Source organism: Zea mays, chromosome 5 (assembly GCF_902167145.1).
Source record: "Zea mays cultivar B73 chromosome 5, Zm-B73-REFERENCE-NAM-5.0, whole genome shotgun sequence".
NCBI lineage: Eukaryota > Viridiplantae > Streptophyta > Magnoliopsida > Poales > Poaceae > Zea > Zea mays.
In genome coordinates, this window is record NC_050100.1 from 170,093,215 (window position 1) to 170,164,212 (window position 70,998).

The 70,998-nt window shown below is 45.5% G+C and overlaps 5 protein-coding genes across 5 annotated transcripts; 1 reads left to right on the forward strand and 4 right to left on the reverse strand.

Annotated features, from left to right (window-relative positions):
• The first annotated feature begins 20,011 nt into the window (after positions 1–20,011).
• LOC103628667 (protein indeterminate-domain 12) lies at positions 20,012–22,728 on the forward strand. Its single transcript, XM_008648832.3, has 3 exons — positions 20,012–20,210; positions 20,844–21,240; positions 21,460–22,728. The coding sequence occupies exons 1-3, from the start codon at positions 20,054–20,056 to the stop codon at positions 22,430–22,432; spliced, it is 1,527 nt and encodes a 508-aa protein (XP_008647054.1). The 5' UTR covers positions 20,012–20,053; the 3' UTR covers positions 22,433–22,728.
• Positions 22,729–29,746: 7,018 nt separating this feature from the next.
• On the reverse strand, positions 29,747–31,067 carry LOC103627212 (uncharacterized). The gene is made up of 4 exons (XM_008647509.2): positions 30,923–31,067; positions 30,548–30,855; positions 30,378–30,450; positions 29,747–30,300 (listed from the first exon to the last, which is right to left on the reverse strand). Exons 1-4 carry the CDS (start codon positions 31,059–31,061, stop codon positions 29,747–29,749), a joined length of 1,074 nt encoding a protein of 357 aa, XP_008645731.2. The 5' UTR covers positions 31,062–31,067.
• Positions 31,068–33,126: 2,059 nt separating this feature from the next.
• LOC103627214 (uncharacterized) lies at positions 33,127–35,875 on the reverse strand. Its single transcript, XM_020538161.1, has 6 exons — positions 35,555–35,875; positions 35,388–35,460; positions 34,788–35,301; positions 33,769–33,834; positions 33,427–33,640; positions 33,127–33,339 (listed from the first exon to the last, which is right to left on the reverse strand). The coding sequence occupies exons 1-6, from the start codon at positions 35,873–35,875 to the stop codon at positions 33,127–33,129; spliced, it is 1,401 nt and encodes a 466-aa protein (XP_020393750.1).
• Positions 35,876–36,124: 249 nt separating this feature from the next.
• Positions 36,125–37,422, reverse strand: LOC109939816 (putative nuclease HARBI1). The gene is made up of 2 exons (XM_020538162.1): positions 36,898–37,422; positions 36,125–36,811 (listed from the first exon to the last, which is right to left on the reverse strand). The coding sequence occupies exons 1-2, from the start codon at positions 37,399–37,401 to the stop codon at positions 36,125–36,127; spliced, it is 1,191 nt and encodes a 396-aa protein (XP_020393751.1). The 5' UTR covers positions 37,402–37,422.
• Positions 37,423–37,451: 29 nt separating this feature from the next.
• On the reverse strand, positions 37,452–38,309 carry LOC100277745 (uncharacterized). Its single transcript, NM_001364099.1, has one exon. It carries the CDS (start codon positions 37,932–37,934, stop codon positions 37,632–37,634), a length of 303 nt encoding a protein of 100 aa, NP_001351028.1. The 5' UTR covers positions 37,935–38,309; the 3' UTR covers positions 37,452–37,631.
• Positions 38,310–70,998: the final 32,689 nt, after the last annotated feature.

Here is a 70,998-nt window from a genome sequence, read left to right on the forward strand (position 1 = left end):
GACAAAATAAAGCAAGAACGTAAAAACTAGTGTTACATTCAAGTTTCTTAATTATCAATACGTGATATAAGTTCAACAAAGAAGACAAAATATACAAAAGAAGCAAACATCTCTAAATTCTTGCTGATCGAATCGAAGTCATGTGTACATTGTCGAATGTCGAACTCATTGAAGGACAGGGACGCCATAAAAGGGGCAGGGTCAGCCGATGTCTCCATTTGAGAGTAAGGACTCGCTCGTTCATTAAGCTCGCTGGACGTCGGTGACAGGTCGCGTCGTCGTAATGAGTGAGATCAGACATGCCGAGCGAGCCGATGTCACGATGATGACGAGCAGGACAAGATCGTCACTAGGAAAGGGGTGATGTCACACGTCGGGGAGGGAGGTGGCCGTGGGTGGTGTTGGGAATGAGGCATCAGGACAAACTGGGTCGGACGGCGTCAAAAAAATGGGACCGATCAGGTAGATGTTGTAAGAGTGATTGGATCAACAGTATTTTGTATTGATCTCAAGTGTAATATTTATACACATGCAAACAACAGCTAATACACTGCGACATGGTCCTGTTAGTTAGATAATGGACGACATGGTCATGGCCGTTGGATCTTTATGGTTGTTAATAGATGCGAAGATTGATCTGAGAAGTAGGATGAGAGTCGGGAGGATTGTACTAATCAGATGAGGCGGCCAAATACAGGCCTATTTTAGCTCCCTCAAATCTTCAATTTCTTATATGCTTAATAGCAAATAGATATTAGATATAAAAGGGTATATAAAATTGAGAGTCCATATTTGCGAATCTCGGCCATTTTAGCATCAGGGCCTGGATCTCTCGGCCATTCACATACCGACAGGCAGAGCAGATGACCTATACTACACGAACAATGCCATGTGTAGGAACAGAACATGCATCTTGCTAATTGGCAGTTACCACGTTGGTTTTCTCTCACAGATCAGTTTCACATGTATCCTTTTCCCCTTGTAACAACTCAAAATCTTATCATGAGATTTGGTAGAATTCTTCAAAAGTTTTTGCATTAAAATATCTTTTAATAAGGATTTTTTTTACCTTTAGGGTTGCATTTCATGGAATAAATATGTTTTCTAAACAAGAGACTAAATGAAAGAAACCCTATATGAATTTGGCCATTCCCTTTTAACTATATATTTAAAGATAAAAACATATTTTAAGAAAACTTATACTATATGATTTATCATTCTTAATGTAACTATTTTTTGTGTGCTTTGCATATTTAAAAGTCTTTGCTTAGCTAAGGTAATAAATAAATAAAACTAAACTTTGCATCCATGCCGAAATTTTGATAGTGCATTTAAATTAGAGTTTGAAACTTAAAACCAAATATGATCTTGAATTAATTTGGAATTTGAAAATAGGAAAACAAAAGAAAAAATGGAAACCTCACCAAACAGGTCTCCCTCACTCCAGCCAATTCCCTCCCTCAGCCCAGGATGTAAACCCAGCCAGCCCAGCTAACCCCCTTGCACTGAAGTGCGGGCCCACTAGGTCGATCACTCAGTCGTAGCCAGCGCCTCACCCAGCAAACATCAGGCGCCCTTCTCCGTTCGCTAGATGCCTAGATGCGCGGTGACCAAACTTTGCGTGCACGTAATTTGGTTTGGAGCTAAATCCATCCATACTTCGACCTCTCCATGACTATATATATCGAGCCCCCTCATCTATACTTCGTCGCAAAGTTGAGGGGAACCGAGAGCACACCTCCCCGCCAAGCGTAGAGAGAGCGGGGGTATGGAGGGGAGCTACCGTCAGTGATCCCCGTCTATGTCATCAATCCGGGCGAAGTGGGCGGTCTGGTGTGATCGCGGGAGCATGTGGAAGGTGTTCACGGTATTGGTGGGTAAGCGCGAAAGCTAGGGGACCGGTAATTCCTTGCCGGTGTATGAACGTCACGGTGGGTCACTGGGTGTTGTGGTCAGACTTCATCACAACCTTGGATCCGGGTAAGTTACTCCCATGGCATTCAATAGGCCTCTAGCTTTGTGTAGGAGTAGGCTACGTGGATAATCGAGCATCGGGTCACCAGATGGGTTAGCTCCGGCGAGCCCTGCCACCGTGCGGACTCATGTGTCGCCGCTCCCAGCCCGTGAGGGGGGCGATGGCGCTCTGTCGTTGATTCGGTTGCGGAGGGGCTGAGATTAAAATCTAGCGTACCTCTTCGATGATCGGATCTGGGCCGTGGACGTGAGATCAGACGGTCACTAGTACACACAGTCTCTATAGTGGCGGTTCTAGAGACGTTTTCACTGACGCTTTTCAGTGCCGCCAGTGCTAGGGGCCAGTGGAAATCGGGCGGTTATTCTAGAACCGCCAGTGGAAATGCTATTTTTACTGGCGGTTTTCTTAAGCAACCGCCAGTGGAAATGCTATTTCCACTGGCGGTTTTATAAAGAAAACCGCCAGTGAAAATAGCATTTTCCACTGGCGGTTTGTTTTATTTAGCCGCCAGTGGAAAGTTTTTCCGTCTTTTTTAAATTTTCAATCAGTACTGAAATTTATATATATTTACACACACACAACATATATATATATATATATATATTGATATTGATAAACATGTAGTATTGATATTAAAAGCAACATGGAATTAAATTCTATCATACATTTATATACATCAAAGTCTTGTTTACAACCATGTATGCATCACACATTATATACATCAAAGTTTTCACTTAAGCTCTAATAACTATCTCGGCTAAGAGATAGTCTACTAATTTCTGTTACTATTCTAAACTCTGGCAAAGCTAATGTTCCGGAAGCATCGTGATATTTCCCTTCTGCGGGAATGACCTCTTTCAATATGAATGTGCACAGGTCCTCAACTATGCCATACAATGCACCTTCAGTCAAGTTCTTCGGGCTTCCTTTTTGAAATTGCTGTAAAGAAAATTTATAAACATTATCTATTTATACTCAATAATAACACATTTGCATCTTAAATCACATAAATACATACGTGACTATTACTAATAATACATTATCAGGGTTCGTGATGTATCGTCCGTTCATTCTCATGAACTCGCACACGTAGAACCCACATAGGACCGATCCGGGTGGTTGCTTGTGGCACTACATAACGGAAGATTGGTTATTTAGTTGCAACATTGTCCTATGTACGTATATGTATGATATGTATTCATAAATTCACATACTTACCGGCCAGTTATAATGGATGTCTAGTGGCACGCCTTTTTTGGACGTGTCGTACTTTCCACCTCGTAGCTTATAAAACCTAAATGCCCTGTGATCTCAAATAGAATCACCATGTTATTCTACAATTCTCATCGATATAAGTATGCATGCATAGAAAAGGCTTACAGCTCTAAGATGCCGAGGAATTTTGAATAGGTCGAAGGCTCGGTGTGCAAGGAGTCGAGCACCAGCACCTTTCCAACCTTAGGATAAATGAAGAAGCATATCCAGTGGTCCCTGTACGAATCAAACTTGTGATACATGTGTATTGAAATTATTAATTTTATTTATGCAAAATCACACTTACTTAAAGTTGTACGGGGCCACTATGGATTCTCTGTCTTCAAATTGAAGCATTGCGTGTCCTATGTAGGTGGCGTATCTTGCTTCAAAATCCTTCTTCAGATCCTGGATACGCACCTCAATTTCTTCGTCTGTTAGCCCCTGTAATGCTTCGTTGCCTTTTCCGATTCTAAAAGTGTGGTTATCCTCGCATATCTTTATTGGGTTGAGATACCCAACCCTTTTACTGGCACTAGCATTGGGATTGGTACCATAAAGGATCTCCTGCTGATCATGTTGCATTCTGCAATGCACACGTGCATGTCAGATATTGAAAATTTATACAACTCACTAATAATAACACATATATGTGGAGTATGAGTGACACTTACAATGCAAATATGGTTACAAGTTGCACGTCGAGTCTCTGAAGGTTCATCATTAACCACATGTCCTCGAATGTAACAACAGCCTTTTGATTTGAACCAATAAAAGCATGGGCTGGTATATTAACATTGATGGTGTCGATGCCAACTGAAGATGCCCGCATGTACCAATCATGTAACCTTTTAATATTAGCCGGGACCTTCCTTAGTTTCTCAAAAGTGAGTAGTGGTCTGCCCGACACATTTTTTAGGCACATTTTTATAATCTGCCTTAGTTGGCTTCTTTATCTTTGCGGCCATTGCCTCGGCCTTTTTTGAGGACTCCTCGAGATCGGCCAAATCAACATTGTCTGACGTGAGGCTCCGTCCAATCCCTTTCAAAAAACGAACAGTGACAGCAGTGGATTTACTCTTCTTTTTCTTATCATACGGGGACACTACTTTTGGTATAGAAACTTTAGATTTCTTTGATGGTCGTGGAGATGGCTGTGGAGAAGGTGGATCCCTGAAGGGCAATGTATGTGGCGGAGACGGTGGGCCACCATGAGGATGAGGAGAAGGAGGGTCAGAAAGAGGATGAGGAGCAGCATGTGAAGTTTGAGGAGGTGACGATGGATGTACAATAGGAACAGCAATTTGAGAAGGCGGAGACGGTTGGGCCTGCGACGAATTCGACCAATCAACCAATTCGACATCCCTTCGAGGCCAAAGGATAAAATTCTTGATAGCTTGTCCAAGTGTCTCGATACCTTCGGGCCCAGGGATGTCTAGCATGTCGTCCTCGTATCCTTGGACGACTGTCGTCACTTCTACCCTGCAATATTCTTCTGGAATGTCGTTTCCATGGAACTTGCGTCCTGGGATCGCAAGGCCTGTGGCTACTTTCCTTGTACGCTGATTGTTAATACCATATCTTATAACTAGTGTGCATGCCACAGGCCTTGTGATGTCATCAACTGGATAGCGGACCTTATTTCCCGTTGACGCGACAGAGCTTGGGATGGTCGTACCCTCAGTGGCAGCCGGCGTTTGAGCTGCTGGAATTATTTGCATCTGTGGAGTGGTCATCTGTTGAACAGACATCGCACTCGCCATCGCCAATTGCTGCATCAATTCTGGAGGAGGATTTGATAGCATTTCAGACATCAGGCCTTTGAACTCTTTCATGGCCTCCTCCTTAAAATAATTTGCCATCTCTTCCTTGTATCGATCACGTTTCTTGTACAGACCTTCCCATTGTGGTCCGAATCCTTCCTTCCATCCTTCCTTAGATGATATTCCTCGTACACGACAAGGATGCTCAGGGTTACCGAGACCAGCCGTTAGAATGTCTTTCTCCCTTTGCGGCTTAAATGTTCCTTCGCTCTGCTTAGCTACAATTGCATATATGTTTTTTGCCGCTTCTTCGACAGTGGGATCATCAAAAGATACACCAGACTCAGTTTCCCTTGGTTTTCTAGCACGGATCCAATTAGTTGTCCTTTCACCGAGTTGCTCGGACAGCGTCGGCAACCCTGCAGCCTTCTTCTCGGCGTCTTCTTGTCTCCATTTAGGAACCTGACGCTTGTAACCACCTGTGCCAAGGTGGTGGCGGTATTTGTTCTTCTTAGACAGTTCTGAATTTGCCTCACTTAGCGATATGAAATCAGGGCTGCTCCTCTGCTCTAGAAATACTGCCCACTGACCTGCTGAGATTTTATATTTTTTCGTTGGGTCTAGGCCTTTCTTTGCAAACTTTGTATTCATCTCAGACCTCCAGTTTCGGAAATTTATTGCAAACTGCTTCATCGTGTATTTTTTCACGAGTTCTTCTGAACCCCCAGGCAAAACGAACCTCGTTACTAGCTTATTCCACATTTGATTCTTGACATCATCTGATACATCTCTCCACTGTCGGATTGTGATGTCAAGATTATCTCTAACTAAGAACCCAAGTGCATTCCGAAACTTAGGCAGTGCCTCTTCTGGAGCTAGGGGCTGACCATTCGGGCTCACGTCTGTGATTTTATATGTCTTGTCAGGAAACTTGTTTAGCCCCCTGTCACCTCTGTTCCGATCGCTCTGCTTCCTTTTCCTTGACCTCTCGGTGGTTGTCTCGGTCGATTCCGGTGCGCCTTGGGTCGGTTCTGGTGCGCCTTGGATCGGTTCCGGTGCGTCTTGGTATTGTGCCGCAGCTTTTTCGAGCATCGCACGAAATTCAGACAAGACCTCCTATTCATGTAATAAATGCACAAGAGAATCATGCATGTGTAATAGACATTGTGAAATCAGCTAATTAATTAGGTGTACACACACGAAATTAAGGATGTGTAATTTACCTCATGTTCTTGTGGATCATAAGTAGGGTCACGTTGCAACTCACGCGCAGCGGCCCTATCTATCCTAGTGGTAGGAAAAGGGTCGCTAGGCGTTTCATATCCTTCACTGCTGGATTCTTCTTGAGCAACACTCTTGTCCATGTGGTCGGGCCCTAATCCTTGGTCCTTGGTTGGAGAACTCATTGAGCTACATATTAACATAAGCAATAATTAAATTCGTATTAACAAATACCCTAACCCTTATCGAGGAGGAGTCGTATAGGACGTATAGAGAGGGAGAGAGGGAGATGGAGAGTTGTATAGAACATATAGAGAGAGAGAGGGAGAGAGGGAGATGGAGAGTTGTATAGAACGTATAGAGAGAGAGAGAGGGAGAGAGGAGGAGTCGTATAGGACGTATAGAGAGGGAGAGAGGGAGATGGAGAGTCGTATAGAACGTATAGAGAGAGAGGGAGAGAGGAGGAGTCGTATAGGACGTATAGAGTCGTATAGAACGTATAGAGAGAGAGAGAGAGGGAGAGAGGAGGAGTCGTATAGAACGTATAGAGAGAGAGGGAGAGAGGAGGAGTCGTATAGGACGTATAGAGAGGGAGAGAGGGAGATGGAGAGTCGTATAGAACGTATAGAGAGAGAGAGGGAGAGAGGAGGAGTCGTATAGAACGTATAGAGAGGGAGAGAGGTGATGAGAACTCGCTCTGGTCAATTGGGGTTCTGATGAGTTGCTCTTAATCGAAACCATGAAGGAATACGTTGTTTGCTAGTGAATCTAGTCTACATTTTACAATATGTTGTTTACAATATAATACAATAGAATATGTTGTTTACAATGGAATACGATGGAAAAAAACATGCTTTCCGTTGCTCTATCCTCTCTCTCTCTAATCTCCCTTCCTTTCCTCTCTCTTCCCTCCCTCCCTCTCCCTCTCTTTCCTCTCTCTTCCCTTTCCCCCTCTCTCCTTTCTCTCTCCCCCTCCACTCTCTTTCCTATATATACACTCCCTCTCCCTCCTCTCTCTTCTCTCTCTCCCTCCCTCTCCACTCTCTTTCCTCTCTCTTCTCTTTCCCTCTCTCTCCGGAGAGAGAGGGAAAGAGAAGAGAGAGGAAAGAGAGTGGAGAGGGAGGGAGAGAGAGAGAAGAGAGAGGAGGGAGAGGTCCTCTCCTCTCTCTTCCCTCTCCCTCCTCTATCTTCTCTCCCTCTCTCTCACTCTCTGCAGAACGCGCGTAGGGTCTCCCTCTCTTCCCTCTTCCTCCTCTCTCTTCCCTCTCACTCTTCCGCTTAGGGTTTAGCCGCGGCGCGTGCACGGCGGCGGCGTTTGCACGACGGCGGCGGCGGCGGCGCGCATGCCCGCGAGCTAGCCCGAGCGAGCGATCATAGTCGAAGAAAAGGGAGAGAGAGAGAGAGAAGAACTTACCTATGGCGCGGGGACGACGGCGTGGACGACGGCGTGAACAACGGCGGCGCACGGCGGAGAAAATCGGCGGGCGAAAATTTTGGCAGCCTGACGGCGGGAAGATGGAAAGACAGGCGCCAGAGACTTAGCGAATTTTTTCGGCCCCGCGCGTGCTCCTTTATATAGGAGATATTTCTACTGGCGGTTGACAATGACAACCGCCAGTAGAAATCATTTCTACTGGCGGTTGTCATAGAGAACCGCCAGTAGAAATGCCGTCCACAAACTGTGGAGGCCATTTCTACAGGCGGTTTTCATCGACAACCGCCAGTAGAAATCATTTATACTGGCGGTTTTCGTTGTGAACCGCCAGTAGTAATGTTTTTAGTATATTATTTTTTATTGTATATTCATACATTAATTATATATATATTTTTATACATATTAAATATATAAATATATATATTTAGTATACATAATATATATATTTATATATTACTTCTCTCTCTCCCCTCTCTCTCTCTCCTCTCTCTCTCCTCTCTCTCTCCTCTATCTCTCCTCTCTCTCTCTCTCCTCTCTCTCCTCTCCCTAGCTCCTCTCTCTCCCCTCTCCCTCTCTCTCTCTCTCCTCTCTCTCTCCTCTCTCTCTCTCTCCTCTCTCTCTCTCCTCTCTCTCCTCTCCCTAGCTCCTCTCTCTCCCCTCTCCCTCTCCCTCTCTCTCTCTCCTCTCTCTCTCCTCTCTCTCTCTCTCCTCGCTCTCTCTCCTCTCTCTCTCTCTCTCCTCTATCTCTCTCTCTCCTCTCTCTCCTCTCTCTCCTCTCTCCCTCCTCTCTCTTCCCTCTCTCTCTCCCTCCTCTGTCACTAGAATGCCCGTTCTTGCATTGTTTAAATACTACGTCGTCTCCTGGCTTCGTGTCTCTCATCACCATTGGCTGGAGTGCGACATCCAGTCTGAAGTTTTCATGGCAAGTCAGATTACCATGCATGTATATATACAGTACATATTGATCGGTAGGCTCCAGCATGATGCTCTGCTCTGTGTAAAATCAGTGCAAGAACGGGCATTCTGGATGTGCAAAGTGCTGCATCCGCACGGACGGTAAGTGCTGGACCTGCTCCGAGCGCATTGGCATCAATAGCTCTCTCTCCCTCTCCCTCTCCTCTCTAGAAAGTCGTGTAAAATTACAACTTCGGTTTGTCGCTAACAATAATCAATTACATGACATGTCCTAACAATAATCAATTACATTACAACTATATAATCTAGGGAGCTATTGTTCTGCCTTGTCCATTGTGGCGTACCCAGGGCATCGAATTGCGTGGGATGCTTCGCTCAACGTTCCTTATCTTGGTTGGATGGTCTATGAAAAGAGACATGTCGTTGAACTGGTTAAAATCCTCTAAATCAGATACACCATCAACTCCTATAGCTTGTTGTTTTCCAGGAAAAACTACATGCTTCGGTTTGTCGGTGCTTTTCTTCTCATTGTTAGAAATGATCTGTTCAGCATAGAAGACCTGTGCAGCACGATTAGCAAGGATCCATGGGTCATCTTTGTAACCTACCTTACTTAGATCAAGAACTCTGACCCCATAGTTGTCTACCGTGACATGTTTGTCTTCAACCCATTGACATCGGAAAATCGAGATCTGAAATGTACCATAGTCTAGTTCCCATATGTCCTCAATAAAGCCAAAATATGTAATAATCTCACCAGTTTCATCATCTATGGCCTCGCATCGAACACCACTGTTTTGTGACATGCTCTTTTTGTCCTTGGACTTTGTACAAAATGTGAATCCACTAATGTCATAGGTTTGCCATGTTGTGACCTGGCGTGAAGGTCCAGATGCCAACCCCTTGATGGTTTTTTCTTCTATTGTTTCTCCACGTGGAATGTCCTTCACCATTAGCCATGTGTTGAACCGCTGCTTATGTTGCTTCATTACCCAATTAGCCGTATGCCCAGGATTTTGCTCGTGAAGCTCATTGATGTGTTGTTGGATAAATGGCTCTATTATCGCTAGCTGATGTAGGATGCTGTGATGTGCCTCAAGTACTGTATTGTAATCTGGTGGAATGAAAGATTTCCGTCCCATCCTCCCGCTTCCATACAATCTACCCTCGTGTCGTGACGGAGGCAGACCTATTGCAACCTGATCTTTTAGGATATTATTGCAGAATGGACCTCCGGACTCAATGGCCTCTTCAGTACAGTACCCCTCTATCATGGATGCCTCGGGACGAGCACGGGTTGATACATAGCCATTCAGTATTGACATGAAATGCTTGTACGTCCACATTTCATGTAAGTACATAGGACCCAATGCCTCTATTTGTGGCACCAAGTGCACCACAAGGTGTACCATAATATCAAAGAACGATGGAGGGAAACACATCTCAAACTGTGCTATTGTCTCCACTGCGAATTCCTGAAGAGATGCCAACTCATCACGGTCAATTACCTTTTGTGAAATTCTGTTGAAAAAGTAGCACAACCGTGTGATTGCCATCTTTAAAAACAAAGGATTTATAGCCCTGATGGCAATAGGTAGGAATGTAGTCAGCATGACATGACAATCATGTGAGTTGTAGTTGGTGACTATCAGGTCTTTCATTGACACAATACTTCGTATGCTAGAGCAGAATCCGGATGGGACTTTCAAATTCTTAAGCCAAACACACATCGCATGTTTCTCATCTACATTGAGATTGTAGCTTGCTGCTGGGAGATGATACTTCCCATTTTCTTGAAGAACATGATGTAGTTCCTTTTTTATGCCTAAATTTACCAAGTCCATGCGTGAATTGAGCCCTTCTTTTGTTTTGCCCTTTATGTCTAGCAAGGTGCCAATTATGCTTTCATACACGTTCTTCTGAACGTGCATACCATCGATCGCATGCCGCACATCTAACTCTTTCCAGTAAGGCAAGTACTCGAAGAAAATAGACTTTTTCTTGAATATAGCCCCCGGAGCTGGTTTGACATCTTTCCTTGTTTTTCCGTCTTTTGTCTTCTTCCCGAAAACAAACTTGATATTCTTGACTATTTCAAAAACTCTATGACCTTTATTGTTACCCGATGGAGCAGTAGAATGTAGTTCACCATTATTGTCAAAGTACTTATCCATCTTTCGCATGCAGTACCTGTGTCCTTCCAATAAAAAGCGTCTGTGCCTCATGTACACTATCTTCTTAGATGCAGTAAGGGACACGTAAGTAGTTTCATCAATGCATACTGTGCATCCAACCTTTCCCTTAAACTGGCCTGATAATGTGAAGAGTGCAGGGTAATCGTTGATCGTAACAAAAATAATTGCTCTTAGCGTGAATGAATCTTTACGATACTCATCCAACATTTGAACACCCGTTACCCACAATATTTTCATATCCTCCATTAAGGGCTCTAAAAATACATCCATATCAACTCCAGGTTGTGTAGGTCCAGAAATAAGCATGGTTAGCAAAATGTACTTCCGTTTCTGCATCAACCATGAAGGAAGGTTGTATATGGTGAGGATCACTGGCCATGTGCTATGCTTGCTGCTCCTTTCAGCAAATGGATTCATTCCATCAGTACTCAGTGCGAACCTAACATTTCTTGGTTCATCGGCAAAGTCTCGGTGGTTCTCATTGAAATCTTGCCACTGCTTCCCATCGGCTGGATGTCGAAGCTTCCCATCATTTTTGTGCTCATCAGAAGCATGCCAGCTCATAAGTTTGGCATCCTCAGGGTTAGCGAACAAACACCTCAATCGATCGACGACGGGGAGGTACCACATCACCAAAGCAGGAATCTTTTTGAGCGCATAATAGTCTACTTCTTCTTTTTCTTTGCTCGTGGATTTTGAAGTCTTCTTTTTGGCTTTCTTTCGCTTCTTCCCTTTAGACACAGATGCAACACACTCTTCCTCTCGATAGTCTTTATTCGTCTTGTACCTACTTGCACCACACTTTGGGCAGCTCTCCAAGTCTTTATAATCATCACCTCGATAAAGGATACAGTGATTTCTACACGCGTGGATCTTCTCCACGCCCATAGTGAGTGGACTGATTAGTTTCTTTGCATAGTACGTGTTAGCAGGCACTTTGTTCTCCTTTGGAAGCATGTCTGCGACAATACTCAAGAACGCATCGAAGCCAGCATCAGACAGACCATATCTAGCTTTTAACATCAACAACTTTAACACAGACCGGAGCGTCGTGAACTCTTTGGTACAGCCCTTAGACTCGTCGTACAAAGGCTCTTCTGCTGCCTTCTTCAGGGACTCCATACCTTTCATGAAGAACATCGATGGATCTGTATGACGACGCAACATTGCCTCTAACAACTCTGCATCTTCCTCGTCCATAACATTTGGCAGAACATGGGTTCTTTCACGTTCATTTCCTCCGACGTAACCATGATCAGTAACATTTGGCACTACATGTTCGCTCTGTGGAAGAGGTTGTTGTGTCTCATGAATGAACTGAAAGCTGTCGTCGATGTTCGCAGGGTTTCCAGCTGTATAAGGCGAAGAGCTACCCTCTCCATGCTTTGTCCAAATTATGTAATCCTTCACAAATCCTCGGCATACCAGATGAGATATGATTTGTTCTGTGTCATCAAATACAACAACATTTTTGCAGTCCATGCATGGACAATATATGTGCTTTGTCTTTGTTCTCCAAGCATGGTTCTTAGCGACAACAATAAACTTATGGACCTCAGATATGTATGATGGATCTAGCCTTGATAAGGTATACATCCAGGATATCCTCTCCATCATCACCTGTAAAAAAAGTAACATAAAACACATGGTGAAACCCTATATCCAAAAATGTGGCTAAAATGTGAAACCCTCTCTCTCTCTCCTCTCTCTCTCTCCTCTCTCTCTCTCCTCTCTCTCTCCTCTCTCTCTCCTCTCTCTCCTCTATCTCTCTCTCCTCTGTCTCTCCTCTCTCCCTCCTCTCTCTTCCCTCTCTCTCCCTCCTCTGTCACTAGAATGCCCGTTTTTGCAGTGTTTAAATACTACGTCGTCTCTTGGCTTCGCGTCTCTCATAACCATTGGTGTGAAGTTCTTTCACAAGTATCAGATCTGGTGATAAACCATGACCGGGAAAAAGACCACGGCTTCTCTATGGAGGATGAGGAAGAGGCGGGCTTCTCTACGGCGGCACTCCAAAGAAAGCCAAGGTGGTGGTGGAGGATGAGGAAGAGGCGGGGTTGGAGGATGAGGAACAGGCGACTGTGACACTATCCATGGAGAAGGACGCGCTGGAGTGCGACATCTGCTGCCTACCCTTCCAGTCCGAAGTTTTCATGGCAAGTCAGATTACCATGCATGTATATATACAATACATATTGATCGGTAGGCTCCAGCATGATGCTCTGCTCTGTGTAAAATCAGTGCAAGAACGGGCATTCTGGATGTGCAAAGTGCTGCATCCGCACGGACGGTAAGTGATGGACCTGCTCCGAGCGCATTGGCTTCGGTTTGTAGTTAGACTACTTTATCTCTTCCAATAAAAGTAGTTAGACTACTTTATCTCTAACACATGGTGAAACCCTATATCCAAATGTGGCTAAAATGGAGGAAAAACGAACAAAATTTGGCAAAAGAAACATAAGCCAAACTTTCCTAGCAACTAATAAACAAAAAAATTTAATACCCAAACCTATCTCTAACACATGGTGAAAGCCTAATTTCAAAATGTAGTTAAAATTGAGCAAAAATAAACAATAACTAACAATTGAAACATAATTAAACCAACCTTCCATACAACACATTCACCATTCATAAAGCAACTAAATATGTGTTATGGATAAACTTATGAGAACTAAACATGAAAAAGGAGAGGGAATAGACAAAAACTAACCATCTTAAGCAACCTCATTTGAGGAAATAGAGAAAATTACCTAGCTATACTCTTCTCTCTCACATGTAAAACCCTAGATCCAAAATGTGGCTAAAATTGAGCAAGAATGAACAAAAATTGACAAAGAAACATAAACCAACCTTTCTTATCCACCTTCTTCCAAGAAATGAAGACCAAAACCTCCCCCCTTATATTTTTGTGAAATCTGGACCTCCAAAATCGCCTCCAATGGAAGCTGGCTGCGAGCATACAGTTCACTGTCGGGGGGAAGAATAGGGCTATTTATAACAGACAGTTCACTGGCGGTTGGCTTGAAAAACCGCCAGTGGAAACCAATTTCCACTGGCGGTTATCTTAACACAACCGCCAGTGGAAATAGGGTATTTTCACTGGCGGTTCTGTTACACCAACCGCCAGTGGAAATTGGTTTCCACTGGCGGTTATGTTACACCAACCGCCAGTGGAAATACCCTATTTCCACTGGCGGTTGTGTTAAGATAACCGCCAGTGGAAATGGGTTTCCACTGGCGGTTCCAAAGCCGGGCCCACCACGTTTTTTTACTAGCGCGCGATAACTGAAACCGCCAGTGATAATTTATGGGTGCCGCAGGCTATGAGCTCTTTTCTACTAGTGGGTGAGATGTGATATAACCATAATAAATCGGGGTCGTTTGTTTCAGATCTTGTGACCTCGGGCGTGTACCGGTTCACTGGGATGTTTGGTCTAATCTGGGCCATGGGTTCGAGATCGAATGGAGTAGATCGAAACGTAACCCTTTCCAGTGCGACTCTTTCCTAAGAGCCCCTAAATTACTTAATAATTAACCCGCAGTCCATGAGTATTATAAGATTCATACATTGGGGTCCTTTTTCTTGCAGATTAGAGCGTGAATTTCCAGAGATTAGTAGTCGCAGTCCATTAATTATTCATTTATTAATAAAATTGAATCTAAAAATAATATTTAGCCTAAAATACTTCATAAGCATTAGAAAATTCATATCTTCTCCATCTTAACTCTATTTTTAGTGATTCTCGAACCTACGATCTCGTAGCGACGCGTAGAATTTTCTTACGCAGTTTGTTCTCATATTTTGGTGTAGTGTTATCATATCCATTATTTTTTTATTTGTCTGTATTGCTACGAATAAAAGCGAGGCCATGAGGAACTTGAAGACCAACTTTTGGGGAAGCATCTAGACAATAAGGTTATCGTAAGTAAAAGACAAGTTGTGTACTTGATCATATTCTCTGACTAAGAGCACCTAGAGGGGGTGAATAGGTGATCCTGTAAAAATCAATACTAAACACCACAAATTTGGTTTATGAAATGTTAGTGAAGTCAAAACCAAGATGTTATGACTAGAGAGGGAGACACCTTCTTCACTTAATTGCTCTTCACAAGATGAACAGTGTGTGATCTCCTTCCTTATTTGGCGAAGCCGACCGTTGCAGCCGAGGTCCCTTGGCACATCGGATAGTTCGGTGTGGCCTGGTGACCGTTGGCTCTGGCCACGCGTTGCCTGTTGATTGCGCGCTGATTTCGCTGCCCATCGTTGGAGCGGGCGCTGCTGGATCACCGGACAGTTTGGTGCACATCGGACAATCCGGTGAATTTTAGCTGCAGCATCCCTAACAATTCCCGAGAGCAGCGAGTTCGTCGACGCGCCAGCCTAGGCACCGGACAATGTCCGGTGCACCTGCAGGCTGGTGCAAGTCTAGTTGTTTCAGCTAAACTTCTTTTGCTCCTTTTGGACTTGACTTAGCTAAGTTCCTTGGTAAAACTTGGGCGAAATGGTTCCATGTCAATGATGTTCCTGGAAGGAAAGTAGACTGCCCATATTTTGTAGCAGCAATAAAACTATCTCAGCAGCTTTGGGAAGGAGTGGTTGTTCCAAGGGGAAGAGATATAGATCAGCCATTACTAAATATGAACTATGAGGACCTACAGACTTGCATGGACCAATACAAGAAAGATTGGGGTCGCTTTGGGGTCACTATTATGTGTGATTCATGGACAGAGCCAACCATGATGTGCATTATTAATTTTATGATTTATTGCAATGATCGCATGTTCTTTCATAAAACTGTGGATGCAACTGGTCTAATACAAAATGCATAATTTATTTATGATTGCATTAAGGAAGTTGTTGTTAAAGATGTTGAAGAAAGTTGTGTTGTTCAATATCTTAGAGTGGTTCAGCAACTCTAGATCTGAGTCTACACCAATTCTTGATGAATATGTTGACGACAACGATGATTGGGATGCGCCTGACAGTTTTCTCATTGAAGAACTGCAAATGAGTAAATCAGATGTGGCTGCATTCAAAAGGAATCTTGGTTTTGGTAAAAATAGCAGAGGGAAGGAACCAATGAGTTAATTAGATGAGGAAGAAGAGTTTGAAGATGACTGTGAGTCAGTCAGATTCTCCACATAGTAGTCCATTGTATGATGAGTCATGGGATATTTGTTCTGATGATGAAGGTAATTGTAAGATCTTATTGTGATCCATTTTATCTCCATGCTAATATTTTGTTTGAAACCTGATCTATTTCATATGTGGTGGTCATGTGTTAGGAAACAATTTAGGCGGGGTTGATTGGTTGGAAGATAAATCAGATGGTGATGTCGGCAAGAACAAATCAAATTGTACTGAAGGTCATAGTGATTTCAATTAGTACCAACTACCAACTGTTATAATTATTTGTTAGCATGCAAGTTTATTTACAATGTTTTATTGTATGCGAAGGTAGTGGTAGTAGAGAGGGGCGCCCTTGGTGCCAGTGCGTCTGCTCCTGCTACGGCAGCGCCCAGTCTTCCACAATCGACCCATATTCGTCCAAGATCAACTAGAAAATGAAAGCCAACACACAAGAGTGTTTAAGATCTATAAAAGCTAAGCTCATGAACTTTGGTGTCCATTTGTCCAGCTTGTGCTATGGTAGTAAAAACACTCCATATATACGAAATGTTTGTGCGTGAGTGTATGGATGCATTTACCTAACAGTTTAAGGCTGTGCAACATCCTTGATTGCTAGTGGTTCTAATCTTACTAAAATTCTTGTATTTATTATGTAGGATGTGGAAGAGAAATGGCCACCGGAACATGGCACACTTTTGGACAACATGATCACTTTTGTTGGGGATTCTTATTTGGAAAGCATGAATTGATTTTCAAGTGCTTTTGTTGATGACATGTGCTTGAAAATGTACTATTTTGGACTTCTATTATTTTGATAAACTATGCTATATGCACTTATCATATTTGGACAGTGGGTGGTTTGTGGTTTGATGCCAATGTGCCATGGATGTTGTAAATTGTGATACTTAGTCACATTTCTATCTTATATATGTGCAACTGCGATGTCAGATGTATTAGAGATAAGTTACACGGAAATTCTGGCAATTTTTTTAAAAAAATTGAATTCATTCGAATTTGGCTTGAAATTTCCGAAATTTCCTCAATTTTGGTGGGTGACGAATTTTTTTCCTTTCTGAAACGGTTAACCCTGGTATGTAAATGAATACTCCCTCCGTTTTTTTTATTTGTCGCTGGATAGTGTAAAATTACACTATCCAACGACAAATAAAAAGAAACGGAGGGAGTACAAAGTGAGAAGCCGAGCCCTAAGAGGTAACAAATACATATGCAGCGTCCGTGGGATCCCGCCCGTGTTCCGGCGTTCCTTTGTCCTACTTCCAAATGGCGTGCCTGCTAGCAATTGTAGAGCGACGACTGTTCATTAATCTGTTGTGCACATGCATTTGCATGGGGTAGACTAGTTGTCCTTGTTGCGAATTGCCGAGATGCATTTCATCTGCGAAATGCAACGATGGTGCACCAGCCGCTGCCGTTCGGACGTTCAGTACTCAGAAGTCACAACATGATCATCACTACGTACCGGAATTCGTCTTTTTGCCGAGTGCTCGGCGCTTTGCCGAGTGCTTTCTATCGGGCACTCAGCGAAGACGTCTTTGTCGAGTGCCGCACTCGGCAAAGTCCTGCTCTCGGTAACGATCGAGTTTACCGAGAGCAGGACTCTCGGCACAGAAATACACTCGTCAAATAAGTCTTTGCCGAGTGCCGAACACTCGGCGAATGACGGCGCTCTCGGTAAAGGGCCGTCAACAGCCGTTCATAACTGACGACCGTTATCTTTGCTGAGCGCCAAGCTTTGGCACTCGGCAAAGAAGCTTCTTTGCCGAGTGTTTTTCGTCTCGCACTCGGCACAGTATGCTTTGCCGAGTGTCATTCATGGACACTCAGTAAATTATATTTTTTATTTTTTTTATTTTTTCCAACCAAACTTTTTATGGTATGTTCATACACTATGTAGACTTACATGTACCATTTTGGCACAATTATAAAAGTGTTTTATATAATTATTAGATTTAGTTCGTTTAATCGAATTTCTCCAGAAAATTCAGATTTGAACTGCAAGTCACTCGAAACATGGTAGACCCTTTGCCGAGTGCAGGCCGGTAGACACTCGGCAAAGAGGTAATCTCTTTGCCGAGTGTAATAGGTGACACTCGGCAAAGGCGCCGTGACGTCCGCTTTTCTTTGCCGAGTATCGAGTGACCGATAAAAGTACTCGACAAAGAAGCCGTTGCCGATGTACTGCTCACTGAGATCTCTTTGCCGAGTGTTTTTCAGGCTTTGTCGAGTACTTCAAACACTCGGCAAAGCGCTCGATTCCTGCAGTGCATTGAGAAAAAAATGGCAAAATTCACTGCACACACAAGCATCATCGCTTCACTATAAACTGTAGATACAACAGGTAGAGAGAGAGAGAGAGTCATTTTCAGCTTCATTGTAAACTGTAGATACAACAGGTAGAGAGAGAGTCATTTTCAGCTGTGGTGTCGCTGAAACTGTAAATATGCCTCTTCTCTTGTCGTTTCCCTTGTCTGTTAACATTCAGAAGCATGCATGCCGGAGCTGAAACTGTAAATCCAACAAGCTGCTGAACAACCGGCAGGACGCCAGCATAGGGCAGTCCGGATAACGGCTTTGGCGCTTTGTTTGTACTGTGCTGTTCGGTGCCACCGAACGAACGAAGACGAATCAGGGCCCTCCCTTCCCTATCATGCACTAGACACCACCTATAGGCATTGCTGGCTAGCTAGGGCTCCTCGGAAGAAGAACGCTTAATGGTCTGTTACGCACAGTTCCAATTCCAACGGATGTCAGACTATATCAGTCAATGACACACAGTGATCAGCACAGCACAGAAGGGCTGTTCATACTAGTTCTGGGATTTTAATTCACCGCCGGATCATAAAACCCTGACAAGGTACGTACTTAACATCTGAATAATGGCCAAGGTTAACAGAGAGAGAAACATGCATACTATACTACAACAGATTGATCATATCAAGGTTGAAGGAAGGAAGGAAGCATGCTATAGTGCTACTAATTCACCGCGACAGCTAGCTAGATAGATGCCAAACGGTCCATTTGACATACGCTTTAACCTCTTGTGGTAACACAGCTTGTGCATTGGAAGACATGACGTAGAACTCTTCAAACCTCCGGTCCAGGCCAGCTCCATGCAGCTCCAAATACTAAAACACCATGGGCATATCTCACAGTTGCACCGAATTAAGACAGAGGAGAGGAGAGGAGAGGAGGCAGCTGATCGATATGATACCACGGCAAGGCCGGATCCCCCCTCCCCCAAATGAAAAAGAAAAAGGAAAAGAAAACCCGCGGCCTACGTTTGTCTCTTCTCCCGGATCTCGCCCTTGGCAGGCATTCCAAATCCCGGCCTCCTTGTACCGACGAAACCGTCTCAGTTTTATTCTTCCCGCGTCTGTCTGATGGCGACATCATGTCGAGAACGAATTAAAACAACGTTATCAGCCTTACCACCCGGACGATCCGTCTTGACGCTGACATGCTAGTTTAATTCAATCCCCAGGGTGAAACATGACACGCATTACAGCTCCCCCACCGTCGATGATTGCAAAGCATATGCATGCATATTTTCTGCTACTCTCTAGTGTAAATTAAAAGATCGATCAGCTGCAGTGCAGAAATTACCGCCTGCAGATTTGCAGATTCACAGTGTCACAAGCTGGTACCACTCTGGGTGGTCTGGTCTCTCTTTCAAGCTATCGAAAGAGCAAGGAGGCGTAACAGTAACGGGAGTGTGACGAAAGGGGCACGCACACACAGTAGCTCTCAAAGACCGATTCTTTTCTCTTCTCACCCCCCCCCCCCCCCCCCCCCCCCCCCGTACGTGGAGCTTCGCTTAATTATTAACCTGAGCGTACTGACAAACTCTCCAGAAACAATAAACGGAACATTCGTGCTGAGATGAGGTAATCAGATTCGTGTATTCCAATATATATATGGGATAAAAAAAATGCTCCTCTGCTATACAGCGCTAGCTAGCGTTGCAGTCCTCTCTGATGCCGACCGAAAGCTAGCTAATCAGCCGTTTTCCTCTTGTCTAATTGCGACCCCCCCTCTTCGTTCCGTTGCGCATAAATCACCATCCCCCTTTCTCCCCTGTTGGCACCCTCTGCACCCGGCCGGTATCATCTGGACTGGACCACAGAGGCCAGCAGCAGTACGCGCGCGATGTCGTCACACACGTCGGAAGAAGAATCCCTCAGCAGCTTCCAGCAGCAGCAGGCCAAGCTAGAAGCCTGCCATGCTGCTGGGTCGAGCAAGGCTGACGCAGCGGCAGCAGCCATGCCTGTGGTGAAAAAGAGACGCGGCCACCCAGGAACTCTAGGTACGTACGACGTCGTTGCTTCAACTAGCTAGCACACTTAATTGGTTTCCGTAGACAATAGGCCGGTCCATGAAGGATTATTCTCTTTTCCCAATCAATCAAGATGCCATGATTATACTACATGAACATGCACACGTGCAAGTGCAATGTAATTAAGCCATCGCAGTGTTTAAAACAATTAATAATGGTCTTTGTTCTTGGTTACAAATAAACTTGTCAGAAACCAAAGAAAGATGAAGCGACGACGGTACGTACTACAAATTTCTCAATCTCAGTAGTAGAGATAGAGACTCTATGTATCGGCTGTATGCCTATCTCCACAATGCACACTTTTACTTTGTTCAGAGACAGACTCATTCCCTCCAAGACTGAGATACGTACGCCGTAGAGGGCACTAAAGATTTCTGAATAGATAGATAATAATCATAACAGATCTAATGTTGCACTTTATTACAGCACTGGTTCATGGACATCCTATTAAGTAGCAAAGATAACTATAGGTTGTTCTATATATAGGACATATATAGGTTATCAACAAAAACATACGACCAGATTACAGATGGAGGTGTTAAGTGTGGAATATTCAGCATGTGAAAACCTAACGTTGGTTCATGACATATATACCTTGGGCAGATCCTGATGTGGAAGTAGTGGCTTTGTCACCCAAGACACTCCTGGCAACAAACAGGTACATATGCGAGGTCTGTCACAAGGGCTTCCAGAGGGACCAGAACCTGCAGCTCCACAGGAGAGGCCACAACCTACCATGGAAGCTGAAGCAGAGGAGCAGCACCGAAGCCAAGAAGAAGGTGTATGTCTGCCCTGAGGCCACCTGCCCTCATCACGACGCGAGCCGAGCCCTGGGCGACCTCACGGGCATAAAGAAGCACTACTCCAGGAAACACGGGGAGAAGAAGTGGAAGTGCGACAGGTGCTCCAAGAAGTATGCTGTCCAGTCGGACTGGAAGGCTCACACGAAGATATGTGGCACCAAGGAGTACCGATGCGACTGTGGAACAATATTCTCAAGGTATGTCCATGTTCATTGTTCACACTAATCCAGTCAGTTCCTGTAGATGTCAACCTGTGTCTCTCTCAGCAACTGAAGCAATGCAATGCCACTGGAATGTTGAATTCATGCCTTGACGTCCTTTAGCATTGCTGGGAATATTATATACGAGTGTTTACATCTCCCACATCTATCAGCTTTTGAAAATTTACCTTCAGATTCAATTGTATACAATTGCAGAAAGGACAGCTTCATCACGCACCGAGCCTTCTGCGATGCACTGGCTGAAGACACCTCCAGGGTGAACCACAGCCTAGCGACAATGGTGGGAAGTCTGCATGGGCACCAGCAGGACATCTTCTCACACGGAGTACCTACCTTCCCGACTTCACCGCCCGACGTGATGGCAAACCTGTCCAGCATCAACGACCACAACTCAGACAGCCACCTCAGGTCTCTGTCCCCCTACGCTCTCATCACAAGAAACACGGCACTGTTCTCCAACCAGATATCGCCCAAGGATCCAGGCGGCTTTCCTCTCGACGGCAGCGCGTCGAGCTACCCTTACATGTCCATGACTTCCCCCTACATGTCGGCCACTGCGCTGCTACAGAAAGCTGCAGAGATGGGCGCAAAGACCAGCCAGGATCCGATATCGCCGTTGCTCCTGAAAAGCTTCCCAAGCAACGTGACGACTCCCAGCCCTAGAGACCACCACATGGACATCTCTTCAGGAAGCCAGGGGGACTCCCTCGGGAACTCAGCGGCCAACAGTGTCGTCGTTGGCATCAAGGCAGCCGAGGACGAGGGCTCCTACCTGAGCGGTCGCGGTAGCATTCTGATGAGCTCGCCATGGGTGAACACTTACAGGCCTGCCACGGTGCCCTTGATCGGACTGATGAACCATCCGTTTGGCATGAGCAGGGCAGAAAAGGAGAGCTCCGCCGGCATGTTTCCTGGAGGCCAGACGCAACACAGCAGGCAGGAAAACATTTCGGGGCCGGTGGGAGATGCTGGGCTGACCCAGGACTTCCTAGGGCTAGGAGGCAGTGGGAATTTGGAGATGGGTTCTGCTGACACCTACAATGCGGACGTGAGCGTGACCGCACTGAGCTATTCTGACGAGCAGCAGAAGCCGCAGGACCATATCTACCCTTACCATCAGTCGTCTCTTGACTCCACTGCGCTGGAGAAACCCATTTGGGAATCCTGATGCACGCACGCATTTTACTTGACTCTGGTAGTTCAGCTTCAACTAAGCTGTCCTTGGACATGGAACAGCAGTAGTCGTTATTAAGCTGGTATTAGCATGCATGTGCCAGGCAGTGAAAGCCTTGTTCTGTTAGGGCGGGCTCTATATATATGGGAGCACTTTTCTGTAGGGCAAGTACCAATTAGAAGGGGCACCGTACCTCAGTGTCTTGTCTTCATCAGAATGACCACAAGGACAGCTTTAAGGAATTTCTGTAGTTTCATTCAAGATATATTAATAAATACTTTGCGTTCTGTTGCAAAAAAAAAGGAAACCAGGACATATGGATGCTGATTTTATTACTTCTCATTCGATGGTTTCCGGTTGATGACGGAAAACGGAGCGACCCCGGCTCATAATTAAATTGGACGCAGATTGTAAAACAATTAGGTCTAAAAACAGTCAGAAAGAAACGATTCTCGATTGGTCATAAATTTACCCGGTTTTATAGTTAATCTATATACTGACGACTACAATATGTGATGTTGATAGATATTTGAAATTCAAATTTTAAAAACGATATTTTTTTAGAAACGGTATTGTTTTTACAAAAATGATACGGTTTTGAGGCCCCGGTTACGGAAATTTCGGTTACGGTTTTCATCCCTAAAAACAATCCATTAAAGTTAATAATTTATTTTGGAAAAATTCCTGCTGGTATGCTATCAGATTTTATAATTATTCCTTGTGTGCCACTAAGTGACATATATGTATATTTTTTGTGTGTATGCTATGTGGGGTCTGTGGCACACAAGTAACGTGTATATTTTCCGATTGTATTCAGGGAATTAGCCTATTTATTTTTACTACTACAGTTATACTAGAATAATAATAACAACGCTCTTTTGAAGTAGCAAGCGGCATATTATTTTTACTCCTAATTTTTCCGGATATGAATGTGGTGTTTCCATTTTTTTATTTTTGTTCTTCCGGCCAGAAGGCCACAGCTAGTGCCCTGATTCGGTAGGCATGGTCCAAATTATTTTGGACCCTGAATTAATTTGGCAGTGCTACCGCATACTAATACTTTGGTGTCTCCCACATAACTATACATTTTGCAAATGTACCAATGATATACCGGATAAACGAACTGTCAAAAAAATGCCTAACATATTCCTAGAATTGAGAATACCCACATACCTGAAAGTTCGATGCATGTTGTTACGCGGGGCAAGCACTACACGAGGAGGAGGGAAAAGGCCGAGCCGCAAGGCCGGCAGCCGGCCTAATTAGGGCTTATTCGGTTACAGATGAATTGAATAGGATTAGAGAGAATTAATTTTTTTTCTTAGTAAAAATTAATAGAAAGAGATTTAATGCTCTTCAATCTCCTCTAATCCTCTAGCAACCGAACGTGGCTTTAGGGCTTGTTTGATTAGAGGTGGATTGAGAAGGATTAGAGTGGATTAAATCCCCACCTAAATTTATATAGGAGGGGATTTAATCCCCATCAATCCTCCTCGATCCACCCCTAATCGTACAAGTCCTTAGTGGGTATGGAAGGTTACAACATATTGATTAAATGAGAGATTTATGACTTATTTAGGAGCAATAAAATTGGAGGAGACTAAAATCCCTTACTATTCAATTTGAATGATAAGATATTTTAGCTCTATCAATCCCCTTTCAATTGTCTTGCTCTGAACATGCCCTCAGAATTTGATTGTGGAGTTTGTTGGCCACTGGCCTATGTAAGATGATTGGAAAACCCGAGAATAAGGATTGTTAGAGCCTTATTGAACCAAAATAGGGAGTCGAGGGAAAAACCGATCATGTCCTACCGGGGGTCACCGGTTATGCCTCCGATGCTACCATGCCGAGCAATGAATACCTAAGTCCTCAACACGGTGCTCACTAGAGGTGTTGATGGGGAACTCCCCTCTACCAGGTTTAGACACCCATACCTATTTCTATGAAGCTATATCTATCTCCATCCTTGTACACATACCCATCATGGGTATAAGGGCATGTTTGATATAGCTCCCACTGATTCTGATTCTATGTTAGAAGTGATTCTCTGATAGAAGTGATTCTGTGGCTGAAAGTGATTCTCAAATGAAACTATATGATAAACTCAATGGAAAGTCTAATTATGTGGTGGGAGAAGCACCTTTTTTAGCTCCTAGTCCCTGTTCATTTTTTGAAGAATCAATTCACAGAATTCACTCTGGGAGCGATTCTCAAAAAATTGTTGTTTGGTGGAGCTCTGCAGAATCTGGGAGCAAAGCTCTGCTAAACGGGGCCTAAGATTCATCCCATACTCATCCTCATTCGGGTATAGAGTCCCCAATATGTTATCCCCAACAAGAAAAGCATGATTACATTATATTTTATATGCAATAACAGTGACACGATACCTAGCAACAATACATCACAAATAATTCTGGCATGTAACAAGAAAAAAACATTGTTTAACCATACAAAACAGCAAAAGCAAAGTGACGTGGACTGGTGGCGGGATGGCTGGTGGCTGGCAGCCTGGATTGGGTGAATGGGTGCTTGAAAGGGTTGGGAGAAGTAGGGTTACTTGTTGCGCTCATTGCCTATTGTGATGCACACCTAATTTTACTTACCCATAGGTAATCGAGTTCGGATTCTGTTTTTTCATATCCATAACTACCATATCCAATGGGGAAAAATTCTCCCAAATTTGTACAAATGAGAATTAAAATCTTCCCATACCCTAACCTTAATAAAAGGAATTTTCTATGGGTTAACAAGTATCGGGTTCCCATTAACACCTCAGGTGCTCACCAATGTGATGTCCCACCTCAAGGACCTCACCATCACCTTTGTGTTCACCGTCGCGACCGCCAACTCATAGGCGATACAAAACCTGGAGCAAATCTACTGGCCATCGCCGTGCACAAAGGGACCTCTCTTCATTAACATTTAGTAGCTTGCTTGTACATTTATATGTGAGAACGTATCAGGTGCACATGTGTCTTTGGTTTATATGGTACACATTTTACATCACGACCATTCATTATAAATCTAACATCCCTTGTTGTTATGTGTATTTTGCAAAAACCACCCTACACTATTATCTCCCACCACTTCCACCTTGCTCTATATATGAATGGATACTGTGGGAGGCCGTTAGATCTAAGGTGTTGTTTGGTTCACATAATTGTAATATGATGGTGACCGATAACGTTAAATCATGTTTGTTTAAGTTTAACGTAATCAGATACCACACTAAAAATAGATACCGACCTATTCAAACTTATTAATTGAATCATTATCATTATCATTTACGTTACATTTCATGAACCAAACAACACCTAAGATAGATAAACACAGTTTATATATGTGCAACTTGTGTACCTGATATGTTCCCTTTATATATTATTATTACTATTTATTTTTAATATACACATATTAATTATTGGTATCTGACCTCTTTATTATATCAATTTCTAATAAGTTTATATACATGTTAAATATTCATTGATATGAATTTGTAAGTGTATACAGTAAAAAAATCCCTGTATACTTTAATACTGGTCTGTGACGCTAGCCGGTACTAAAAGTCCGTAAATGGCTCGTCTATGGCCCTGTTTGTTTGGGCTTTCTTTAGCTTCTGGCCACCAAAAGCTGCTGCGGACTGTCAAACGTCCCAGCTTTTTAGGCCACTTCTATAAGAATCGTTTTGGTAAAAACCGTCTAAAATCAACATAAACACAAAATCGGTCGAGTCGTCGCGATAGTAGGAATTCACCGTTTTCTAGATCCTGAACCATTTGAACCAATTCATCTTCCTCCGCACGTAATTCCCACGATACTCAGATTCTTCTCACGGCTAGAAAAAAAACTGAACCAAACAGACCCTATATGTGGCTAGCGTTAGATATCCTTCCGTACTGATTGGAGCCACCAACCAATACTAAATTTCTCTCAATAGTATCGAGTCATGTAACTGGGACTAAAAGATGTTATCACCTTTGGTCAGTACTGATTGAGGATTCAATATTATAGTGGGTTTCTAACCGGTACCAATGGCTCTTTCTGCGGTAGTGTGTAGAAGAGCAAAATGACGCATATTATATTTCTTGTATTTTATATAATCCTTGAGCGTCATGCATGCATATTGCCCCTGACCGACTCAATGTGCATGTGGCATCCACTCAACCTAGAGCAGGCCTAGGGGTACCATGCATGGGTATGTATTTGAATACCGGAGATTTTGCTAATCCATGGTATTTGTCAACAATTTATGAAAAAAAGTATAGAGCACTAATTTCTTTAATCTTTTGAATTTTTAAATACCTAATCTCAAAAGTAGTTTGGGGCCGCCTGACTGAGCTCCACACACAGTAGTCAAAAGTAGTTGATTTTTTTCTATTTTCAATTGTTTGTTAACTAATTGTCACTGAACACATCCACGCTCAGTAAAACCATGGACACATTGGCAAAATCAGTTGTGCGTGGGGACAAGAGGAAGAAGCCTTTTAGATTTAGACATAGTTGAAGGAGGTAAACACCATTTTTGCATTCGAAAACACGATTTTGTGTGTTCGGTTGATGCGTCAAAGGTTCAATAATAATCTAACCAAAGTATCAAACCACACATGTCGCTGTCGTTGCCTGGTTGGTTAGTTAACAAAAGGGTCGATCTAGTGTTTGTTTGGCACACCGTACCTCACAGAACTCGGTAGACAAAACGCGCGCACATGTTTGGTAAGGCTAGGGCCAACAGTTTGATTTGAATTCCACTGGCGGAGCGAGGACACGCGCGGTTGCATATGCCGGCCGACCGTCGGGCGGAGCAGCACTTCTTCAGCGGACGTGCATGCGCTCCCAGCTGCCTAACCCAATAACGCTATAGCTATATAGGGCATCGTACGTGTCTAGCTAAAAGTGTTCGATCATTTTGTTTGAACTCATGTTTCTGCACATTTGCATTGAAGATAAATAATGCACAAGAAAGTTATTGAGCATATTTTTTCTAGAATGTTTTTGAAAAATATGTCCATGCATATATATCCAGCGTTGTTTCTTCTAGCATGTTCTAGCAGCACAAGAATGTTTTTGTTTTTGTTTTTTTTTTTCGTTTGAAAGTTAATTAACCAGCGTTATTTGACCAGCAACTCGAGAGCAGTGGCGATTAGTGATTCAGTGAAGAATCCACCTAGCTAGCTTGGAACCCGTACACTGGGTCAATCCACAATAACGACCATCATCACCGGCAGCTAGCTGGAGCCGAGCAGTAACCGGTGTGGAATGGATGCTGCGATTGGAAGCTTCCTCGCCTACGTTCACATGCACAATGCTGACAAAAATAGTGTTTTTTTTATCAATTTATATTGGCAGACTTTTAGCCTTGATAAAATGGAGATCGAGTCGCAGAAGTAGCGAGCCCAAAAAAACAAAACCCCGAAGAAGTGTAAAAGACAACGACGGCTCTCAATGAATTCAAAGCTGAACATATCCGACACCGCGTCCGTACGACATACAGACGGCCAACAGCGACCACCGACCATCTACCATCTACTCCTATAAAGTACCAGTACTAGTTTTCAGTGTTTCCATAGGTTTCCACCATCATTAAGGCTTCGTTTGGCAGTCGGACCAGTTTTTCCGCAGGGAACCCAACACCCGAGGGTCAAATCCCTGCCACCACGAATCCCTGGGGCCATGTTCGGTTGACAAAGTTTTAAACCCCAAAGGGATTCTACCCATGGAGGGATTGAGTGAATCCCTCCCATATCACTCAATCCCTTTATGGATGGATTCCTCTAGGGGTTTAATCCCTCTCCTAAAAAACATGTTCGGTTGTGGTAGAGATAATCCAGGGAACAATAATTAGTTGCTACTTTTTTTATGGGCTTCCACTCCAATATAATACTATAAAACTCAGCAATACTAATGCATGGAATAAAAATTCAGCAATTGAGTGAAGAATAATCTTAATATAATGCTATAAAACACGAGTAATTACATAATATTAGGAAGCACGACATAGTGACATCACCCCATTTCATATTGTAAATGATCATATAATAGTATTTAATAGACCATGATCATATTGTAAATGACCATGCTCAGACATACTAAGATAGCATATAACAGTATTTGACATGCAATTTTCGTCACCATGAAGATGACATTATTAGAATAAGCACAATAATCCCATGGTCTGTTAACACTAATAAAACTTTATATAGTAATAGCAAAAGTGTTTAAAACTTTATATAGTAATAGCAAAAGTAGACCAAGGTTCAATCCAACAAAATGCAGACATCACTCATGGCTCACAGTTCTAGGCATGGTTACAGCCTACCATCAAGTTGGGCCAAAGGCTTCTAAGTTTAAAACTTTATATAGTAATACCAAAAGTGTCCTAGAGATGTAAAGCCTGCAAATTTACAAGGGGAACAATGATTAGATTCTCACCGACAGAAATAGAAATATATGTAAATATATGTACTCTAAAATGAAAGAGAAATATATGTAAATATATGTACTATAAACTGAAATATAATATGTGCAGAACAAGGCCTCGCTGATGATCTTGATCACCAGGCTGGGCTGAAATATAAACTGAAATATAATATGTTGCTACAGCCAATCAGATCTGTGGCTACAGTTAACACGGCGCTGGCTGGGCTGGCCTGGCCTGCAGTAGGAATATATGATGATCAACCAAGCACTTTGCTTCTTTCCTCCTAGCTCTAGGGGCAGCAGCAAATGGCCTTGGTAACGAAGTGTGCTTATACAGAAGCATGAGCGACGAGCAGGAGGAAAAAAGGTGCCTTGGCGGATCCCAAAAGGATGCGGAGAGCTGCAACCGCAAGGCAAAGCTTGGAGTACGCACAGATTTAAATCCGGGGATGAAATTGTGCCATGCGACCTCTAGCTACCTTATCCTCGTTAAATTCTGGGTGAATGAAACATGGTGTGGGCCGGCCTACTGCGCCTTACCTGTTTGGTTTGGAGACTGAAGTTCCATATATTAAAATGGAATACTAGAGTGCACAAAATACTAGTAGTCAGTGCCTTTATTGCTGGAAATAAAAATCAAAATGGAACAAGAAATTACTCTAGATCACAGTTTCTAACAAGGAATTACTCTAGATCACAGTTTCTGGCATGCTCAACAATACAACTTGCTTTAAAATGTTAATGGCTCCAACAAAAATACCAAAAAATTTTGAGAGCTTCTGGGCAACATGACTATGAAGATTGTAATGTAGTCAAACAAGTAATATAACAGAGATAATGCAAGGTATGCAAAATTGAATTAGGATATGTAGTTAACCTTAGGTATACCTGCTAAGCCATCTCATCCCTCAACCACATCAATGCAGCCTCTCTATCATCATTGCATGCACTCAAGAATATCTGTCGATTGTCAGGGTCCTTGAACACCTTATATGCTTTGACCTTCTCCTCTTTTGTGACTTCCAATGTGGTTAGAACTGCTATGCAATTCTTAATTGAGAAATCATCACCTCCTCTTGCCTCCCTTTCTCTTGCCAATTGTGTCGCTTCATCTTCAGCTTGTTTGCTTCTAATGTCTAGGTACCTCTCCATCAATACTTCTATGTTGGAACTCTTCTTCGGCCTCTTTGGTCCTTTTTCTTCTTCATTCCTTGAAACAACAGAAGTCCTTTTTGACCTTTCATCCTGCCTATCAGCATTTACATCAACCCCTTCAACTTCATACACTCTATCTTCTACTTCATTTTGTCTGTGATCTGCCAAAGGGTCTCCCACATCTTCACGGTCTTCTACATTGATAGGAACATCTCCAGATCCAATTTGTGTGAGATCTGGACCATTTGGTTGAGTAGAAGTGAAGTTGTAGGTCCCTTCAGCAGTATTACCTATACAATGAAATTTTAGTGCAAGAAATAGTACAACATAGTGAATAAACTTAGTTACTGGTAAAAGGAAAACTAACCATCATGTAGCTCTCCCAAAGCTTCAAACAGAGGAAAAGATTTGTTGCGGAATTTTTTAGCCCTTGGAAATGACTGCACAATAAAGTAAGAAGCTAAATGTGAGATCAGCTAAGAACTGACAACACACAATAAAGATCTCAAGTTTACATAAATATGGTAATAAACTTACTTTGATTATGTTGTCCCATATCGGTGGATCAGCTTGAATCATACACCTTTTCTCATCCCAAGAAACTCCGCTTTGTTTCCTCGCATCTTTCAACATCCTGTAATCTCGCTTTAACTCCTTTTCCTTTTCTTGGATTTGAACTTTTGAAAAACCTGCATATCTTTCCCTCTCTTGAAATTCCTTGGCAATCTTGTTCCATGCATCGGGTGTCCAACCATTGTTACCCTTATATTCAGGTGTATTGTGTTCATGTAACAAGTCAACAAGGGTCTTCTCTAACATAGAATTCCAATTTGCTCTTGTTTTCCCTGTAAATCAGCACATAAGCAACATAAGAAAGAACCAAAACTAATCAGAAAGAACCAACATATATACCTTTTGGAGAGCCTCCATGTGTCTTTGAAGTAGTAGCTATAGGAGATTTTTTCTTTTGTGCACCTTTAGATAAGAGCATGTTAAATCTAGGAGACCCCCTTGCAAGCATGTTTAATCTTGGAGACCCCCTTCCAAGCATGGTAACTTACAACATGAGCATAATTAGAACATGAAAGCATAATTGTGAACAACAATAATTTTTAAAGCATAACTGAAAGCATATTCGAATAATATTAAAGCATCATAACTAGTACAAACTACATTTCTTAAGAACTTATTGCAATCCCAATAACATTAAAACATATTCTAATGCATCACTAATTGCTTCTATGTTGTTGATAATCAATCCACATTTGTTGTGCAATTGTGTCTCTGAGATTGTTGCCTTGTTCACTGCCTTGATCATTGCTTTGATCTCCATCTGGAAGGTCAACAACATTGCCTTGAACATTTTCTGCCTGATCTTCTAACCATTGTTCATCTCCTTTGAGAGACCGAACAATGTTGTGCAACACGGCAGCTGCTACCGGTATCTTCACTTGGTTTTCTATTTTGTGAAACGTGGCAACCTTAAGGATGGGGAAGCGTTTCTTTATAACTCCTAAGGCCCTTTCAATATGATTCCTCAACACTGCATGGCGATGATTGAAGATCTCCTTGTAGTTCTGTGGTCTTCGGCGACCTGCCCCATACTCCTTCAAATGATACCTGACTCCGCGATATGGGGCAAGGAAAGATGGTGTGTTGGCATAACCGCCATCTACTAAATAAAACTTCCCGGGGGCACTTGAAAGCCACTGTTCATTGCAGCTCTGAGAACTCTAGCATCCGTCGCAGACCCCTCCCACCCAGTGGATATGAAAGTTACATTGAGATCAAAATCACACGCTACCATTACATTTTGAGTAAGGGTTCCCTTCCTATTCCTAAATGGAGCGGCTTTATCTGGTGATATTGATATAGGCACATGAGTGCCATCAATTGCGCCAATGCAATTCTGCATAGAAAAAACTACATGTGATTTTGCAAACATTGGAAGGAAAAGAACTATTGACATATGATAGGATAGTCCATGTAATCACCTTGAAGTAGGGATAAAACCTAGGATTCCTTTCAATTTTTTGATGGACATGATTAGGATTTGGTGGCTTCAGGAATTGCTTAGAGAGGGTAGGAACAACTACGTCAAAGAAATGCTTTATGTGACGATGATATGTATCACCACTATGCCCAAATTCTTCTATTAGGTCTTCTAACGAGGCATTATGGCTGAGCATGTATAAGAAGAATGCTAGCTTTTCCTCGACCTTAATCCTTGTATCACGAACCAGCCCCTCCCTTCTAAGATAACTTGCCAACGATTTGAAAATTTCAGGCTCCATCCTGAACGCTACCCGACAGTTCTTCAAATGACCTTGAAGCAACTCATGAACATGTTCTTCGCCACTTAACTTTGATGTATGCCTTCGCTTCTTCTCCCTTACTATGTTTGAACTAGAACCCAATATATGTAGCATAGGAAAAAAAACAGCATCATATCATCATCCTCCTCATCTCTCCTCCGTCTAAGGTGATCTCTTAGTGCAACATCCATTGCTAACTAAAAAGAAATTCATAAAAGAAAATAAACACCAACAAAAATAGAACATGATGTAATAAAGAACATTTAGGATATAACAAGTACCTAAAGGAGAGGGTATAGGGTCCCAAGACGGTGGAAGTTCGTCTTCTCCAACTCGAACTGGTGCAGGGATAATCTAGAAATATAATAGGTTTTTGTTAGAAATACATATAGACAAGTACAAGTAAATATATGTACTCTAAACTGAAACATTGCGGGGTTATTAAGGTATTCTCATGTGTTAGTTATATACATGATATATAAATATCCCATATAGTTTAATGAACTTTGTTTCTTTATGCCATGGCCCGTGAAAATAGTGTTGCCTTGCATTACGTTTATCACCATCTTTTTTACATAGCAACAACAACAAACAGGAAGAACGTGTAATTGCAAAACAAGGCATAAAACAATCTGCTAAAGCTGAGCCTAGACAGTAGTTCATTTCTGCAATCTTGATACCTTGAACAAGTAAACAAATATCTAGGACCACGGCGCTGCTTGGATCCAAAGCTACGTACTGTCTAGGTTCTAGAACCGCAGGCTTGAACAAGTAAACAAATATCTAGGACCGCGTCAGCTGCTAGCCGTAGCGGGTGGCGCGCGCTCGTCTGGTTCCACGGCGCTCCCGTCTCGTCCTCTCGCTCTCCTCCTCTGCCTCTGCCTCGTCGGCGCCGAGCAGACGGCCCCTGTGCCCGGTGCCACCGGAGAGAGACGGCGCGTGAACGTGGACGTGGGTGTGATCTTGGACCGCACGACATGGCTGGGGAACATCAGTTGGGCGTACTAGCGAGATCTAGCAAGACCTAGGCACAGAATCAGGATTTGAACGCCCAGAACTAGATTTTACTGCGATTCGGAAACTGGAATGTCAAGTGCGTACTAGCGAGGAGTCTGAGGAGGAGGACATGAGTACCGGTGAAAAGCTGATGTTCTCCACGCTGGTCTTCGTGTTGTAGGTAGACGCCGATGTAGCCGCCGCCGTCGCCTCGCGCTGAGCGCTCTCGCTCGTGGTTTGTTTCCACGACGGGGAGACGAGTAATGTTTCCCGACCGGGTTGAGCTGAGAATAGCCGGGATGGGCCGGTGTTGAGGCCCCTGCGGGGTGAAACGAACGCTGTTTTGTTGTGGGTCGGGATGTTTTCCAGACCGGTCTGATCCACGGGGGATTGGGCCTGATCCCGGCCGGGATTCACTTAAACGAACATGGCCTGGGTGGGCAGCACCTGGCAGGGTCAAGCTGCCCGGCTGCTATTTGGAGCTCCGGGGTTTCCTCCCAGTCTGCTGACCAGCTGTATTTTACAGTTTAATTACACTTATCAAGTATCTTACACTATCCATTTACATTTTCAATATGTTTGTATCCCATAAAAATTCTGCTGCAACTATGAGTGTCAAGTGAATAAAAAAAGGATTTAACATCACTGAAAACAATTTAAAAAATTAGAAATTGATCAAGTAGAGCACATGAAGACAATAGGAAACAAAATATGTTAATGCAATGAAATAGAATATTTTTCATCCAACATTTTGTTGCTTCAAATAAAGTTTTCAACAGCACTTAATATCACATTGGTTTTACAAGTTTATCGATCCACTGTTGACAAAAGCTCACAAATGAAAAATTATAGCAACAACAATACAACACCACAATCTGATTCTCCTGGTTCTCCATTATGCATGCTCAACTTCAGTTCAACACCTACCACACATAGAGACATGCCATCCAGGTATAGAAAGTACCAAGTGCTAAATTATTAGATCATTCCAGACTATAGAAAGTACCAAGTGCTCAAATTATACAAAGACAATGTCATCCAAATATAGAAGCTAATAGGTCCTATTACATTAGATCAAGCACAAGAGATCTCAATATTCTTAACAATCTCATTACTTCAGTTTTCTTAACAATTGCACTTCTTACTTCAGTAGCTTTAGCATCTCACATCAATATTTCTACACACTTCCTGTTCATCAACAAGTGAATAGGGTGAGAACATGGTATACAATAGTGTAAGTCAAATCAGTTCATACTGATACATGAAACTGCTAACTAATAAAATATTATAATTACATTTTTTCGCACACATCATATTCATACTTATGTCTAAAAGTAGTATTCTATTATGCTGCAGAAGGCTAATGGCATGTAAATTGTGGTGTAAACACTATGAATATGTGCTCATGTAAGCTGAAACCAAAATCATAAAGCTATTTTTTGTTACATGCTTAACTATGGACATACCTGATTTTGCGCTTTAGCCACATTCTTTGAACATTGTGGTTCATTGTTGACATGAAAGCCTCTCTATTAATCCCGGACTCAAAGACCTCCACAGCATATGACTTCTCCTCTTCTGTGAATCCACCTATTGCTTCTATTTCCTCCATACACTTCCTCATGGAAAGTTCTTTGAGAGCATCAAGTGCCTTGTTAGTTTGGCTCTTTTTGAACTCCACATAGTCTTCGAGAGCTGCTCCAACATGGCTCTGCTTACGCTTTCTACTTTTGCTACCTTCTCCCTCTCTTGCTTCATGAATAGCTGACACAGATTGAGCTTCACTTGTCATCTCTTGTCCATCCAAATCAAATGGATTTGTATTGAATGGATGGAGAGTCTGTTCAGATGTACTCCTAGCTGAAGGAACAACAAAACTAGGAGCAGGAGGAACAATAGCAGGAGGAGCAAGAGGAGGAATAATAGCAGGAGGCAGTTGTTGAGTTGATGTGAAATTTAATTGTCCTGTAGCCACACTACCTATAAAAATGAACATATATGAATAGGTATAATAGCTCATAGCCTATTAGAAAATAGTAGAAAATAGGAAATGGACACACACTCACCTTCATAAAGTGCTTCTAAAGAGTAGAAAAGAGGAAATGGCTTCTTGCGAAACCTTGCAACCTTTGGGTGAGCCTATTAAATGCAACATGAAATGTAATTAGTTCACAACAACAACAAATCATATTGAATAAGCAAAGACACCATGTTATAAAAAGAAATTGCTTACACTAATCAACCTTGCCCAAACCTCTGGTTCAGCTAATATCATACATAGGGAGTCATTCCAACCAGTTCCACTTTCCTTTCTTGAATCTCTTACTGCTTTATAGCTTGATTTAAGTTCTTTCTCCTTCTCTTGTAGTTGTTGTTTTGTGAAATGAGCCAAAGAGAACCTTTCATTAAACTTAGCAGTGATACACTTCCATCCCTCTGAATTCCATCCATTTTGACCCTTCAACTTTGGGTTATCTTTGTAATCATGTAGTACGTCGACTAAACCCTTCTCATATGTTGAGTTCCAGGCCGCCCTTGCAACTTCCTTTGACATGACTATATTTTTCAATAAATATTCAAAGCCATTAGTAAAATAAAAAAGAACATACAACATTACACTATGGACAGTTCAATAAATCCCAACACAATTGCATAAGTAGATAAGACAAATAGTTGCATTACAACATTACAATGGCAGCAACGACATTACAATATTGTTCCCGAATTAACAAGCATGGTAGAAAACTAGACATAGCAAAAACTCCACATCTGCAGTGCCTTATTGTATTTAAACTTAAGCTAATCAACTATTGTAGGCAGCCCACATCTGTAGTGCGATCTGATCTCTTAGTGTACTTCCATCACTTGACTCTGTGTCATTGGGATAATTGTTGTCTCCCCCAGGGACATCAACATATTGACTTGGAGATATATAATCTAGTTGGTTGTCCAGCCATCCTTCATCACCATTTTGCCCTCTAATTATGTTGTGAAATGCAATGGCTGCAGCTGCGATCTTGATTTGATTTTCTATGGGATGGAATGTGCCTACTTTTAAAATTGGGAACCTTTTCTTAAGGACACCAATGGCCCTCTCTATATGGTTGCGGAGAATTGCATGGCGATGATTGAATAACTCTTTGTAGTTTGCATAACCACTTTGTGATGAACGACTCCTCCTAAATTGACTGAGATGGTATCGAACACCTCTGTATGGTGCAATGTATGATGGTGTATTTGCATACCCACCATCTACAAGATAAAACTTTCCTTCTGGCACACTAAATCCTTTGCTAATAGCAGATCGAAGCACTCCTGCGTCTGATGCCGACCCTTCCCATCCACATGAGACAAATGTAAAATTGAGATCAAAGTCGCAGACTACCATAACATTGTGTGAAAGAGTTCCTTTTCTATTTCTATATGGAGGGGCCCTGTCTTCTGCGATAGTGATGGGTACATGTGTGCCGTCAATGGCACCAAGGCAATTCTGCATTAAAGGAACAAATATGAAAATATGTTGAGGACATGTGGCAATTAGCATAGGATAATTGTGTGTTTGCAGTTGTAGCTCACCTGAAAAAAGGGCATGAACCTAGAATCTGTTGCAATCCTAGCATGAGTTTGAACTGAGCTAGGAAGCTTCACAAATCGTTGAGTTAGTATGGGAACTATCTCAAAAACTTCAGATATTTTTCGATGGATAGTCTCTCCACTGTGTTGAAAAGCCTTTTGTAGCATTTGGTTACTGGCGTTGTGGGAGATCATATACATGAACATCCCAAGTTGCTCCTCAACACTAACTCCTCGTGTGTCACGTAGTAAATTCTCCCTTCTAAGAAAATTTGACGTGGCTTTGAATATTTCCTTTTCCATTCTAAACTCAGATTTGCACCAGCTCTCATGCCCTTCAAGAATTTCTTTAACCTTTTTAGCACCGGTGAGGGAGGATGTGTGGATGGGTCTTTTCTCTTCCGAGAGGTATGGGATTATAGCAGGGAGAATAACAAAGAATAGTTCATCATCATCTTCCTCTTCCTCCAACAAAAATTGCCTAACATTCTCCTCCCAAGAACCCATTATCTAGAAACATAAATTTTAATCATGCACTTATATAGTTGTGCTACCTCTCATATAATATAGCAACGTTGAAGAATATAGTAGGGTCAATACAGTGAGAAATATTCAAATAATTTACAAGTTCAGATTAATAAGAAATTGTAGACTGAGATTCAATATATTTAGACAAACATATCATGTGCTATTACGCTCTATATAAAAACCCAGCTACAACAGGTAGCAACTAAGAGCTAACCAACGGAGCAAAAAGCAAGTAGCACAAGATGAATAAGCTTCAGACCAAACAGCAAGTAGCCAGACCAACAGAGTAAAAAGCAAGTAGCCAGCCATGGCAGTTGCTTCCCTCCTGGTGCCCAGAATCTCTCTTCAACAAAATATAAATCTTGGAGTAAGTAATGGCAAGCATGTGCTTGCAGTATGTGCCTGGCAGTTGCCTTGGCCGACAGCACACGCGTGCTGGCACTATGTGCCAGGCAATGGCAAGCAGTACACGCGCTGGAGTACCAGCAGCTGGTCAAGTGGATCATGCTCATACCGCGTGGTGGCCGTCTCCGGAGCAGCCCGCGGAGGGGATCTCGGCCGGCCAAGACTGGGTACAGCAGCGGCAGGCCTATGAAACCGCCGCCTCCTGCAGATACTAGACTAGGAGGCTGCTGGGCGTCGACGAAGGTGAAGTCGTCCACTGTTTCAGATTCGGATTCGGAGTAGAGGACGACCAGTGTTTCCTTACCTTCGAAGTGGAGCGAAGGGCGGCAGAACGGATGGTGGCGGCGCAGACCGTGGAGGCCGCCTCGGATCCGCTCGTGTCCCTCCCCCTCGATGCTGGCGGCTCAGACCGTGGAGACCATGGAGGCAGAGCGAATGGTGGCGGCGCAGACCGTGGAGGTCACCTTGGACCGTAGAGACCGCGACGGGGAAACGTGTCCGGCCTTAGGCATCCAGGAATATTTCCCCGTGTGGATGGGCCGGGTGGGGGAGCGTTGGCCCGGTGAGTTGTCTTCCAAACGAGACGAGAAATTTCCCCGGAGCCCAATCTCCACGTGGGCTGTATCCACGGGAAAAGGACGAATTCCCCTCGGGAAATAGGCTTCCAAACTGGCCCTAACTCTTATAAAAGATTCTTATATTTGTTTGTAATTAACTCGTGGTAGTTCTGACATTACACATTTCGCTTAGACCTTGTTCGTTTACGCCGGATTACACCCGGAATCGTTCTGGCTAATCAAAGTTTATATAAATTAGAGAAGCAATCCGACTAGGAATCATTCCGACCCACCAATCCGACACAAACGAACAAGGTCTTATGATAGTTCCAACCCACTCGTATCCTTCCTCCTCGTCTCCTCGCCTCCCACCTCGGCTGGGTGATTGTTGGCGTCGCCGATACCACCCTAAGTTAGGTGCCCCAGGCATCCATCTTTGGTCCTTTCTCCAGTTTTTTTTCAAAAGTGATAACGGTGAAAACCACAAAAACAGTAGAAACTGGTGCTTTATGTGAGTAGAGAAGGCTAGAGCAATATGGTTACAAGTGTCAAGTGGTGGTCTAATTAACTTAAGCACTTCTCAAAAGCACGTATACTAACCACAAGTGATGTTTTGAACATTTTGGTGTCTAGAAATAATATAGAAGAGCCTCACCTCCTTTGATATCTTCCTCGGCTCCCACGCCTCTCAAATAGGAGGCTAAGGGGTCTATATATGGCCATCAAACCAAATATAGTTGTTGGAGGTTGTATAGTTTTCCTATGCAGGCATCAAATGTATCAAGTGCATCCATCGGATAACTCCGGTGTGTCCATGTTATCTAGCCATTGGATTCTAGTTGTTACCGACCGATATAGACTAGTATCTAGTGTGACATCTGGTGTAACACCAGACATGTTTGGTGCTTTATGGTGCTCTCCAACTTGTGTTGCAAACTCTCTGAGTACCATATCTGGCATGGTATTTGGTGCTTCACTGGACACATCCTGTGTCTAGTATCTAGTGCACAGCTTCTTGCCCAGTGCCCTGAGTTGCAGTGCCCCTTTTATACTAAACTAATATTGTCTGATTTATCTCGTGCACCACGGTATACGTTCGGTGCTACTAAGCAACATGGTTTTCTTTATTTCTTCGTGTGTATTCATCCGAGACTTTCTCATCATGTGTCTTATAGATCTTTAATATGTCTTCTAGTGTATTACTTAATGTGTTTATCATTTGAATCACCTCTTTGCCTTAGTCCAAGTCCACTTATACATTCTTTAAACTATATCCAAAACACTATCAAATAATATTAGTCTAAATGGTTGTGTTGATCATCAAACACGAAAATCTTACTTCAAATGGGCCTCAATCCATTTTTCTTACAATCTTCCACATTTTGGTGATTGATAACAACATTACCAAAGCAAGCAAATAGTAAATATCACAAATAAAATGCAATCTACTTGCTAGGATGAAATCATATGTAAACTACTTGCTAGGATGTAATGCAAAGACAAAATTATAAGATTCTAAAAGATATCAATTGAATGTTATCAAAAGGATTCATTAATGCATAGATGAAGCTTATCTTGTCCTTGTCGATATTCCCGTTATGTGGTGTGAAAGTCGCCTAGAGGGGGGTGAATAGAGCGAAACTAAAATTCTCAAAGATAATCACAACTACAAGCCGGGTTAGCGTTAGAAATATAATCGAGTCCGCGAGAGAGGGTGCAAAACAAATCGCAAGCGAATAAGGAGTGAGACACGTGGATTTGTTTTACCGAGGTTCGGTTCTCGCAAACCTACTCTCCGTTGAGGTGGTCACAAAGACCGAGTCTCTTTCAACCCTTTCCCTCTCTCAAACGGTCCCTCGGACCGAGTGAGCTTTTCTTCTCAATCACTTGGAACACAAAGTTCCCACAAGGACCACCACAAAATTGGTGTCTCTTGTCTCAATTACAAGTGAGTTTGATCGCAAGAAAGAATGAGAAAGAAGAAAGCAATCCAAGCGCAAGAGCTCAAAAGAACACAACAAATCACTCTCACTAGTCACTAAAGCTTTTGTGGAATTGGGAGAGGATTTGATCACTTAGGTGTGTCTTGTATTGAATGCCTAGGTCTTGTAAGTGGTTGGAAGTGTGAAAACTTGGATGACTTGAATGTGGGGTGGTTGGGGGTATTTATAGCCCCAACCACCAAACTAGCCGTTTGGTGGTGGCTGACTGTCGCATGGTGCACCGGACAGTCCGGTGCACACCGGACATGTCCGGTGCGCCAGCCACGTCACCACGCCGTTGGGTTCCGACCGTTGGAGCTCTGACTGCTGGGCCCGCCTGGATGTCCGGTGGCACACCGGACATGCACTGTAGCGTGTCCGGTGCGCCACTACGCGCGTGCCTGACTTCTGCGCGCTCTGGCGAGCATTTAATGCTGTAGCAGGTGACCGTTGGCGCCGGATAGCCGTTGCTCCGCTGGCTCACCAGACATGTCCGGTGAATTATAGCGGAGTGAATTCCCGAAGCTGGCGAGTTCCAGAGTCGCTCTTCCCTGGGGCACCGGACACTGTCCGGTGTACACCGGACAGTCCGGTGAATTATAGCGGAGCGCCTCTGGATTTTCCCGAAGGTGAAGAGTTCAGCGTGAAGTCCCCTGGTGCACCGGACACTGTCCGGTGGCACACCGGACAGTCCGGTGCGCCAGACCAGGGCTGTCTTCGGTTATCCCTTGCTCTCTTTGTTGAACCCAATTCTTGGTCTTTTTATTGGCTAAGTGTGAACCTTTGACACCTGTATAACTTATACACTAGAGCAAAACTAGTTAGTCCAATTATTTGTGTTGGGCAATTCAACCACCAAAATCAATTAGAAAATAGGTGTAAGTCTAATTCCCTTTCAATCTCCCCCTTTTTGGTGATTGATGCCAACACAAACCAAAGCAAATATGGAAGAGCATAATTGAACTAGTTTGCATAATGTAAGTGCAAAGGTTGCTTGGAATTGAGCCAATACAAATACTTATAATATATGCATGGATTGTTTCTTCATTTTTAACATTTTGGACCACGCTTGCACCACATGTTTTGTTTTTGCAAATTCTTTTGTGAATTCCTTTTCAAAGTTCTTTTGCAAATAGTCAAAGGTAAGTGAATAAGATTTCGATAAGCATTTTCAAGATTTGAAATTCTCCCCCTGTTTCAAATGCTTTTCCTTTGACTTTAAACAAAACTCCCCCTAAATAAAACTCTCCTCTTAGTGTTCAAGAGGGTTTTGATATATCAATTTTGAAATACTACTTTTCTCCCCCTTTTGAACACAATAAGATACCAATTTGAAATTTATCAATTGAGAATCATACCAATGGAAAAAACTCTTTTTAAAATTTGGGGTGGTGGTGCGGTCCTTTTGCTTTGGGCTAATACTCTCTCCCCCTTTGGCATGAATCGCCAAAAACGGAGTCATTAGAGCCCATAGAATTACTTTCTCCCCCTTTGGTCATAAATAAATGAGTGAAGATTGTACCAAAGTAGGAGAGATGCTTTCTCCCCCAAAGATGGAGAGTTGCTCGGAGTGTCGGCGAAGGATGAGTTACGGAGTGGAAGCCTTTGTCTTCACCGAAGACTCCAATTCCCTTTCAATATACCTATGACTTGGTTTGAAATAGACTTGAAAACACATTAGTCATAGTACATAAAAGAGACATGATCAAAGGTATATAAATGAGCTATGAGTGCAATTTAACAAAAGAAGTTCCTAGAATCAAGAATATTTAGCTCATGCCTAAGTTTGTTAAAAGTTTGTTCATCTAGTGGCTTGGTAAAGATATCGGCTAATTGATCTTTAGTGTTAATATATGAAATCTCGATATCTCCCTTTTGTTGGTGATCCCTTAGAAAATGATACCGAATGGCTATGTGTTTAGTGCGGCTAAGCTCAACGGGATTATCCGCCATGCGGATTGCACTCTCATTATCACATAGAAGAGGAACTTTGGTTAATTTGTAACCATAGTCCCTAAGGGTTTGCCTCATCCAAAGTAGTTGCGCGCAACAATGGCCTGCGGCAATGTACTCGGCTTCGGCGGTAGAAAGAGCGACGGAATTTTGCTTCTTTGAAGCCCAAGACACCAAGGATCTTCCCAAGAACTGGCAAGTCCTCGATGTGCTCTTTCTATTGATTTTACACCCTGCCCAATCGGCATCCGAATAACCAATTAAATCAAAAGTGGATCCCCTAGGATACCAAAGCCCAAACTTAGGAGTATAAACTAAATATCTCAAGATTCGTTTTACGGCCGTAAGGTGAGCTTCCTTAGGGTCGGCTTGGAATCTTGCACACATGCATACGGAAAGCATAATATCCGGTCGTGATGCACATAAATAGAGTAAAGATCCAATCATCGACCGGTATACCTTTTGATCGACGGATTTACCTCCCTCGTCGAGGTCGAGATGCCCATTGGTTCCCATGGGTGTCTTGATGGGTTTGGCATCCTTCATCCCAAACTTGCTTAGAATATCTTGAGTATACTTTGTTTGGCTTAGGAAGGTGCCTTCTTGGAGTTGCTTCACTTGAAATCCTAAGAAATACTTCAACTCCCCCATCATAGACATCTCGAACTTTTGTGTCATGATCCTACTAAATTCTTCACATGTAGACTCGTTAGTAGACCCAAATATAATATCATCAACATAAATTTGGCATACGAACAAGTCATTTTCAAGAGTTTTAGTAAAGAGTGTAGGATCGGCCTTTCCGACTTTGAATCCATTAGTGATAAGAAAATCTCTTAGGCATTCATACCATGCTCTTGGGGCTTGCTTGAGCCCATAAAGCGCCTTAGAGAGCTTATAGACATGGTTAGGATACTCACTGTCTTCAAAGCCGGGAGGTTGCTCAACATAGACCTCTTCCTTAATTGGTCCATTGAGGAAGGCACTCTTCACGTCCATTTGATAAAGCTTGAAGCCATGGTAAGTAGCATAGGCTAATAATATTCGAATTGACTCAAGCCTAGCTACGGGTGCATAGGTTTCACCGAAATCCAAACCTTCGACTTGGGAGTATCCTTTTGCCACAAGTCGAGCTTTGTTCCTTGTCACCACACCATGCTCATCTTGCTTGTTGCGGAAGACCTATTTGGTTCCTACAACATTTTGATTAGGACGTGGAACTAAATGACATACCTCATTCTTAGTGAAGTTGTTGAGCTCCTCTTGCATTGCCACCACCCAATCCGAATCTTGTAGTGCTTCCTCTACCCTGTGTGGCTCAATAGAGGAAACAAAAGAGTAATGTTCACAAAAATGAGCAACACCTGATCTAGTGGTTACCCCCTTATGAATGTCGCCGAGGATGGTGTCGACGGGTGATCTCGTTGGATTGCTTGGTGGACTCTTGGGTGTGGGCGTGTGGCGGCCTTTGTTCTTCATCCTCCTTGTCTTGATCATTTGCATCTCCCCCTTGATTATTGCCGTCATCTTGAGGTGGCTCATTTGCTTGATCTTCTACTTCATCAACTTGAGCTTCGTCCTCATTTTGAGTTGGTGGAGATGCTTGAGTGGAGGAGGATGGTTGATCTTGTGCATTTGGAGGCTCTTCGGATTCCTTAGGACACACATCCCCAATGGACATGTTCCTTAGCGCGATGCACGGTGCCTCTTCAATACCTATCTCATCAAGATCAACTTTCTCTACTTGAGAGCCGTTAGTTTCATCAAACACAACGTCACAAGAAACTTCAAATTGTCCAGAGGACTTGTTAAAGACTCTATATGCCCTTGTGTTTGAATCATTTCCTAGTAAAAAGCCTTCTACTGTCTTAGGAGCAAATTTAGATTTTCTACCTCTTTTAACAAGAATAAAGCATTTGCTACCAAAGACTCTAAAATATGAAATATTGGGCTTTTTACCAGTTAGGAGTTCGTATGATGTCTTCTTGAGGATTCGGTGTAGATATAACCGGTTGATGGCGTAGCAGACGGTGTTGACCGCCTCGGCCCAAAACTGATCCGAAGTCTTGTACTCATCAAGCATGGTTCTTGCCATGTCCAATAGAGTTCTATTCTTCCTCTCCACTACACCATTTTGTTGTGGGGTGTAGGGAGAAGAGAACTCATGCTTGATGCCCTCCTCCTCAAGGAAGCCTTCGATTTGTGAGTTCTTGAACTCCGTCCCATTGTCGCTTCTAATTTTCTTGATCCTCAAGCCGAACTCATTTTGAGCCCATCTCAAGAATCCCTTTAAGGTCTCTTAGGTGTGAGATTTTTCCAGCAAAAAGAACACCCAAGTGAAGCGAGAATAATCATCCACAATAACTAGACAGTACTTACTCCCGCCGATGCTTATGTAAGCGATCGAGCCAAATAGATCCATGTGTAGGAGCTCCAGTGGCATGTCAGTCGTCATGATGTTCTTGTGTGGATGATGGGCACCAACTTGCTTTCCTGCTTGGCATGCGCTACAAACCCTGTCTTTCTCAAAATGAACATTGGTTAATCCTAAAATGTGCTCTCCCTTTAGAAGCTTATGAAGATTCTTCATCCCAACATGTGCTAGTCGGCGATGCCAGAGCCAACCCATGTTAGTCTTAGCAATTAAGCAAGTGTCGAGTTCAGCTCTATCAAAATCTACCAAGTATAGCTGACCTTCTAACACTCCCTTAAATGCTACTGAATCATCACTTCTTCTAAAGACAGTGACACCTACATCAGTGAATAGACAGTTGTAGCCCATTTTGCATAATTGAGATACAGAAAGCAAATTGTAATCTAAAGAATCTACAAGAAAAACATTGGAAATAGAATGGTCAGGAGATATAGCAATTTTACCCAATCCTTTGACCAAACCTTGATTTCCATCTCCGAATGTGATAGCTCGTTGGGGATCTTGGTTTTTGTTGTAGGAGGAGAACATTTTCTTCTCCCCTGTCATGTGGTTTGTGCACCCGCTGTCGATTATCCAACTTGAGCCCCCGGATGCATAAACCTACAAAACAAGTTTAGTTCTTCACTTTAGGTACCCAAATGGTTTTGGGTCCTTTGGCATTAGAAACAAGAACTTTGGGTACCCAAACACAAGTCTTTGACCCCTTGTGCTTGCCCCCAACATATTTGGCAACTACTTTGCCGGATTTGTTAGTTAAAACATAGGATGCATCAAAAGTTTTAAATGAAAGGTTATGTTCATTTGATGCACTAGGAGTTTTCTTCTTAGGAAACTTAGCACGGGTTGGTTGCCTAGAGCTAGATGTCTCACCCTTATACATGAAAGCATGGTTAGGGCCAGAGTGAGACTTCCTAGAATGAATTCTCCTAATCTTATCCTCGGGATAACCGGCAGGGTATAAAATGTAACCCTCGTTATCCTGAGGCATGGGAGCCTTGCCCTTAACAAAGTTGAACAATTTCTTAGGAGGGGCATTAAGTTTGACATTGCCTCCCTGTTGGAAGCCAATGCCATCCTTGATGCCAGGGCGTCTCCCATTATAGAGCATACTTCTGGCAAATTTAAATTTTTCGTTTTCTAAGTTATGCTCGACAATTTTAGCATCTAATTTTGCTATATGATCATTTTGTTGTTTAGTTAAGCCCATGTGATCATGTATAGCATCAATGTTAACATCTCTATATCTAGTACAAATAGAAGTGTGCTCAACAGTAGATGTAGAGGGTTTGCAAGATTTCAATTCTACAACCTTAGCATGCAATATATCATTTTTAGTTCTAAGGTCGGAAATTGTAGTATTGCAAACATCTAATTCTTTAGCCTTAGCAAGCAATTTTTCATTTTCAATCCTAAGGCTAGCAAGAGACATGTTTAATTCTTCAATCTTAGCAAGTAAATCATCATTATCATTTCTAAGATTGGGAATTGAAACATTACAAGCAATAGAATCAACCTTAGCTAATAAATTAGAATTCTCATTTCTAAGGTTGTCTATAGTCTCATGGCAAGTGCTTAGCTCACTAGATAATGTTTCACATTTTTCAACTTCTAGAGCATAAGCATTTTTAACTTTAACATGCTTTTTGTTTTCCTTGATTAGGAAGTCCTCTTGGGAGTCCAAGAGATCATCCTTCTCATGGATGGCACTAATTAATTCATTTAATTTCTCTTTTTGTTGCATGTTTAAGTTGGCAAAAAGAGTACGCAAATTATCTTCCTCATCACTAGCATTATCATCACTAGAGGACTCATATCTAGTGGAGGATTTAGATTTAACCTTCTTCTTTTTGCCGTCCTTAGCCATGAGGCACTTGTGGCCGACGTTGGGGAAGAGAAGTCCCTTGGTGACGGCGATGTTGGTGGCGTCCTCGTCGTCGGAGGAGTCGCTAGAGCTTTCGTCGGAGTCCCACTCCCGACAAACATGGGCATCGTCGCCCCTCTTCTTGTAGTATCTCTTCTTCTCCTTTCTTCTCCCATTCTTGTCGTCGCCCCTGTCACTGTCACTAAATATAGGACATTTTGCAATAAAATGACCGGGTTTACCACATTTGTAACACACTTTCTTGGAGCGAGGTTTGTAGTCCTTCCCCCTCCTTTGTTTGAGGATTTGGCGGAAGCTCTTGATGACGAGCGCCATTTCCTCATTGTCGAGCTTGGAGGCGTCGATTGGTTGTCTACTTGGTGTAGACTCCTCCTTCTTCTCCTTCGTCGCCTTGAATGCAGCCGGTTGAGCTTCGGACGTGGAGGGACCGTCAAGCTCGTTGATCTTCCGTGAGCCCTTGATCATAAATTCAAAGCTCACAAAATTCCCGATTACTTCCTCAGGAGTCATTAGTGTATATCTTGGATTACCATGAATTAATTGTACTTGAGTAGGTTTAAGGAATATAAGTGATCTTAAAATAACCTTAACCACCTCGTGGTCATCTCATTTTTTGCTCCCGAGGTTGCGCACTTGGTTCACCAAGGTTTTGAGTCGGTTGTACATATCTTGTGGCTCCTCCCCTTGGCGTAGACGGAAGCGACCGAGCTCCCCCTCGATCGTTTCCCGCTTGGTGATCTTGGTGAGTTCATCACCCTCGTGCGCGGTTTTGAGCACGTCCCAAACTTCCTTGGCGCTCTTCAATCCTTGCACCTTGTTGTACTCCTCCCTACTTAGAGAGGCGAGGAGTATTGTTGTGGCTTGGGAGTTGAAGTGCTCGATTTGGGCCACCTCGTCCTCATCATAATCCTCATCCCCTACGGATGGTACCTGTGCTCCAAACTCAACAACATTCCATATACTTTTGTGGAGTGAGGTTCGATGAAATTTCATTAAATCACTCCACCTAGCATAATCTTCACCGTCAAAGATTGGCGGTTTGCCTAACGGAACGGAAAGTAATGGAGTACGTCTAGAAGTACGAGGATAATGTAGGGGGATCTTACTAAACTTCTTGCGCTCATGGCGCTTAGAAGTTATGGAGGGCGCGTCGGAGCCGGAGGTAGATGGCGATGAGGTGTCGGTCTCGTAGTAGACCACTTTCCTCATCTTCTTTATCTTTTCGCCACTCCGATGTGACTTGTGGGAAGAAGTTTTCTTCTTCTTCTTCTCCTTCTTCTTCTCCTTGTTGCGGGACTCTCCCGATAGAGCTTTCTCGTTGCTTGTAGTGGGCTTTTCGCCGGTCTCCATCTCCTTCTTGGCGTGATCTCCCGACATCACTTCGAGCGGTTAGGCTCTAATGAAGCACCGGGCTCTGATACCAATTGAAAGTCGCCTAGAGGGGGGGTGAATAGGGTGAAACTGAAATTCTCAAAAATAATCACAACTACAAGCCGGGTTAGCGTTAGAAATATAATCGAGTCCGCGAGAGAGGGTGCAAAACAAATCACAAGCGAATAAGGAGTGAGACACGTGGATTTGTTTTACCAAGGTTCGGTTCTCGCAAACCTACTCCCCGTTGAGGTGGTCACAAAGACCGGGTCTCTTTCAACCCTTTCCCTCTCTCAAACGGTCCCTCGGACCGAGCGAACTTTTCTTCTCAATCACTTGGAACACAAAGTTCCCACAAGGACCACCACAAGATTGGTGTCTCTTGCCTCAATTACAAGTGAGTTTGATCGCAAGAAAGAATGAGAAAGAAGAAAGCAATCCAAGCGCAAGAGCTCAAAAGAACACAAAAATCACTCTCACTAGTCACTAAAGCTTTTGTGGAATTGGGAGAGGATTTGATCACTTGGGTGTGTCTTGTATTGAATGCCTAGGTCTTGTAAGTGGTTGGAAGTGTGAAAACTTGGATGACTTGAATGTGGGGTGGTTGGGGGTATTTATAGCCCCAACCACCAAACTAGCCGTTTGGTGGTGGCTGACTGTCGCATGGTGCACCGGACAGTCCGGTGCACATCGGACATGTCCGGTGCGCCAGCCACGTCACCAGGCCGTTGGGTTCCGACCGTTGGAGCTCTGACTGCTGGGCCCGCCTGGATGTCCGGTGGCACACCGGACATGCAGTGTAGCGTGTCCGGTGCGCCACTACGCGCGTGCCTGACTTCTGCGCGCTCTGGCGCGCATTTAATCCTGTAGCAGGTGACCGTTGGCGCCGGATAGCCGTTGCTCCGCTGGCTCACCGGACAGTCCGGTGTACACCGGACATGTCCGGTGAATTATAGCAGAGCGAATTCCCGAAGCTGGCGAGTTCCAGAGTCGCTCTTCCCTGGGGCACCGGACAGTCCGGTGAATTATAGCGGAGCGCCTCTGGATTTTCCCGAAGGTGAAGAGTTCAGCGTGAAGTCCCCTGGTGCACCGGACACTGTCCGGTGGCACACCGGACAGTCCGGTGCGCCAGACCAGGGCTGCCTTCGGTTATCCCTTGCTCTCTTTGTTGAACCCAATTCTTGGTCTTTTTATTGGCTAAGTGTGAACCTTTGACACCTGTATAACTTATACACTAGAGCAAAACTAGTTAGTCCAATTATTTGTGTTGGGCAATTCAACCACCAAAATCAATTAGAAAATAGGTGTAAGCCTAATTCCCTTTCAATCTCCCCCTTTTTGGTGATTGATGCCAACACAAACCAAAGCAAATATGGAAGAGCATAATTGAACTAGTTTGCATAATGTAAGTGCAAAGGTTGCTTGGAATTGAGCCAATACAAATACTTATAATATATGCATGGATTGTTTCTTCATTTTTAACATTTTGGACCACGCTTGCACCACATGTTTTGTTTTTGCAAATTCTTTTGTGAATTCCTTTTCAAAGTTCTTTTGCAAATAGTCAAAGGTAAGTGAATAAGATTTCGATAAGCATTTTCAAGATTTGAAATTCTCCCCCTGTTTCAAATGCTTTTCCTTTGACTTTAAACAAAACTCCCCCTAAATAAAACTCTCCTCTTAGTGTTCAAGAGGGTTTTGATATATCAATTTTGAAATACTACTTTTCTCCCCCTTTTGAACACAATAAGATACCAATTTGAAATTTATCAATTGAGAATCATACCAATGGAAAAAACTCTTTTTAAAATTTGGGGTGGTGGTGCGGTCCTTTTGCTTTGGGCTAATACTCTCTCCCCCTTTGGCATGAATCGCCAAAAACGGAGTCATTAGAGCCCATAGAATTACTTTCTCCCCCTTTGGTCATAAATAAATGAGTGAAGATTGTACCAAAGTAGGAGAGATGCTTTCTCCCCCAAAGATGGAGAGTTGCTCGGAGTGTCGGCGAAGGATGAGTTACGGAGTGGAAGCCTTTGTCTTCACCGAAGACTCCAATTCCCTTTCAATATACCTATGACTTGGTTTGAAATAGACTTGAAAACACATTAGTCATAGTACATAAAAGAGACATGATCAAAGGTATATAAATGAGCTATGAGTGCAATTTAACAAAAGAAGTTCCTAGAATCAAGAATATTTAGCTCATGCCTAAGTTTGTTAAAAGTTTGTTCATCTAGTGGCTTGGTAAAGATATCGGCTAATTGATCTTTAGTGTTAATATATGAAATCTCGATATCTCCCTTTTGTTGGTGATCCCTTAGAAAATGATACCGAATGGCTATGTGTTTAGTGCGGCTAAGCTCAACGGGATTATCCGCCATGCGGATTGCACTCTCATTATCACATAGAAGAGGAACTTTGGTTAATTTGTAACCATAGTCCCTAAGGGTTTGCCTCATCCAAAGTAGTTGCGCGCAACAATGGCCTGCGGCAATGTACTCGGCTTCGGCGGTAGAAAGAGCGACGGCATTTTGCTTCTTTGAAGCCCAAGACACCAAGGATCTTCCCAAGAACTAGCAAGTCCTCGATGTGCTCTTTCTATTGATTTTACACCCTGCCCAATCGGCATCCGAATAACCAATTAAATAAAAAGTGGATCCCCTAGGATACCAAAGCCCAAACTTAGGAGTATAAACTAAATATCTCAAGATTCGTTTTACGGCCGTAAGGTGAGCTTCCTTAGGGTCGGCTTGGAATCTTGCACACATGCATACGGAAAGCATAATATCCGGTCGTGATGCACATAAATAGAGTAAAGATCCAATCATCGACCGGTATACCTTTTGATCGACGGATTTACCTCCCTCGTCGAGGTCGAGATGCCCATTGGTTCCCATGGGTGTCTTGATGGGTTTGGCATCCTTCATCCCAAACTTGCTTAGAATATCTTGAGTATACTTTGTTTGGCTTAGGAAGGTGCCTTCTTGGAGTTGCTTCACTTGAAATCCTAAGAAATACTTCAACTCCCCCATCATAGACATCTCGAACTTTTGTGTCATGATCCTACTAAATTCTTCACATGTAGACTCGTTAGTAGACCCAAATATAATATCATCAACATAAATTTGGCATACGAACAAGTCATTTTCAAGAGTTTTAGTAAAGAGTGTAGGATCGGCCTTTCCGACTTTGAATCCATTAGTGATAAGAAAATCTCTTAGGCATTCATACCATGCTCTTGGGGCTTGCTTGAGCCCATAAAGCGCCTTAGAGAGCTTATAGACATGGTTAGGATACTCACTGTCTTCAAAGCCGGGAGGTTGCTCAACATAGACCTCTTCCTTAATTGGTCCATTGAGGAAGGCACTCTTCACGTCCATTTGATAAAGCTTGAAGCCATGGTAAGTAGCATAGGCTAATAATATTCGAATTGACTCAAGCCTAGCTACGGGTGCATAGGTTTCACCGAAATCCAAACCTTCGACTTGGGAGTATCCTTTTGCCACAAGTCGAGCTTTGTTCCTTGTCACCACACCATGCTCATCTTGCTTGTTGCGGAAGACCCATTTGGTTCCTACAACATTTTGATTAGGACGTGGAACTAAATGCCATACCTCATTCCTAGTGAAGTTGTTGAGCTCCTCTTGCATTGCCACCACCCAATCCGAATCTTGTAGTGCTTCCTCTACCCTGTGTGGCTCAATAGAGGAAACAAAAGAGTAATGTTCACAAAGAGTATTTGTTTTACCGAGGTTCGGTTCTCGCAAACCTACTCCCCGTTGAGGTGGTCACAAAGACCGGGTCTCTTTCAACCCTTTCCCTCTCTCAAACGGACCCTCGGACCGAGTGAGCTTTTCTTCTCAATCACTTGGAACACAAAGTTCCCACAAGGACCACCACAAGATTGGTGTCTCTTGCCTCAATTACAAGTGAGTTTGATCGCAAGAAAGAATGAGAAAGAAGAAAGCAATCCAAGCGCAAGAGCTCAAAAGAACACAACAAATCACTCTCACTAGTCACTAAAGCTTTTGTGGAATTGGGAGAGGATTTGATCACTTGGGTGTGTCTTGTATTGAATGCCTAGCTCTTGTAAGTGGTTGGAAGTGTGAAAACTTGGATGACTTGAATGTGGGGTGGTTGGGGGTATTTATAGCCCCAACCACCAAACTAGCCGTTTGGTGGTGGCTGACTGTCGCATGGTGCACCGGACAGTCCGGTGCGCCAGCCACGTCACCAGGCCATTGGGTTCCGACCGTTGGAGCTCTGACTGCTGGGCCCGCCTGGATGCCCGGTGGCACACCGGACATGCACTGTAGCGTGTCCGGTGCGCCACTACGCGCGTGCCTGACTTCTGCGCGCTCTGGCGCGCATTTCATGCTGTAGCAGGTGACCGTTGGCGCCGGATAGTCGTTGCTCCGCTGGCTCACCGGACAGTCCGGTGTACACCGGACATGTCTGGTGAATTATAGCGGAGCGAATTCCCGAAGCTGTCGAGTTCCAGAGTCGCTCTTCCCTGGGGCACCGGACACTGTCTGGTGTACACCGGATAGTCCGGTGAATTATAGCGGAGCGCCTCTGGATTTTCCCGAAGGTGAAGAGTTCAGTGTGAAGTCCCCTGGTGCACCGGACAGTCCGGTGCGCCAGACCAGGGCTGCCTTTGGTTATCCCTTGCTCTCTTTGTTGAACCCAATTCTTGGTCTTTTTATTGGCTAAGTGTGAACCTTTGACACCTGTATAACTTATACACTAGAGAAAAACTAGTTAGTCCAATTATTTGTGTTGGGCAATTCAACCACCAAAATCAATTAGAAAATAGGTGTACGCCTAATTCCCTTTCATGGTGTTATGGACTTAAGCCTCTCTCTAACTCCATAATCCATTTTCTTTGTTCATTGGACCATTTTCCAATATAGAGTTTTTCTTACAAATCCCCCCTTTAACAAATACGACTTCCATAAAAATGAAATCTGGATTTTATTATTTTTTAGGTTGGCCTTGCTTTTAACCCTACAAATTCTCCCCCTTGGGAATCAAATATCAAAAAGGAAGATATTAGTAGCACAATGAATGGTCAGTTTTTGTGGTCCTTTGTATATGCCCTGAAATTGATCACAAAAACTCGACTATCTATTTACATAGACTAAGCTCTCCCTAAGTATGTGCATGTATATGGTGGATGGCAAATAATATGCATAGTGGGTAAATCAAATCACAAAGAGAGTTAGTCTGTATAATGCATGAAGAAAGCATGTTAAAGGATACCAATTTACACATAACATAATGACGTTAGTTTAGTGATACCAAATGTAGAGAGTCAATTGAACTTGATACTAATTTGCATGATACCATTCGAAATCAAAGCATGGTGCTTATCTAGGGACTTCAGTTTTCTGCAATGAGAATGTTGCACACATGATAAATTTGAAAAGAGTGCTATTCTCAAAGATATTAGCTTTATAAAGTGATCTCCACTTAAAAATGTGCATACTAGTTTGGAATATTTATAGATGACATGCATTTTGAATTTTAAGGTCAAAATATTACTTGAAGGATAATACCACATGAATGTGAGCGTTACTTGTAGGTGATATTAGGAATAAGTTATATAAAATTTGGAAATTACACTACAGGAATTCAGGTAATTCCCGTCGGCCCAGAACCAATGGGAATTAGCCCTAAACCGACGGGAATTACTAATTCCCGTCGGTATAAGGTTAATTCTCATCGGTTCTGGGCCGACAAAAAATAATGGTCGGGTTTAGTTAATTCTCGTCGATAGCTGACGAGAATTATCAAAAGGATTCATTAATGCATAGATGAAGCTTATCTTGTCCTTGTCAATATTCCCATTATGTGGTGTTATGGACTTAAGCCTCCCCTAACTCCATAATCAATTTTCTTTGTTCCTTGGACCATTTTCCAATATAGAGTTTTCCTTACAAATCCCCCCTTTAACAAATACGACTTCCATAAGAAATGAAATTTGGATTTTGGTATTTTTTAGGTTGGCATTGCTTTTAACCCTACAAATCCCCCCTTGGACTCAAATATCGAAAAGGAAGATAGTATTAGCACAATGGATGGTCAATTTTTATGGTCCTTTGTATATGCCATGAAATTGATCACAAAAACTTGACTCTCTCTTTACATAGACTAAGCTCTCCCTAAGTATATGCATGCATATGGTGGATGGCAAATAATATGCATAGTGGGTAAATCAAATCACAAAGAGAGTTAGTCTATATAATGCATGAAGAAAGCATGTTAAAGGATACCAATTGACACACAACATAATGACATTAGTTTAGTGATACCAAATGTGGAGAGTCAATTGGACTTGATACTAATTTGAATGATACCATTTGAAATCAAAGCATGGTGCTTATCTGGGGACTTCATTTTACTGCAATGAGACTACTGCACACATGATAAAATTGAAAAGAGTGTTATTCACAAAGATATCAGCTTTATAAAGTGATCTCCACTTAAAATGTGCATACAAGTTTGGAATATTTATAGATGGCATGCATTTTGAATTTTAAGGTCAAAATATTACTTGAAGGATAATACCACATGAATGTGGGCATTACTTGTAGGTGATATTAGGAATAAGTTATATAAAATTTGGAGTTTAGTACACATTAGATAATCAAATGATACAATTGGTCAAATGCCAAATGATATTAATTGATGACAATATAAAGAGACCTATATGTCGTGGTCTAGCCCATGTAAACTATGTAGGTTTTCTCCAAGGGGTAAAGAATGAATCAAGCAATCCTACCATATGAATTACCTATTGTATGACATGATTTCTAAAGATTCATATGTAACCTAGGCATAGAGTAACTAGATGCAAAAGGGAATTGCAACAATTTAAATCTAGTTACCTAACATGGGTAGGGGAATTTAGGTATGTCGCCATCACTAACCCACTTTACAGTGACATGATCCAATATGATGCACCACATGATATGCTCTCTAACCTTTTCATGTCTCCAAATTCTGAGGTCCACTTAATTTCGCACTTCCCCTCTAGGATCCAAACTTTCTTGGTACTCTTCATGTTTAAAATGATCTGGCACCCTAACTTATTTGCCTCATTGTCGGTTTTTCGATCCAGCTCCGATAGGTAAATTTGTTTGTGTGCATTCTGGGGTCCGGATGGTGTGCCCTGTGGGCGCAAGGTTTATACTAGTTTGCGAAGAATGTCCCTACAACCAGTCTTCACGCAGCTCACACTACCGGCACCTTTGTTGCTCAATGCTCATAGTAGGGGTTACAAGCGGGCGATAGAGGGAGGAGCGCCCAAATCTCTTATGTGTGCTTAGACCTAAGGATTACGAATATGGTTCTCTCTACTAAGCCTTGGGCATCGTGGTGGTTCACTCCTTGGCTTCAGCCTCGGTAGTCCTCCGGGTCTTCTGGTGTGGTCATCTATGTGTCTCATGTGCGTGTTAGTTGCATACTTCTGCCTCTTTTATCTTTTGGCTGACCTCCCCTTTTTATAGGCCAAGGTGGGGGTTAGCTACCGGTAGCTTCTCAAGGAAGGAGCTACGGTGCCATGGTAAACGGGGTGTTCTGCCCTAGTTAAGTCGTGCTTGTCCACATGTGCCTCGGTCGTCTGGGCTTCCCTGGTCGCGCTCTTTATGGCTGGGGGCATGGGAGACAAAGAGCTCCAGTATCATCATTACTGTCTTTGTGCCACGCCGACCACTGGGTCTCGACGTGGCTCAGCGTGTTGCGCACCCTGTAGATGGTAAGTGCACTTAGACCTAGGGTTGATAGGTCATGAGTGGGCCGCAGGCCTAGGGCTCATAGGTCATTAGTGGAAGGAGGACCGACTCTCACATTGCGGCTTGGTTCTAGGCGTAGTTAGTGCAGTCTGTCACTTATGGTAGGTCAGTCCTGGGTCAAGCGTGAAATACACTTGAGCGGCTTCCTCTCAATTCGCCTAACCCCCTTCTAGCCTGCCTTGCCCGACCCTAGATTTAATGCCTCGGTACTATCCAGGGGTGGGTCCTTTCAGGGAGGATCTTCCCTTCATCCTTCTACTGATTAGTGGGCCCTAGGGGCCCAGGGATCTTTTCCCTTATAGTAGCCCTCGAGCCCCCGAGGGGAGAGTGTCTCCTATTGGTGGCTTCCCCCGGTTTGGGCGAAGATTGCTTTGTCATTTTCTGATTGATATGCTTTGAGGCGCGTTAGGTCCAAGGGTAGGTAGGATTCACGAGACCTGTCATGGGCCTTTTGGGGACTAGTCAATTGCTATAAGTAAAGGGTCTCTCCACTTTATCCTTAATCGGCTTTGTCCAATGCCTTTTTGCTTTTTAGGGATGACATCTTGTCAGAAAGCTGCTATGCTCGATTCCTTCAGGGAGACCCCTTGATTGATCATAGATCGTGGCAAGCATCCTGCCTTAGAGTGTCCTCATTTGGACCGACTCAAAAGTCGCCCAATGCGGGAAGGGTGGGTGGTTTCTAGAAGCTCTCTAACCCTTCCCTCTTTCGTTGTTCTCCAGGGATGGCTTCTTGTGCAGGATGGCTGGCTCAATCGCCTGAGGAGAGGTCATCTTTCTTTCGTCTTACCCCATGGCTTCTCCGGACGAGGAGTCAAGGGCTGGCCCTCGAGGTCATGGGCCCAAGCCCTCCCTCGAGGTAACATGTCTAGTGCTCCAGCTTTGATCAGTCACCCCTCCTAGCCATGAGACTGGTTGGGACGAGGTCCCACCCAGGTCACGTCATCCTATGTAGGAGGGTTGTTGTTCCCTCCCTACTTGCTGGTCATGCTTATCTCGGAGGATCCGGGCCTTAGCCCTCCCGCTGCTCGCGATGGCTAAACTGCAGGGTCGCCCGAAGACGTCGCGTGCGATCTTGAGGAATTTCGACATTCATGTTGCATGCCTTCTAACGTGCTTGGCTTCTGTGAAGGTGAAAGGGAAATAGGCTTACACCTTTTCCTAATTGATTTTGGTGGTTGAATTGCTCAACACAAATTAATTGGACTAACTAGTTTGATCTAGATTATGAGTTCTACAGGTGCAAAAGGTTCACAAAAAACCAATAAAAAGACCAAGAAAGGGTTCAAATAAAAATAGCAAAAGACAACCGAAGTGTGCCCTGGTCTGGCGCACCGGACTGTCCGGTGTGCCACCGGACAGTGTCCGGTGCACCAGGGAACCCAACGCCAAACTTGCCACCTTCAGGAATTCTGGGAGCCGCTCCGCTATAATTCACCGGACTGTCCGGTGTAGCCACCGGACTGTCCGGTGCGCCAGCGGAGTAACGGCTACACAACGCCAACGGTCGTCTGCAACGAGCAGTTAATGTGCTACAGTGCGCGCAGAAGTTAGAGCAGAGCCAGAAGGCGCACAGGACAATGAACAGTGATTGTCCGATGCACCACCGGACTGTCTGGTGGCCCAGCTATCAGAAGCTCCAACGGTCAGAACCCAACGGCTGGGTGACGTGGCTGGCGCACCGGACAGTGTCCGGTGCGCCATACGACAACAGCCTCCACCAACGGCTATCTTGGTGGTTGGGGCTATAAATACCCCCAACCACCCACCATTCATCGCATCCAAGTTTTCAGCCTTCACATCTCATACAAGAGCTATAGCATTCAATACAAGACACAAAACAAAGAGATCAAATCCTCTCCCAAGTCCGGAATCACTCCAACCAAATTAGTGACTAGAGAGAGAGACATTTGTGTTCATTTGAGCTCTTGCGCTTGGATTTCTTTTCTTCTTCCTCTAATTCTTGTGCTCAATTCACTTGTAATCAAAGCAAGAGACACCAAGTTGTGGTGGTCCTTGTAGTGGACTTAGTGTCCCATTTGATTGAGGAGAAAGGCTCACTCGGTCTAAGTGACCGTTTGAGAGAGGGAAAGGGTTGAAAGAGACCCGGTCTTTGTGACCACCTCAACGGGGAGTAGGTTTGCAAGAACCGAACCTCGGTAAAACAAATCACCGTGTCATCCGCTCTTATTTGCTTGTGATTTGTTTTCGCCCTCTCTTTAGGACTCGTTTATATTTCTAACGCTAACCCCGGCTTGTAGTGTGTGCTTAAGTTTATAAATTTCAGATTTGCCTATTCACCCCCCCCTCTAGGCGACTTTCAATTGGTATCGGAGCTTGGTACTTCATTAGAGCCTAACCGCTCGAAGTGATGTCGGGAGATCACGCCAAGAAGGAGATGGTGAAGCCTGCCACAAGCCATGGGAAGGCTCCATCCGGGGAGTCCGGCAACAAGGTGAAGGGATCCCCTTCACACGACAAGTCGCGTCGGAGCGGCGAGAAGAAAAAGAAGATGAAGAAAGTGGTCTACTACGAGACCGACTCTTCATCGCCATCCACCTCCAGCTCCGACACGCCGTCCGTAACTTCTAAGCGCCATGAGCGCAAGAAGTTTAGTAAGATTCCCCTACGCTATCCTCGCATTTCCAAACGTACTCCTTTACTTTCCGTCCCATTAGGCAAACCACCCATGTTTGATGGTGAAGATTATAATATGTGGAGTGACAAAATGAGGCACCATCTAACCTCACTCCACACTAGTATTTGGGATGTTGTTGAGATTGGAGTACAGGTACCATCGCCGGGGGATGAGGACTATGACTCGAACGAAGTTGCCCAAATCTGGCACTTCAACTCCCAAGCCACCACTATACTCCTCGCCTCTCTAAGTCGAGAGGAGTATAACAAGGTGCAAGGGTTGAAGAGCGCCAAGGAGATTTGGGATGTGCTCAAAACCGCGCACGAAGGAGACGAGGTGACCAAGATCACCAAGAGGGAAACGATCGAGGGGGAGCTCAGTCGCTTCATGCTTCACCAAGGGGAGGAGCCACAAGCAATGTACAACCGGCTCAAGACATTGGTGAACCAAGTGCGCAACCTCGGGAGCACCAAATGGGATGACCATGAGATGGTCAAGGTTATTCTTAGATCACTCGTATTTCTTAACCCTACTCAAGTTCAATTAATTCGTGGTGATCCAAGATATAAACTAATGTCTCCCGAGGAGGTTATAGGAAAATTTGTGAGCTTTGAATTGATGATCAAAGGCTCCAAGAAAATCATCGAGCAAGGCGCCACTTCTACATCCGAGGTGCAACCCGTCGCCTTCAAAGCGACGGAAGAGAAGAAGGAAGAGTCTACATCAAGTAGGCTCCCCATCGACGCCTCTAAGCTCGACAATGAGGAGATGGCGCTCATCATCAAGAGCTTCCGCCGAATCCTCAAGCAAAGGAGGGGGAAGGACTACAAGCCCCGCTCCAAGAAAATTTGCTACAAGTGTGGTAAGCCCGGTCATTTTATTGCAAAATGTCCATTATCAAGTGATAGTGACAGGGGCAACGACAAGAAGGGAAAGAGACGAGAAAAAAAGAGGTACTACAAGAAGAAGGGCAGCGATGCCCATGTTTGCCGAGAGTGGGACTCCGAAGAGAGCTCCACCGACTCCTCCTCCGACGAGGACACCGCAAACATCGCCGTCACCAAGGGTCTTATTTTCCCCAACGTCGGCCACAAGTGCCTCATGGCAAAAGACAGCAAGAAGAAAACGGTAAAATCAAAATCCTCCACTAAGTATGCAACCTCTAGCGATGAGGATAATTCTAGTGATGATGAGGATAACTTGCTTACTCTTTTTGCCAATCTTAACATGCAACAAAAAGAGAAATTAAATGAATTGATTAGTGCTATTCATGAGAAGGATGAACTCTTGGATAGCCAAGAGGATTTCCTTATTAAGGAAAACAAAAAGCATGTTAAGACAAAAAATGCTTATGCTCAGGAAGTAGAAAAATGTGAAAAATTGTCTAGTGAGCTAAGCACTTGCCATGATGTTATTTCCAACCTTAGAAATGAAAATGCCAAACAAATTGCTAAGGTTGAGAAATTAGATATTTGTGAAGATTCAATTGTTAGTCTTAGAAATGATAATGCGAGTTTGATTACTAAGATCAACAATTTGAATGCATCGCTTGCTAGCCTTAAAATTGAGAATGAAAAATTAATTGCTAAGGCTAAAGATTTAAATGTTTGCAATGTTTCTATTTCCAATCTTAGAGATGAGAATGCTATTTTACATGCTAAGATTGTTGAATTAAATACTTGCAAACCCTCTACATCTACATTTGAGCATGTTACAATTTGCACTAGATGTAGAGACATTATTGTTGATGCTATTTATGATCACTTAGCTTTAATTAAGAAACAAAATGATCACATAGCTCAACTTAGTGCCAAAATTAATGAGCATGACTTAGAGAATGAGAAATTTAAATTCGCTAGAAGCATGCTCTATTGTGGGAGATGCCCTGGCATTAAGGATGGCATTGGCTTCCAACAGGGAGACAATGTCAAGCTTAATGCCTCTCCTAAAAGATTGTCTAACTTTGTTAAGGGCAATGCTCCCATGGTTCAGGATAACGAGGGTTACATTTTATACCCTGCCGGTTATCCCGAACACAAAATTAGGAGAATTCATTCTAGGAAGTCTCACTCTGGCTCTCATCATGCTTTTATGTATAAGAGTGAGGCATCTAGTTCTAGGCAATCCACTCGTTCTAAATTGCCTAAAAAGAAAACTCCTATTGCATCAAATGAACCTAATATTTCATTTAAGACTTTTGATACATCTTATGTACTCACTAACAAATCAGGCAAAGTAGTTGCCAAATATGTTGGGGGCAAACACAAGGAGTCAAAGACTTGTGTTTGGGTACCCAAGGTGCTTGTTTCTAATGTGAAAGGACCCAAGACCGTTTGGGTACCTAAGAACAAGACCTAAAATTGTTTTGTAGGTTTATGCATTCGGGGGCTCAAGTTGGATAATTGACAGCGGGTGCACAAACCACATGACAGGGGAGAAAGAGATGTTCTCCTCCTACGAAAAAACCATGATCCCCAAAGAGCTATCACATTCGGGGATGGAAATCAAGGTTTGGTCAAAGGATTGGGTAAAATTGCTATATCTCCTGACCATTCTATTTCCAATGTTTTTCTTGTAGATTCTTTAGATTACAATTTGTTTTCCGTTTCTCAATTGTGTAAAATGGGCTACAACTGTCTTTTTACGGATATAGTGTTAATGTCTTTAGAAGAGGTGATGATTCAGTAGCATTTAAGGGAGTGTTAGAGGGTCAGCTATACTTAGTAGATTTTGATAGAGCTGAACTCGACACTTGCTTAATTACTAAGACTAACATGGGTTGGCTCTGGCACCGTCGACTAGCCCATGTTGGGATGAAGAATCTTCATAAGCTTCTAAAGGGAGAACACATTTTGGGACTAACCAATGTTCATTTTGAGAAAGACAGGGTTTGTAGCGCATGTCAAGCAAGAAAGCAAGTTGGTGTTCATCATCCACACAAGAACATCATGACGACTGACAGGTCGCTTGAGCTACTCCACATGGACCTATTCGGCCCGATAGCTTACATAAGCATCGGCGGGAGTAAGTATTGTCTTGTAATTATGGATGATTATTCTCGCTTCACTTGGGTGTTCTTTTTGCAGGAAAATCACAAACCCAAGAGATATTAAAGGGATTCTTGAGACGGGCTCAAAATGAGTTCGGCTTAAGGATCAAAAAGATTAGAAGCGACAACGGGACGGAGTTCAAGAACTCACAAATCGAAAGCTTTCTTGAGGAAGAGGGCATCAAGCATGAGTTCTCTTCTCCCTACATGCCACAACAAAATGATGTAGTGGAGAGGAAGAATAGAACTCTATTGGACATGGCAAGAACCATGCTTGATGAGTACAAGACTTCGGATCGGTTTTGGGTCGAGGCGGTCAACGCCGCTTGCTACGCCATCAACCGGTTATATCTTCACCGAATCCTCAAGAAGACATCTTATGAACTCCTAACCGGTAAAAATCCCAATGTTTCATATTTTAGAGTCTTTGGTAGCAAATTCTTTATTCTTGTTAAAAGAGGTCGAAAATCTAAATTTGCTCCTAAGGCTGTAGAAGGCTTTTTACTTGGTTATGATTCAAACACAAGGGCATATAGAGTCTTTAACAAGTCCACTGGACTAGTTGAAGTTTCTTGTGACATTGTGTTTGATGAGACTAACGGCTCTCAAGTAGAGCAAGTTGATCTTGATGAGCTAGATGATGAAGAGGATCCATGCGTCGCGCTAAGGAACATGTCCATTGGGGATGTGTGTCCTAAGGAATCCGAAGAGCCTCCACATGCACAAGATCAACCATCTTCCTCAATGCAAGCATCTCCACCAACTCAAGATGAGGATCAAGCTCAAGATGATGATGATGAAGATCAAGAGGAGCCACCTAAAGAGGAGGACAATGATCAAGGGGGAGATGCTAATGATCAAGACAAGGAAGATGATGAGGGTCCAAGACCGCCACACCCAAGAGTCCACCAAGCAATCCAACGAGATCACCCTGTGAACACCATCCTCGGCGATATTCATAAGGGGGTAACCACTCGATCTCGTGTTGCTCATTTTTGTGAACATTACTCCTTTGTTTCCTCTATTGAGCCACACAGGGTAGAGGAAGCACTTCAAGATTCGGATTGGGTGTTGGCGATGCAAGAGGAACTCAACAACTTCACGAGGAATGAGGTATGACATTTAGTTCCATGTCCTAACCAAAATGTTGTAGGAACCAAGTGGGTCTTCCGCAACAAGCAAGATGAGCATGGTGTGGTGACAAGGAACAAAGCTCGACTCGTGGCCAAGGGATACTCCCAAGTCGAAGGTTTGGATTTTGGTGAAACCTATGCACCCGTAGCTAGGCTTGAGTCAATTCGTATATTACTTGCCTATGCTACTTACCATGTGTCGGCGTTTCGAGACCGGGGGGTCCCTAAGCCGACGAGTGAGTGTGCCGCGTGCCCCAGCCTAGATGGGTCGAGCGCGTGGGCGAGCGCAAAGGGGGGAAGCGAGGTGGCCGGAGACGGGCGTGAGAGAGGTGGAAATCCCGCGGCCTTCGTGTTCGTCCCGCGCCCAGGTCGGGTGCGCTTGCAGTAGGGGGTTACAAGCGTCCACGCGGGTGAGGGAAGCGAGCGGCCCCAAGAGAGCGCCTGTCTCGTCCTCGTCCCCGCGCGGCCAACCCTCTCTAAGAGGGCCCTGGTCCTTCCTTTTATAGGCGTAAGGAGAGGATCCAGGTGTACAATGGGGTGTAGTAGAGTGCTACGTGTCTAGCGGGGGAGAGCTAGCGCCCTAAGTACATGCCAATGTGGCAGCCGGAGAGATCTTGGCACCCAGCTGGTGTGATGTCGTGGCTGTCGGAGGAGCAACGGAGCCTGGCGGAGGGACAGCTGTCGGGGCGGTTGAGTCCTTGCTGACGTCCTCCTGCTTCCGTAAGAGAGCTGAGAGTCGCCGTCGTCACAGGGCTTTCGGGGCGCCATCATTGCCTATCTGGCGGAGCTAGCCAGATGGGACACCGGTCTTGTTCTCTGCGGCCCGAGTCGGCTCGGGGTAGGGTGATGATGGCGCTTCCTGTTGACGTGGCTGGCCTGCGCCCTAGGTCGGGTGACGTGGAGGCTCCTCCGAAGCCGAGGTCGAGTCTGTCTTCCATGGCTGAGGCCGAGTCCGAGCCCCTGGGTCGGGCGAGGCGGGGGTCGTTCGGCAGAGGCCAGGGCGGAGTCCGAGCCCTGGAGTCGGGCGAAGCGGAGTTCGTCGTCTTCTGGGGCTGAGCCCGAGTCCGAGCCCTGGGTCGGGCGGAGCGGAGTTCGCCGTCTTCCGGGGCCTAGCCCGAGTCCGAGCCCTGGGTCGGGCGGAGCGGAGTTCGCCGTCTTCCGGGGCCTAGCCCGAGTCCGAGCCCTGGATCGGGCGGAGCGGAGTTCGCCGTCTTCCGGGGCTTAGCCCGAGTCCGAGCCCTGGATCGGGCGGAGCGGAGTTCGCCGTCTTCCGGGGCTTAGCCCGAGTCCGAGCCCTGGGTCGGGCGGAGCGGAGTTCGCCGTCTTCCGGGGCTTAGCCCGAATCCGAGCCCTGGGTCGGGCGGAGCGGAGTTCGCTGTCTTCCGGGGCTTAGCCCGAGTCCGAGCCCTGGGTCGGGCGGAGCGGAGTTTCCTATGGTGCCTTTGGCAGGGCCTGACTGCCTGTCAGTCTCACTCTGTCAAGTGGCACTGTAGTCGGAGTGGCGCAGGCAGCGCTGTCCTTCTGTCAGACCGGTCAGTGGAGCGGCGAAGTGACGGCGGTCACTTCGGCTCTGCCGGGGGGCGCGCGTCAGGATAAAGGTGTCAGGCCACCTTTGCGTTAAATGCTCCTGCGACTCGGTCGGTCGGCGCAGCGATTTAGTCAGGGTTGCTTCTTAGCGAAGGCAAGGCCTCGGGCGAGCCGGAGATGTGTCCGCCGTTGGAGGGGGGCCTCAGGCGAGACGGAAATCCCTCGGGGTCGGCTGCCCTTGTCCGAGGCTAGGCTCGGGCGAGGCGTGATCAAGTCGCTCGTATGGACTGATCGCTGACTTAATCGCACCCATCAGGCCTCTGCAGCTTTATGCTGATGGGGGTTACCAGCTGAGAATTAGGCGTCTTGAGGGTACCCCTAATTATGGTCCCCGACAGTAGCCCCCGAGCCTCGAAGGGAGTGTTAGCACTCGCTTGGAGGCTTTCGTCGCACTTTTTTGCAAGGGGACCAGCCTTTCTCGGTTGCATTTTGTTCCGGTGGGTGCGCGCGAGCGCACCCGCCGGGTGTAGCCCCCGAGGCCTCGGAGGAGTGGTTTCACTCCTCCGAGGTCTTAATGCCTTGCGTAATGCTTCGGCTGGTCTGGTTGTTCCCTCATGCGAACTGGTCGTAGCCCGGGTGCACGGTCGGGGCCCAAGTTCTCGGGCTGGTATGTTGACGCTGTCAACGGTTCGGCCGGAGCCGGTTTTGCGAGAGCAGCCCCCGAGCCTCCGCACAGGGCGAGAGGGCGATCAGGGACAGACTCGGCTTTTTTACATACGCCCCTACGTCGCCTTTCCGCAAGGAGGAGGGGGGAGAGCGCCATGTTACCCTCGATGGGCACCGAACATGGTGTCTCCGGTGAGCTGCAAGCGGGTAATCCGAGTGGACGTCCGTGCCCCGTTCGTTGGGGGTCGGCTAGGGGCCCAGAGGCACGCCCAAAAGTACCTGCGGGTGATCTGCCGGACCCGGTCCCCTGGCGACGGGGTCCGAGGGCTCGATGCCTCCCTCCGATGGGATTCCGTTACAAGATCGCTCCCGCTGGTCTCGGAAATGTCCTAGGGTACCTCGGGAGCGCAGCCCGAGCCTTGGTTATGTATCGAACGTACCCCTGGTCATCCCTCGCTCGGCGTCTGAGGCGACTGTGAACCCTTCGGGGGCCAGCCTTCGAACCCCTGATCAGTAATGGGCGCGGAGCCCGAGTAGCCTGAGGCGGCCGTGGAGCCCTTCGGGGGGCCGGCCTTCGAACCTCTGACCAGTAGTGGGTGTAGGGCCCACGCGATCTGAGGCGGCTGTTGAACCCCTCGGGGGGCCAGCCTTCGAACCTCTGATCAGTAGGGGGGCTCGGAGCCCGGTTCCTTCACAGGGAAGGATCCTTTTCGGGGTATCCCCCTTTCCCGGTCCCTGTTGCAGGAGATAGAGAAAGAGGAAAAAAGGAAAAGGATACGAAATCGAACGACATGGCGTACCTTTTTTGGAGCGGTTATTACGGCGAAAGCGAAGCGTCGCCCGCTTCTCCTGCCAGAAGCGCCGCCTGTCCCACCGCGGAGTTAATGCGACGGGGCGAGTGGTTGGCAGGGCGGCCGTTGCGCGTGCGCGAGCCGTTCGAGGAACGGATCACGGGCGCCCTGTCTTCACATCGTGAGAGGGGGTTCTCTTGCCGCCCCCGGATGGGACGTGAGCCTGGCCAACGACGTGACTGCTGCTCCCGCCCGCCTGCCACCGTCATTACTGTCGGCCCACTTTCGGCTGCATTGACCATCGCGCCAGGCTGGCGCTGCTGGGTCGTGCGCTGGGCCGCCTCGAGTCGCGGTATTGGTTCCGCAACCGAAGAGGCGCGGTGGTGGCGCAAGTGGCGGTGCAGTTGCTTGCATGCAGCATCCGGCGCGCTGGTTGCGTGACGCGTGGGCCTGGGCCTCCATGCTGGCGTGTTGGGAGTCGGGGAAGCGCGTCCACCTGGCGCGGTTGCATGCCGCCTGCATGGCTGCCCGCCCCTTCCGCCCGTTGGTCTGGGCAGAAGTGGGGGGTCTCTTGTAACCGCTGGGCGGTTGTGTGCACCACTCGCGGCGGTTTGGCTTCTTCTGCTCTGAGCCGGTTTGCATGACATGTGGGACCCAGCCCCCGCGCCGCAGGGGAGGGCCTTGGAGCGTGTTGGAGAAGACTTAGCCCGTGACGTTTGGGGGCGCACGTAGGGAGAGTTGCCTTTAAAAGGAGGGCGACCCCTTTCGGGAGGCGACCATGTCTTCTCCCTTCCTTATGCATCGCGTCTTTTCACCTTCCAAGCCCCCGGATGGGGGGAACCCGCCGTCTTTTCGCCTCATCGTTTGAGGAACGCAACTCCGTGGGAGTTGGTACCTTTCAGCCATCGTTCGGCTTCAAGGATTTTCATCATGTAGCCCGGCTGCACCCCTCCACCGGCGGTCACCCAAGATGGTGACCTCCAGCTTGATGGTGGGGGAAAGCGAGCCGGGCTGCGGCCTCTCCCCCTCCCTCAGCCTCAAGGATTTTCATCACCAAGGCAGGGGAGGGGAGTGTGCTGAGTTGGGGTCGGCCCCTGCGTGGGCGGCGGCCCGCTCCTTCACTCAGTGATGGGGGGAGGGGCGGTTGTCGTCCGTGGCGCTGGCAGCTGCAGCATGCCCGGCTTTCGGACGCGAGTGGCTTCGGAGCCGCTCGCGGCGCCGGCGTCTGCCACGACAGCTGGAAGAGGTTCTTCCGCCGGCGCGATAGCCAAGGCAGGCCACGGACCGACCTCCAACTCTACGGCCTTCTGCCCGTCCTTGCCTTACGAGTTTTGGCATGGGCGGGGGCCTCCTGGCAGCAGCATCCGCCCTGAGGTCAGTGCTGCCACTGTTCGGCCCCCCGGAGCAGAAGTCGTCGTTGTCGCCGCTGCTGGAGCAGGTGACGGCGCGCCGTTCGTCGGTCTTCCGTTGCTCCGCAGGCCTTCCCCCATGGAGTGGGGTTGTTCGTACCTGCGGAGGGGGAACCGGAGTTCCGTTTGTAACGGCACTTTGAATGCCAGGGTTCTTTGTTCATTGTGGCTGTCGAGGCCTGAACATGTATGTAATTTTGGCACGGAGCCGTGTTTTTTCCTCATTTTCGAGCACTAAGACTCGCCTGTTGATTATCTGAACCGCTTCACCAAGCATGAGTCGCCCCGTGTCAAGGTGACGAGTGAGGTATCCGTATCCCGGAGGCGTAGGAATCCCTCGGCTCGATCGGCCTTGTTGTCTGAGGCTCCTCTAGCTTAGTTAAAGAGACCCCTTGGCCGCTCTTCGACGAGCCGAGGCCAGGGGTAGCGATATCAGCACGAACAGAGGCGGAGTTGGCTCAAAAATGAAAACCTGGTTGGCCGGAGCCTAGCCGGGTTGTCCGTCAGCGGGACCGATGCCGGAGTTGATCAGCCGAGGCCTCGGATCGGGCTGGCGCCCTTAGAAGATGGTTGGCCGAGGCCCCAGGGGTAACCGGCCGAGCCGCCTGCTCGGGCCGGATTCCCGGAGAAGTCCCTTGACCGCGTCGCCGTCCGAGGCTGGGTCGGACCTCGCTGAAGGTGTCGTCGATGCCGAGGGTGCTACAGCCCCCTTCCAGCGTGAAGACCCGAGCCTGCAGGATCAGATTGTCTTGTAGCGTGTGCCTTCTGCGACCGCTGAGGCCAGAACACACACCCTCGCTGCGTTGTAAAGCTGTGTCTCTTTTCCTCTTATTTCGAGTATCTGGACTTTTTTGTCGGTAACAGGGATGTTTGTGCGAGCGAGAGTTGCTTCTCGCGGAAGGTGATGAGTGAGGTATCCGTATCCCGGAGGCGTGGGAGTCCCTCGGCTCGGTCGGCCTTGCCGCTTACGCGTACTTTCACCCGTCCATGAGGCCCTGTCATCGACTCAGTCGAGGAGGCTCGAAGGATCGCTTCGGCAGAAGAGCTTTTGAACGTAAAGACTTGTTCGGTCCGCGGAATCACTTTATCCGAACGCGAGTTACTTATCGCAGAAGGTGATGAGTGAGGTATCCGTATCCCGGAGGCGTAGGAGTCCCTCGGCTCGGTCAGCCTTGGCTGCTTACGTGTACTCCGTCGTTTTCAGGATCCGCTTTTCGAAGTAGTCAAAAAGCATGAAAGATATTCTGCTAAAAGCAATCTTTTTTCGAGGAAAATTTCGACGCAGAGGGGGTCTCCCCCTTTTAGCCCCCGAGGGAGGGTCGGGCTTTGCCGAGGCGAGGCCAACCCTTCCTTGATGACTAAACTTTGCGTGGGTGCGAGGTATATGAACAACTTGAAAACATCTTAAGGGTAGAAGCGACGTAGCTGTTGGATGTTCCAAGCGTTGCCGTAGACCTCGCCTTGACTGTTGGCCAGCTTGTACGTTCCGGGCTTCAGAACTTTGGCAATGACGAATGGCCCCTCCCAGGGGGGCGTGAGCTTGTGCCTCCCTCGGGCGTCTTGCCGCAGCCGAAGCACCAGGTCGCCCACCTGGAGGTCTCGGGGCCGGACCCCTCGGGCGTGGTAGCGTCGCAGGGACTGCTGGTACCGCGCCGAGTGTAGTAAGGCCTTGTCCCGAGCCTCTTCCAGCTGGTCCAGCGAGTCTTCTCGGCTAATTTGGTTGCTTTGATCGCTGCAGGCCCTCGTCCTCGGGGAGCCGTACTCCAGGTCAGTGGGCAAGACGGCCTCGGCCCCGTAGACCAGGAAGAACGGCGTGAAACCCGTGGCTCGGCTCGGTGTTGTCCTCAGGCTCCAGACCACCGAGGGGAGTTCCTTCATCCATCGCTTGCCGAACTTGTTGAGGTCGTTGTAAATCCGAGGCTTGAGCCCTTGTAGAATCATGCCGTTGGCACGCTCTACTTGCCCATTCGACATGGGATGAGCCACGGCGGCCCAATCCACCCGGATGTGGTGATCCTCGCAAAAATCCAAGAATTTTCTACCGGTGAACTGGGTGCCGTTGTCGGTAATGATGGAGTTTGGGACCCCGAAGCGATGGATGATGTTGGTGAAGAACGCCACCGCCTGCTCGGACCTGATGCTGTTCAGAGGTCGGACCTCGATCCACTTGGAGAATTTGTCGATGGCGACCAACAGGTGCGTGTAGCCCCCGGGCGCCTTCTTCAAGGGACCGACGAGGTCCAGACCCCACACAGCAAAGGGCCAGGTGATGGGTATCATCTGCAGAGCCTGAGCGGGCAGGTGGGTCTGCTTCGGCGATGGAGATGCATCGCTAGAGGATGCCCGAGAGGCTGCGGTGGTAGAGCTCCTTCTCATCGCCCAGCAAGACGAACGACTTGGCGCGTCGCGCTACCCGCCGAGCCTCGGCTTGGTCGAGGGGTAGCTCTCCTTGGCGGAGATATTGCAGGTACGGGGTCTGCCAATTTCGATCAGGCGTGGCCCCGCTCTGCTCCTCCTCGATGTGCAGTTCCTCGCCCTCGGGGGCCGAGGGTACCTCGAGCTGGACCGAGGGTGCCTCGGGCTTAGGCGTGTCGTCGATCTTGACGGAGGGTTGATGCAGATCCTGGGAGAAGACGTCCGGGGGAACCGTCGTTCGCCCCGAGGCTATTTTTGCCAGCTCGTCCGCAGTCTCGTTGTAGCGCCGAGCGATGTGGTTAAGCTCGAGCCCGTAGAACTTGTTTTCCAGGCGCCGAACCTCATCGCAGTAGGCCTCCATCTTCGGGTCGCGGTAGTGGGAGTTCTTCATGACTTGGTCGATGACGAGCTGCGAGTCACCGCGGGCGTCGAGGCGTCTGACCCCTAGCTCGATGGCGATCCGCAACCCGTTGACCAGAGCCTCGTACTCAGCCACATTGTTAGACGCCGGGAAATGGAGGCGTAGCACGTAGCGTAGGTGTTTCCCGAGGGGCGAGATGAAGAGCAGGCCCGCGCCGGTTCCCGTCTTCATCAGCGACCCGTCGAAAAACATGGTCCAGAGCTCCGGTTGGATCGGAGCCGTCGGCAGCTGGGTGTCGACCCATTCGGCTACGAAGTCCGCCAATACCTGGGACTTGATGGCCTTCCGAGGGGCGAACGAGATTGTCTCGCCCATGATTTCCACCGCCCACTTTGCGATCCTGCCCGAGGCCTCTCGACACTGGATGATCTCCCCCAGGGGGAAGGATGACACCACAGTTACCGGATGAGACTCGAAGTAATGTCGCAACTTTCGCCTCGTCAGGATCACTGCATACAGCAGCTTCTGAACTTGTGGGTAGCGGATCTTGGTCTCGGACAGTACCTCGCTGACGAAGTAAACTGGCCTCTGAACGGGCAATGCATGCCCCTCTTCTTGCCTCTCGACCACAATCGCGGCGCTAACCACCTGAGTGGTCGCGGCGACGTAGACCAAGAGGGCTTCTCCATCAGCTGGGGGCACCAAGATAGGCGCCTTTGTGAGGAACGCCTTCAGGTTCCCGAGAGCTTCCTCGGCCTCTGGGGTCCAAGCGAAACACTCGGCCTTCCTCAAGAGGCGGTACAGAGGCAGACCTCTTTCGCCGAGGCGTGAGATGAAACGGCTCAGGGCCGCGAGACATCCCATGACCCTCTGTACGCCTTTTAAGTCCTTGATGGGCCCCATGCTGGTGATAGCCGCGATCTTCTCCGGGTTGGCTTCGATGCCTCGCTCGGAGACGATGAACCCCAAGAGCATGCCCCGGGGCACCCCGAAGATACACTTCTCGGGATTGAGCTTGACGCCTTTCGCTTTGAGACATCGGAATGTCACTTCAAGGTCGGAGAGGAGGTCGGAAGCCTTCCTTGTCTTGACTACGATGTCATCGACGTAGGCCTCGACTGTGCGACCGATGTGTTCACCAAACACATGGTTCATGCACCGCTGGTACGTCGCGCCCGCGTTCCTCAAACCGAACGGCATGGTGACA

Bases quoted from the DNA above. Each gene is read 5' to 3' on its own strand.
- LOC100277745 (NM_001364099.1), bottom strand. From the start codon at position 37,934: ATGAGCATGATCCACTTGACCAGCTGCTGGTACTCCAGCGCGTGTACT.
- LOC109939816 (XM_020538162.1), bottom strand. From the start codon at position 37,401: ATGGGTTCTTGGGAGGAGAATGTTAGGCAATTTTTGTTGGAGGAAGAG. The intron at 36,812-36,897 runs GTGAGCTACAAC...CCTTTAATGCAG, and splicing joins GGTTCATGCCCTTTTTTCAG to AATTGCCTTGGTGCCATTGA.
- LOC103627214 (XM_020538161.1), bottom strand. From the start codon at position 35,875: ATGTCAAAGGAAGTTGCAAGGGCGGCCTGGAACTCAACATATGAGAAG. The intron at 35,461-35,554 runs GTAAGCAATTTC...TGCATTTAATAG, and splicing joins TTTGGGCAAGGTTGATTAGT to GCTCACCCAAAGGTTGCAAG. The intron at 35,302-35,387 runs GTGAGTGTGTGT...TCATTTTTATAG, and splicing joins TTTAGAAGCACTTTATGAAG to GTAGTGTGGCTACAGGACAA.
- LOC103627212 (XM_008647509.2), bottom strand. From the start codon at position 31,061: ATGCTTGGAAGGGGGTCTCCAAGATTAAACATGCTTGCAAGGGGGTCT. The intron at 30,856-30,922 runs GTATATATGTTG...GCTGATTTACAG, and splicing joins ACATGGAGGCTCTCCAAAAG to GGAAAACAAGAGCAAATTGG. The intron at 30,451-30,547 runs GTAAGTTTATTA...TTTATTGTGCAG, and splicing joins TATGGGACAACATAATCAAA to TCATTTCCAAGGGCTAAAAA.
- LOC103628667 (XM_008648832.3), top strand. From the start codon at position 20,054: ATGTCGTCACACACGTCGGAAGAAGAATCCCTCAGCAGCTTCCAGCAG. The intron at 20,211-20,843 runs GTACGTACGACG...TACCTTGGGCAG, and splicing joins CGGCCACCCAGGAACTCTAG to ATCCTGATGTGGAAGTAGTG. The intron at 21,241-21,459 runs GTATGTCCATGT...ATACAATTGCAG, and splicing joins TGTGGAACAATATTCTCAAG to AAAGGACAGCTTCATCACGC.